This window comes from Cupressus sempervirens, chromosome 3 (assembly GCF_028749045.1).
Source record: "Cupressus sempervirens isolate cs-2001-9-10 chromosome 3, ASM2874904v1, whole genome shotgun sequence".
Classification (NCBI taxonomy): domain Eukaryota; kingdom Viridiplantae; phylum Streptophyta; class Pinopsida; order Cupressales; family Cupressaceae; genus Cupressus; species Cupressus sempervirens.
The window spans coordinates 78,995,958-79,068,046 of NC_143120.1; positions in this window are offsets into that span (position 1 = coordinate 78,995,958).

The following is a 72,089-nucleotide window of genomic DNA, read 5'->3' on the forward strand; positions in this document are numbered from 1 at the left end:
AACATATAGTAGGGTACACATGCATTAAAAAACACTTATAGGGCTTGATTTTTAGAATGGTACTCAAAATCAGACCTTCAATTTTGAGTCCCAACATGTAGTATACTGATTCACCCCCAACCACCACCATCCTAGCTCTCAGTATTATATATTTCTAACAATTGGTATCAGAGCATAGTTACTTTGAAGGAGTTTAACAACTTAACTAAGATCCCAATGAATATAACACTTGAAGAAAAACCTAGAAGAAACTCTTGAGCAAATTGACCATCTTACTGAAGGAGATAACCTAAAAGATAGGTATGAAGATGAAAAAGTTTACATTGGCAAGTTAAAAGACAAGGTTGATGATTTAGAATGTGGCAAGGAACTAATTGTGTAGACTAGTGACATGGATGTAGTAGGAGATCTTCACAAGGAAAATGAGGTCTTGAAATATGAACTAAAAATAGTTGAGCTTAAGTTAAGTCTTAAGAAAAATAGTGCCATTAGTGAACCAAGACTAAAAACTAAGAAAACAAATGTTAGATCCTAGTTAAGTCAAGTTGCATTTGAATTAGATACTATCAAGATTGAACATGTTGAGTTAGAAAAATACAACATTATTGTGAAAGGAGAATTGACACTAGCTAAACAATAGTTAGAGAAACTTTATTCTAGTAGTGAAAGGATAGATCAAGTAATATTTCATCAGAGACTTTCTTATGACAAGACTAGACTTGGATATTTGATTGGAGAAAAATAAACCAAGAAAGTTCAAATCAGAAGAGAACTAGATCCAATTACTAAATCCCCTAAGGAATCTAATCTAAGTAAGGTAGAATGAAGCTCATCTTCTGAAGTATTAAGGGCCCATTTGGTTGTTGGAATAGGAAGAGAAAATTAGAATATGTTTTATATTTGCTATTTGGTACCCTCAATTAGAATTGGGAATAGGAAGATGTATTCCAATTTTTCCCCTAAAATGAGAATATGTCTATGCCAAAAATATATGTTATTGGAATAGGCCATTTCTATTCCCAATCAATTTTTTTATTTTTTATTTTTAATTTGTTTTAAAAAAAAAATTCTTTAAATTTTTAAAAAAAAAATTCATAACATTTTTTTTTAATATTTAATTTTTTTTAATATATATATTTTTAATTTAAAAATAATTAAACATTTTTTTTTTTAAAAAAATTATATTATATTTTAAATTATATCTATTTGTTCAAAAGAATGAAATAAATTCTATTTCTCATTAACTTCAATTAATAAAAGAAAAATTAAAATAAATTAACCTTTTTACCATTATTGAAAAAATTAACCAAAAAATAATAAATTAAACAAAAAAAAATTAAGGGAAATATTTTTAAAAATACAAAGCTTAACTTTATTCCTATTCCATTTTCGTATAACCAAACAATGGATTAACATATTCCCAATTGAATTCTAAGTGAACCAAACATGATTGGAAATTCCCTTTTCTATTCTCATTTCCCATTCCATTTATCAATTCTAATTTTCAATTCCTGTGCCAGCAACCAAATGAGCCCTAAAGGAAGTTGAGTTAATTGATTTGACTGTTAAACTTGATGAACCTAAAACTAGAGCAAGTTGATGAATCTAAGAAAGATGAACAAACCAAGGAGGTAAGATGTGAGTTCAAAGGACTATGTTTCATTTGTAATGAATTTGGACATATGAAAAGAGATTGCACAAGTAAGCCTTTTAAACCCATTACAAATCTATGTTGTTATAATTGTCACTTTTATGGACATAAAGTAGTAGATTATAAGAAACCAAAATTTGATGGTAATAATGAAAATGGTAGAATGCTTAGGAATACGAACCCTACAAGTAATGGAAGAGGTAGTATTGGAAATATAAGAGGAGTAATTGAGAGGGGAGGGGTGAATCAGTTACCACAAAAAAAGGTTACCCAGATCCCTTAGATATCAATGTAAATAGAACTCTATTTTAACTCGGCACATAGGCACTACACAAGTACTTGGTTTACACTAACAAATGTTGAAACTTGGTAAATACTGAAATAACCTGGCAAATTCTTGTCATAAAAATCTTAAGATATTATTTGTGATTGATATTGCTTTAACTTAGTTGCAAACACATAAAATAAATAGTATGAACACAATTCACACTAGGATTTAGCATGGAAACCCAATTTGGCAAAAACCACCAATTGTAACTAGCTATTGATTTTCACTCTCATGATGTGAGCCCTATTAGGAGCTGACGCTATTAAAGATTAAAAAACATACTATTAGGTGTGATCCTATTAGAGGATTTAATCGCCCTATTAGGAGTGGTTTTGTTAGAGGTACTTAGACAACTCAATAGAAATACCACCTTGTTAGAGGATTTACAAATAGCTACTAATCCAATTATGTTTAGAGATTTAGATCATTGATACAATGGTTAGAGAGTAACAATGAGATTACCTAATTTTTGATGCAACTGAATTTTTAATTATAGATCTCAATTCTTGCTTGTATACTTAATCCTTCTTGATTAAATGTATCTTTGCATCTCAATAAGGATATTCTACATATCATTCTTATTCACTTCCTCTAAGTATCATCAAATCTTCAATTATGTTCCACACATCCAATCCTCAACTTGACCTTATATTTATACCTTACACATTATCAAGTTGGCTTGAATATAACTTAGAATAATTAATATTCATCTCCTCAGTTGGCTAGAACCAACAAACAATTTTATTTAACTCAATATGTCAAAGAAAAAATCTTTCATTGGTCGACCCTGCATGGTATATAATAGCTCAAAGCAATTTTCTTGTGTTAATCAAGTGAACCTAGTTAACACTGGATATTCACAAAGTTCCTTTGGTAACCAAGTGATCTTGATTAACACTAGTTCCATCCAACATTTCTTTCATTAGCTAAGTGAGCTTGCTTAACACTCAACTTATGCAAACTTTACTTTTTCACCTAACTGAACTTGGTAGACATAGTCTTCTAAACTAGGCAAGCTCTGGAATGCCTAATAGATATAGGAAACTATATTTAATGCTCGAGTGAGCTCAACATACACTAATTGGAAATGATATGAAATTTTGTGTAACATCAAAGATAATACACAATTAATCGATTATTTCCAACAATCTCCTTCTTTGGCATTGATGACAATACAACATATCATAATATAATGAAATTTTAGAGCAAGAATAAAATAAGGAAAATATCCTTAGTTTCATTCTAATTCTCATCCATGAGAACTCAACTCCCTCTATTATTCTAAACTCCCTCTGCCCTTTTTTCCTTCCTCTTTCAGCAAAACCCTACCTTCAACATCTTCTTCTAATAGAAAACTATCCCTCTTTGATATCAAACCAAGTTCTTCCTCATTGACATCACCAAACAAAATTTCTTTTGATATGACAGTGACAGCCAAACTCTTCCTTTTTGAGATCTCATGCCAAAGACAATATTTAGTGAATATCAATGTACATTATGTATTAATTCATTTGTAATGTGCCCTTTTGAATACTGCATCAATTGATTGATCTTCAACATACTCTATTTGATACATCACTAAACTTTATTTAGTGAGCTTCAAGAAGGGGAATGACCCCTAATTTACATCTTAGATACAAAAATGCATCCTTAGGTAATGGCTTAGTAAATATATCTACAATTTGTTCCTTAGTATTCACATATTGCAATCTTACCTCTTTATCTTGGACCAATTCTATCAAGAAATGATATTTTATTGAATTTTTTTTTTTGGTATGCATCACAAGATTCTTTGATATATTGATTGCATTGGTGTTATCATAGTATATAACAATTAGATCCTTGATCTCTATCTTCATACCTACCAAAAATTGCTTGAACCAAGCAATATTTGAATAGTTAACTATTGCTACGACATATTATGCCTCTGATGTAGACTAAGAAACACAACTATATTCTTTCTTTTCCAAGACACTAGTCTTTTACGAAGAAAGAATGTTCTACCACTGGTTCTCTTTCTTTCATCAACACTTCCTACCCAATCAACACCTATGAATGGTTTTAAATCCAAATTGTCTCCTTTTTTGTACCATAAACCATATTCTTCAATACCTTTCAAATATGTCATGATTTTTTTGATTTCCATCATGTGATTTTGTTTGGGATTTGGTAAGAATCTTACCACCATACCAACTACTAATACAATATTAGGCCTATTATGCACCACATACAACAATTTTTCAATCATTGATCTATATGTGGTCTAATCTATCTCCTTGGAATCATCATTTTTGGAAAGCTTATGTCCAATAGACATAGGACTTCCAACTATTCTTGAATCTTCCATTCCAAAATTTCTTTAATATTTCCTTGATATATTTAGATTGAGTAATGTAGATACCATCTTTCTTCTACTAGATCTACAACCCAACAAAGAATTTTATCTCTCCAAACATAGACATCTCAAATTCTTTACTCATTTCTTCCAAAAATTCTTTGTACAAGTCATTAGTTCTTATAAATAAAGTGTCATCCATGAATTTTTTGCCAACACAATCTTCTTGTCTGGTCCTTCTTTGATATATAGATTCAATTGCTATCATTTTTTCTTTGAATATCAATCTTTATCAAGTAGTTATGAAGTGTTTCATAACAAGCTCTAGGAGCTTTCTTGAGACCATATAATGCTTTGTGTAATTTTTAGGCCATATCTCTTTTTCTGGCATCTAAAAAACATTCAAATTATTCTATGTAGGATTCCTCAACAAGAATTCCATTTAAGGATACAGATTTTACATCCATTTGATAAACTTTAAATCCTTTGTGAGATGCATATGCTCGTAAAGTTCTAACACCTTCTAATATTGCAACAAGAGAAAAAGTTTCACCATAATCAATACCTTCTTCTTCAAAATAACCTTTACATACTACCCTTTCATTGTTTTTGGAAACTTCTCCATCTTCATTTAACTTATTTCTGAATACTATTTTGTGCCAATTACATTTTTATCCTTAGGTCTAGAAACAAGATTCCAAGTTTTATTCTTCACTATCTTATATTTCCTCATTCATTTCTTTAATCCAACTTTCATTATCCAAAGTGTCTTTAACATTTCTTGGTTCAAATTCAGCAAGGAAGCATGTACCTTTCAATTTGTTTCTTGTCATTATTGCATCTAACTTGTCTCTGATGATTTGAACAGGTGTGTGATGCCTTTTGACATATCTTGCTAATATAGGTATTTTGGATTTGGAGGAGTTTCACTGACCTCTAAATGATCTTCTATATTAAGCTCAAGTCCCACTATCTATGACTTAGGTCCATCCAACTCATTTTTCTCTAGAAACAACTTGGTAGCTTTGGATTGCACCTTGAGTCCTTTAGACTGTGACTTAGGTTGCACTGGTTGCAACTTAGTAGCTTTTGGAGATTCTGGGGACTCAAGAGGTAAGGCTTTTTGACTTCCAGATAGTTTTGAAAATGTATCACATTCATAATAATAAAATCATCTTTAATCCTTAGTTTATGTGTTTCTCTCTTCTTCACTCTTTTCTACAAACTCATCAATTCTCACATGTTCACTTTCTATGATTTTATGAGTAAACAAGTTCAAACATTTGTCTGTTTTACTTCTATATGAGTATCTTAGGAATATGCCTTCATCACCTTTGACATCAAATTTACCTTTCTTAGATTCTTTCAAGATATAACATTTGCTACCAAATACTTTTAAGTAACTTATACTAGGTTTGTAACCATACCATAGTTCGTAAGGTGTTTGAATTGAGTCTTTCTTCAATTGTATTATGTTCAAGCCACTTCAAAAGAGTGAAAAATATTGAGATGATGCAAAACTATGTTGAATGTTTTATATATTTTAAATTAAATCCTACTGTCAAAAATAAATTGAATTCTTTATATGTTTTACATGTGATAATGTTTTCAATATGTAATGCAAGTAATGTTTTAGACAATTCTATAATAGAGACTATATAACAACATGATAGGCAAAACAATAAATTTTTTTGTTGAATTACTTAAATGGTACCTAATGACCTCAAGTAACTAGTTCACACCCCCCATCCCTCTTAGTTATTCTAAACATATCTAAGACTTCAAATTCTATGTCTTGGACTCACATTCAATCATTTATGTTCCTAATTTAGGAGTCAAAAGTATCTTAACTCAGCAAGAAATAGTATGCAATTCAAGAGTAACCTGGGTGGCCAAAGTCCAAGAGTATGACATTTAGCTAACCTAAAAAGATGATCCATGGCAATGGTCTTTACAAAGAAAATGTAGAAAATCCTGACATAAGCAAAGAAGAGAAAGTCTCAAGAGCCCTAATGATAAGCCTCCTAATAGCCCTTATTTAATACTCAGTTGGTATTATTGATGAGTTACTTGATACTTGGTTATTTCATGTGTTCATGATTATTCTTTTGATGATGATGCTTGTATATAGTGATTTTAGTTATTTCATAATGATAGTTAGAAGGAAGATTTATATGCAGTTTCTATGGAAACTTAATCCATACTTGCATGTGTATGGTATATATTTATGTTTAAGTTTATGTTTCAAATTTCTAATGTTCTTGAGAGAGGGAGTCATAGTCACCTTCTAGTTGGGATCTACACAATGCACCACTCCCTATCATTTCCTACTTAGTTTAGATATAAATGTATACATACATGTTCAACTTTTATGTAAATTCCAAGTACCAGTCATCAACTTTCTTGAATTGCCAAGATGAGCATGCCCTCTCACAATGTCTCAATTATAAAGAGGGAAGATAGTTCTTAAGTCCAAATCCTAATGCTAATCTAATTGTCCTTGAAAGTAGGACAATTATCTAACTTATTTACCCTTTTTAATTCATCAAGTGACATGAATTCAAGATTTTTACCCTTGACTTTGAATCTATGCTTTGTCTTTCAATTGGGTTTTCTTATTTAGATTTGTGGATCTATTGTTGGTTTCAGTTATAATTAAATCAAATTAAGAGAATATTAAATGATTTAATTTAACAAACAATTTATAAAGAAAAAATATCATATTTTAATTATATTTAATTAATTGAAAAAATAATTAAATAGAAGAATTAAATTTCAAAGATTTAATTAGAGTTCTAATTTGGCCTAATAATATTTATTTAATAATAATTAATATAGGAGCTTCATTTTAACTAATGAAATCTAAATATTATTACTATTTAAATTAATAAATATACTATTAAGGACATCTTGTGATTTAATAAGAGGGACATAAAATAAATTTATTAAAAATAAAATGTAAAAAGTTGCACATGAAATTAAAATATATTAAAATAATAAAGAAATTTAAGGTTTTTCATGTTTGGAAAACTAAAACACTAAAGAAAACTTTTTATTAAGAAATTAGAGCTCATTTCTCCACACCCAAGTTTGGAGGAAGAAAATTTAGGAAAGGATTTTTGAGAAGATGAGAATTCATGCAATCTTCAACCATTCGCTTGGTTACCAACATATTGAGGTAGGAACATTGCTTAAGTTTATCACAATAATTATTTTTTGAATCTTTCCCTTGTGTTCTTTCTCCCTATGTGAGAATCTTGCTTTTGAAATGGATTTCTTTGAAACCCTCATTTGAGTAGTTATTGGTCTCCATTATTGAGTTGTCTATGAGAGAAATCTATTAGAGATTCTTGTTGGAATTGGATTGATTTAAAAGTTATGAATTCGGATAGGGTTTGGAAAAGGAAACCAATTTTAATTTGTTAATTTGGACAATTTTAATATTGTTTCCCTATTAGATATGTATTGGTATTACATTAAAAAAAATACATATTTACCATGGTAATTGTATTTTAATATTGAATGATGTTATAATTGAGGGGGGGCTTTTGTTGTTCTTTTTAAGAAAATTTTATTTTTCAAAAATTAAATTAAAAAAGAGAGAGGAGGGGTTGTGACCTCTCCCCCTCAGATGGGATGGCAGACACACTACCAAAGTAGCCAAGTCGCTTGTGGCCTTCGCTTTGTTTGGGGTGCAATATGAAATCACATAGAATATGTTATGTTTTTATTTATTTATTTATTAAAATAATAATAATAATAATAATATAAATTATTATATTATTTAATTTTAATGATTATTATTATTAATAAAATTATATATATATAATTTTATTAATAATTTAATAGTTATTATTAATAATAATACTTAATTATAAGACATTGTTAATTATGATATTGCTTTAAAAATTAAATAGATTTTTTCTTTCATATAGTTATTTAAGGGAAAAATATCCATTTAAGATTTTAGGGCATTTTTTAAAAAAATGGATTCAATTTATATGAAGATGATTTCTACAGTAAGGAAAATTGATTTCTTCTATCAACTCGAAAACTTTAGCAAATACGATACTTGAAAAAAATGAAAACTTGAACCCTGTTTGTGAAATCAAACTTTTATGTTTTCAAATAATGAATTATGAAGACACTTGTTAAATTACTAGATGTTATATATGGTTTATTTTTACTAGGGTTGGGTTTGACTTAGTCTGTTGACCAAGTTTTTGATGTTTACCAGAGGCCTAAGAGTTCCAATTTTATGATGGTGTCTAATATTTCATGGTTTTATGTTTTGATCTTTTAGTTATGGATCAATTATTTTCTAGTGCTTTCTAGTTTCTTGTATAAGACTAAGGTGATTAGTATGATTTTCATGGTGTAACCTATGAGTTTTGATCAATTATCTTTTGGTACTTTCTAGTTGCTTTTACATGGCTGCGGTGAGTATTTTGATTTTCCTTTTGTAACATTTGAGTTTTGATTGATTATCTTCTGGTTCTTTCTAGTTTCTTGTATATGAGTAAGGTGAATATGGTGATTTTATAAGTTTTACATTTTATGAGCTTAGGGTAGGTTACCTATGTGTATGTTGGGAAATGGCTTGCAATGGAGGTCGGAGCCCTACAGAGGATGCCTGGGTAACCCATTGTAAGTTTTTTAATGAGTGATAATATTTCACTAAATGGGTTAAAATAAATTAACAAGAGTCAATGTTTTACTTCACCCATACCTTGAGTGCTAATACAGGCTATGATGGGAGTAAAAAGGATGCTTGGTTGTGACCTTGCCTCATTATTATTCCTTGTATGTACGAAAGGATATTGATGCCACATAGAGTCACTAGGGGGTGGAGTCTAGAGAGGCTGCCTTGGGATAACCTTAGAGTTGACTCATGTGATGAAAATTTCCCATTTAATAGATTTGGACTATGTCTCTTTGTTGCCTCTAGGATTACATGTTATTGGTGTCTTGGTACCTTTGACATAGATTGCTATCAAGTTTACCTTGACATAGATTTTCTATATGACTTTGGGATTGATATATGTATGTGACTAGAGATTATCTCCCCTACATGGTGGGATTGGTCCATTTAGGTTCCATGAGGTTGGGTGGTAGTGTTTCTTATACCATTGAGATCTAATAGTTGGATGTCATTGTTGAATGTACTTGTGTAGTTGTTCCTTTCTTTCTAACCTTATGTGTTTTTGTTGGATGGTTATATTCTTTTGTATTGTACTTGATCATCTAGAGATCTTATGAGATGTATTTATTCATGATGTATCTTTGAGATTTCCATACCATGTGACTTGTATAGTGGATGATTATGTATTCTGGTTATGCCAAGTGACATCTTACGTAATTGTATATTATTTAATTGGATTCGTACTTGTGGTTATTTTATGATGTGAAATTTTATGTATCAAATTTAGTATTAATAAAATTATGTATGTAATTCAACATCATGGAACCCTTAAAAGATGTAATCTATTTATGGATTTTTTGTATGAATGTGAGTTATTTATTTAGCTAGATTATCTCTTTTTGTTATAATCTTAAATAATAATAATAAAATGTTTGGAGAAATTAGTGAAAAATTAGATTAATTTATTTTGTGTTCCCTAGCGACATGTTACATGAAACATGTTTATTATGTGAATTTGAGCCTAAATATTCCATTTATTCTTTGGAGAATGAAGATTAGATAAAGAAAATGAATGAAGAAATTGAGTAGATTTAGAAAACAGAAAAAACATGGAAATTGATACCCAACCCAAGGAAAAAAATGTGATTGGTGCTAAGTGGATGTCCAAAAACAAGCTGAATGAGAAATGTGAAATCACAAGGAACAACAAAAAAGACTCATTTGTAAAGGATATGCAAAAGTGGGAGGGGCTAACTATGGAGAAACTCTTTCCTAAGTTACAAGTTTGGAAGGAATGAGAACTTTTCTTTCATATATTTCTTATAGAGGACTCTAAGTGTACCAAATGGATGTAAAATACGTATTTTTAAATGAAATTCACATTGAAGAAGTTTGTATTGAGTAACCTGAAGGATTTGATGATCCAAACAAATGGAATATGGTATGTAAGTTACATAAATCTTTATATGGTTTAAAGCAAGCCCCTAGAGAATGATATGAAATCTTACATAATTATTTTGTAAAAAAGGGTTTTGCAAGAAGTAATTACTATAATAATTTGTATTTAAAAGTGAAGCTGAAATTAAGATATTACTAGCAGGATTTTTTGTCAATGATTTCATATTTACGAGAAAAGATTCACTAAGAAAGTCATGTCTTGTTCAAATGAAAAAATAAGCTTGAAATGAAAATATTTGGAAAGACTAAATCTATTTTTGGTTTACAAGTTTATTAGATGAACAAAGATACTTTCATCACTTAATCAAAGTATATTAAAGAAATGTTGAAGACTTTTGGTATGGAATAGTCAAGAGAAGTTGGAACACAATGGTGAATGAACATAAATTATCAAAGAGTTATCATTCTAATGATGTGAATTAAACATTGTATAGGTCTACGATTGGAAAATTAAAATATGTTGTATAGAGAGGACTTGAAATTGCATTAGTTGTAGGAATTATTGCTAGATTCTTAGCTAATCCCAGAAAGAGCCATATGGTGGTAGTAAAGAGAATATCGAGACACCTGACAATAATAGAAGACCATGGCCTATGGTACAAAAAGAGTGACAAATTTGAGCTAAAATTTTGGATAGACACTGATTGGGAAATAAATAGTTATGATAGAAGGAGCACAAGTGGATGAGGTTTCTTCTTGAGGAGATTGACTTCATGGACAAGAAAGAAAAATATAACTTATTTTCACAATCTATAATCGAGGTTGAATATATTGCTACAAGAATTAATTGTTCAAACATTGTATGAATCAAGCAATTGTTGAAAGACATGAAGGAAGAGATCACTAAACATGTTGTGATTTATTGTGATAGCAAAAGTGTTATAAATATATCAAAGAAAGATGTGATGCATACAAAGATTAAGAATATTGAGATCAAGTATCATTACTTGAGAGATAGGACAAGAAAAACAATTGATATTGGAATATGTGATGGGGACACAACCCAAGAACAGAATGGACACAGCAGAAAGGGAAATTATATTAACTGAGAAAATAAGCTAGTACAAATAGTACAGAGAAAATAAACTTTAGAACATGCTCTAAGGGCTTACAATAGCATAAATCTGGAGAATATTTCTCCTTTCAGCACCTCCTCTCAAACTCCACTCCGAACTGCCTTTTACAATGCCAGAAATCTCCTTAAATAGACCCCAGAGGGTTAAGGACTAGGAGTACATTCTAGAAAGTGCTAGTAGGCATCCACCGATGAAATAGAAGGTTCCAGAAGCTGCGTTAGAAGTCGGTGCAAATCTAGAAGAATCCAGAAACGGTAACCGAACTTCCGGGAGGCATAACTTTTGAACCGTAGCTTCGATTGATGAACCGTTTACATTTTCAGAAAGCTCTCAAAGCACTCTATAGCCCTATGGACAAGCTTTGCTTGTTCCCCATTTTTGACCCTTTTTGAGGTCATTTAATGCCCCAAACCTGACTTTGAAGCATTCTTAGGAGGTCTCCAAAACTTGAAAAACTACAATAACTTTCAAATCGTGGTGCCTATTGACCTGATTCTTTTTTTGGAATGCTCTAAATCATGATTACATTCATTTGGCCAATTCACACCTTCTAGTTTACCGAAATGATGGCCCAAATACATGCTCCTATTTTTTTAGGATTTTCAAATGCACTGATAGTTGAACTATGAGAGTTGGAACCTTTATTTAAGCCAAATGGGTATCCAAAAATGTAAAGACATGAAATAGAAACTAAGTCTAAGTACATTTTTTTGGGTGACACAGGATTGCCCTTATACCTCTAGATGCTCCTGCATCAATATGTGAACACAAAGGAGCAACTAGTAGACATATTCACTAAGGCACTACCTAAGGATTATTTTGAGTACATCTAAGAGGAAATTTAGGGTTCACACTCTTCTTGAAGTGAACTAAGACGAGATTCTGTGTTGAATCAATTTGTAAGAATCATAATATCATGAATATTAATGTAGGAAGTCACACTTTATTAGCTGGCTAAAGGTGTAAAATGAAAGAAACTAAACTATTAGTAGAAGAAACTACAAGGAGTTAACAACATGCTATCATTTTTGTATCAGTCAGAATAGTGATATAAAGATTATGTGTTTATGGTATACATGTCTTTTGAATTATTGTCAAAGAGGGAGATGAAAGCATAAGTTACCATATAAGTTACTAGAAATAAAGAGGAAGTGTAAAAGTGACTTATCATCGAAGGATGGATATCAAGTGGGAGAATATTACTTAAACAATGTGCACATAGGAATGATCATTGTTAAAGGGGTTGACATATGTTGAGGTTTCTATAGAGAAGTGTATGTACTAAGTTTATAGAGGGAGAATCCTGAGATTGATCGAATGAGAATCAAAATAAAACTAAGAAAGAGAGAACACAAAAATAGAGGGAGAAAACATTACAATGTTGAAGAATTTTTAATTGCATGGTAACTAGTTAAGTTTGACTAGTATTTCCATCAATTCCAAAGAGGGAGATTGTTGGAAACTACAATTGAAAAAATTGTTATATTGTCATTTATGTTAAACCTATCAGTAAGGCAAGGTGTCAAATTTACTGGAGATATATTTACTACTAGTGCAAAGTGCCATATCATTTTATTGATGAGGATTTATAAAAAAAAGATTATGACATGGCCTAGTGAAAGATTGAGTTCAGACATGTTAAGTATAATGGAAATATAATAGGAACTTGATAAGTTAGTTCTTGACAAGATAATGTGTCATTCAAATCAATACATGGAGTGTAGAAGACAACTAGATGAAGCTAAGATTTGAAATAATTATTATGGCTAAGCTTGAACAAGTATCAATATTGCACGATCAATGAAGGAGTTGAAGAAGAAGGCTAAACAACTTAAGCAGAAGCTGAACAAAATAGTTTAAGATGAACATTTAGTTATTGCCGAGCACATATAGTTGTGATTGAGCATAGTATTGGCCAAGTGAGCATGTTGATACTGAGTGAGACAATATAGTGGTTGTTGATCTATATAGTGATGACTAAGTATAAGGACACAAGCTTTTCCAAGTGACAACAAAAGTTATAGTTTGAGAAAGATTAGATTTTTAGGTTGAGACAGTTGGAATTTTAAATTAGTCAAAGTGGTAGAAGAACAAATCTATGTCATCTTTCAGGATGACTTATCAAAATGACTCAATTTGAGTATTTCTATCTAAAATTCAATTTTGTACAAACATATTATCTAGATAAATTTACTATAGCCAAGTCATATATGTTATCAAACTTTTCCAATTTGAAATGTCAATTAAATGCATGTTCTATACTAGTTTGTGTCCTAATACTAAAGAAACATTTTTTTTAGCAACTAACATATCAATAAATCCTACTCTTTTTATGATATATTTTTAATAACATATAAACACTATTTTATAGAGCTCAAAGTCAAGGATATTCTCATATAGAGCTTATACTGTTTTAATGAGATACAATATATTGTAAGTACATATTTTACAAATCAAGAAGATGTTGATTTTGAGAAAGAGAAAAATTGTAAATCATATAAAAAATATAAAAAGAATATGATGTTCTCAAGGAGAGAATCTTCTTCTAGAATGTATAATTTTATTTTGGTTGCAATACATTTATTTTGAAAAATGTGGTGATTGATGAAAACTATCAACTTCAAGTGAGTTAAAATTTGAATTGTTATAAAAGAGAAAAAAAATAGGTCAATAGGAAATTTTTATTTTTGATTGATTTATCCATATATTGAATCTATAACATAATCAAAGATTAAAGGGAAAAAGGTTTATTTTCATATAGTTTTGTGTTGAGAACTAGATCCCTAATTTTTAACATTTTTCAGAAACTAAAAAATTATTCTTAAAAGTTAGGAAAATATATCAATTATCATTCCAAATAATCATTAAAAATAATAATCGTAAACTTCATCCATTTCTTCGCACTTCATTAGTTTCCTTCATTTCGAAATTCTAAATAATAAAACTAGCTTTATGTCATTGAAGTTGAATAATTATATTTTTGTGTAGAGGATGTAGATGCCATTGAACCAAGAGCACTACTATTATATAAGGATTGATGAGTTGACATATTTAATAACTAGTACATTTCATACCAAGTTTTTTGTAGTCATATCACAATTTTGGTTTCACAACCCATCATTGTCACAATTTGAATGCTTTGTTGTTGGAATTGTGACTAGGATAGGTTATGAAGTCATAATTGAAACAAGACTACCATTGAAATTTGGTACCAAATGTAATAGTGAGTTCATGAGGCTATTTTATTATAAAATAAAAGGAAAGGATTTGAATAGAGGTTTCTAGAAGAAGAATAACAAGAAAAAGATAGAAGGATTTGATGAATATGACAAAACCCTAATATCAACGATGATATTTAATCATTAAAAGATCAAAATTAAAAATTTAAGGAGGCATTGATGCAAGTAGCATTAACATCCCTTCAATAACCCTCAAATTAGTCATAGATTTCCATCTTAAATAGAATTTATTCAATATTCTAGAGGCATCAACACATTTTTCACAATATACCCATCCATCAAATCACCATTGTCAAATAAACAATCAATCTTGAAAATTCAATTTTCAATTCTATCATTCTAGATAGACTTGTATACAAAGATTAATAACTTTAAGAAAAAAAAAAACTTCAATCCAAATATCCAAATTAGGTGTAATCAGGTTTCCAACAAGATATCCAAAACTCGGAAACATCCAATAGTAGAATATAAAGTTATGGTTTGTACACCGAGACCCATTTTCTATGACTCCTTTAAAGATGGTTAAAAATTTTGTTTCACTAAAATAGTCATAACTTATACAAAACTTAACAAAAATGTACCAAATCAATTTCATTCATAATATTTCTTATTCATACTTATAAAAATATATGTTTCATCACTTGATACATTAATTAAATATTTGTGCACATTGCTTCAATATGACTGTAATTTGAACATCTAAAACAAAATTGTCATCCATAGAATGCTCATAGTTTTGTCAAATCTGCATGAAATAAACTCAAAAAAAAAAAAAAAAGGATTATTCATTTTCCTAAACTACCATATAAATAATATATCATTTTCAGGCTCTACATGGATGTACAAAGCCTACAAATAACAAGAGAACTAGAAAGTCAATCAAAATAACAAGTATGAAGTTCCCCAAAAGAACTTTTCTATTCACTTTTCTTTTCTTCCTTTCCTTCCCTTTCTTCTTTCTTTTACCTTACAATTCATTTTCTAGTTTCTTGATTAGTTTAGACCTTACAAATACCACCCATGGCCTTTGGACTTCCTTTTACAACTTTAATGCAATTTTACATTGTTGCATTTTTTGCAACTATTCACCTTCTGGACAACTTTTGAGACTTTTGATGAATGTGATGCCATAAATTTTCATAAATATTAAAGACATATTGAAATGACTATTTAATAACCTTTTATATTTTTATTATCCTTTCAAGGGCCATTTTACAAATTTTGACTTATTAAACCAATCAGGACCTTAATTATGACAATGTGGACAACATTGCATTTTTATTACAATTTTTCTTTTCAATTGGATTCCATTAAATAGAATGACATTGTAATATATATGTACTAACATAAATCATTAAAATATCCATTATGATCTTTTGTAATTATATGTTGCCTAGGTGCTTCCACACCAAGAATAAAGAGTGAGTTGTCAGGTTGGCTCATTGTTGATTGGAGATCTTAAGAAGAAGTTGTGAAGAGGTGAATTACATAGGTGAAGAGTGAAGAGTTTGTTAAGAAGTAATTTCCCGAGGAGGTGACAAGAATATCAATGATGGGAATGTAAATGAAACCCTATCAATGAACGAATGAATGATAAAATAGATATCTGAACTTGGGAAGTGTGTTGTACTTTATAGATTAAACCTACTATTACATTCTATCCATTGTATTAGTCTAGAGTCCTTTAATCAAGGTTGACCTAACACTTAGTTTGTAAATCCTTTAATAAAGGTGAAACTCTAATAGAATTTTCTAATGTCCTATAACTAAGCCACTTCTAATAGGGTGGTTAAATACTTCAATAGGGTCACATTTAACAGTGTGTCATATAACCTTTAACTAGGTTGGCTCTTAAACAAGCTCATTTTAGAAGAGTAAAAAATTGGTAGTGTGATACTTGGTGGTTTTTCCCAAATTGGATTTCCACATTAAATCACTATGTCAAAAGTTATATTTTCATGTGTGAATGTTATTGTTTTGCATGCTATATTTTACAATAGTTTATTTACTAATAGTTAGCACATAGAGAGATAATGAGTTAAGATATTGCATGAAATGTTAAGTTGTTGATGATATGTTATAGAGACCAAGTGAATATCTAAGTTTGATTAAGTTGTTTGGAGAGTTTAAAAGTTAAATTGGTACATCTATAGTTGAAGATAACTAAGTGACACCCCATCCCAATTATTCTAAATCATTATAAAGGTAAGCTAGTTAATAAAATTATGATAGTATAATCATTGAAAACCAAGAATAATTTAGGGAAAAAAATGCATGTACAGAATTTCAACATTAACACTATACATTTTTGTGTTTTATGTGAGCTATTAAGTCAATGCATGCTAAAATAAAATGATTCATGAATATGTTAAAATAATAAATTAAAAAGGATGAAAGATCTAAATTTTATATATTTAAACTTAATGCCATTCAAACATCTACTATTTAAACAATTTTCTTTTCAATAGGAGATAAATTACTAATCTCCTTTTAATAAGAGACATGTACATATAGGTCTATCATGCAACCAAGTACACATGACCATGGATAGTGGTTTCCTTTTTCTGGAATTCAAACTATTTCACAAAATGTTAGTTTGTAAATATATACATTAAAACATTTTCTTACTAAGTGAAGATTTTAGGGTTACCATCATAGTTGTATTGATACATCTCCAAATTGTTTGATTTTACAGAGTAGTGCATGTAATAAATATGTGGTAATATTATCAACTTGTGAGAAGTAGATAATTATTAGCTACTCTTTGTTTTATAATGATATAAGTGGCTATATATTTTATGGTGGAACTTTTATATCAATATACTTAATCAAAACCTTATTAATGCAAGACATAAGATTTTTGAACTTTCCCACCAAGAAAGGTACAAATGAAATAAGGTAAATTATACATGTGAGTGAAATAGACATGTAATATTGCTCATATTATGACTATATATAATGATGGCATATTTTAAAATGTCATTTCTACATAAGGTCAAATAATCATAGTGTTAACATTTTCTTATAAAAAGAAATCTTAAGTGGATGGTGTTAAATAATGTCTTTTTAATCTTTTATAATAAATGATGGATTATTTTCTATATGCATATCTTTCATAATTTTTGTCTTAGATGGTTTCTTATTTACTATATTGGGAATGAGATGCTCTATTTTTTTTTTCAATTAAGTATAATTAATACTAAATATCACATGAGTAAAAAACACTTCCATTTCTACCTAATAAATGAAACAAATTCTAAGAAAATTCAAGCACATAATTATATCTTCTACAAAACTAGTTTTTTTCTAGTTACCTCAAAATAAGTAATATTACTATTTTTGTAAGTTAAGCTTCTAATATTTTAAAATTAAATGAATTTTATTTAATAAATATCTAGTATTTTTACCTAATTTACACATGAATGTTTTCAAAAATGCAAGAAATAACTATAATAGTTTGAAATACCATGTTTGCATGTTAAATTTTCACCACCTTTTTCTCATGAACATAAATTTCCATTTAATTTTTATTATTTTACTTATTATTGTTAAATAAACAAATATTTCATAAAAAAATGCTAAAAATATATTAAGTATTTTATTTTAAGTTCATTAGTTCAAGGTTTTTAATATATTTTTTAAATAATTAAATAATAAAAACTTCATTGTTCTATTTATCCTATTGTTGCTCAGTGTATGTACTATAAAGCTATAACAAAAAGAACTTGTATTGCATGATGAAAATATTATCAAATGTAAAAACTCATAAAAAATTCATCATAATTTTGACACTAGGATTCTATGTGGAAACATAATTAAGGAAAAACCACCAGCAATATGTCACTCGTTTTCACTCTTTTGATGTCAGCTTTGTTAGGAGCCAACCCTATTAAGGGTTACAAAACACACTATTAAATGTGACCTGGTTAGAAGATTTATTCACCCTATTAGAAATGGCCCTATAAGAGGACTTTGATCATTCCATTTAGAATGTCACTGAGTTAAAGGATTTACACGAACTATTAAGACTTCAAATGATTTTTAGGTCAACCTTTGTTAAAAGGATTTCAATACAAACTATTTACTATGATAAGAAAGAAAATAGTAGGTTTTGATCTATGTGATTAGAACTCACTTTTTTTGGTTCTGATCTTTGTTTGGTCCTTATGTTGGTTTAATTATAAGCCTTCCATTGATGTCTCTAATCTTGATATGGTTGGATACCATTCAAGAAATTAGTCCAATCTTGTCATCAACACTTAAGCCTTCTTCTCTAATTCACTTATCAATAATAATATCACATCTACAAGCTTTCTCCTTTAGCTTCACATTCACTCACTTGTGTGTGTTTTCATCAACATTTCTCTGTATTTCTTTCTTCATAGAAGCTCACACATAAAAAAACTCATGTAGCTCTAATTGTTTATCTCTATCCCTCTTTAAATAGGCAATTTGTGTTTTACCATTTTCTACATCCACCATAGATCTTAGCGTTTATGATCAGGCTCAACTCGATTCAATGTATTTATCGATCTTCTTGATCTTCTTCTTGAAATTTTTTTAGAACTCATCTATTAGGTCTTGACCTAATCCTTTATTTGAATTTAATGATCCAACCCATCAATATTATATTCAACATGGTTTACATTTGCCAAGAAATCAATTGAGTCAACTTGATCTCATGATTTCCTATAATTCATTCTCATATTGTCACTCAAAAATCTCTAAATTCTAGCACTCAATCATCACTGGAATACTTAATCTCTATAAATTTTCTTGGCTTAGTATCGATTGTCTTTCTCGATCAATGATATTGCTCGATCAACACTAGATTTTCTCAGCACTAGTTGTAGCTCGATTGACACTCGCATTACTCAACATTCCTTAGCATTTTAACTTTATTGGTCTACTTGACTTAGCTTTCTTGACATAAAAACTCACTTTTCTCTATTAATTTCTATCTAATCAAATATCCATTATAACTTGGGTATGCGCAAGATCATGGTCAACCAAACTATGCCCTTAAGTGGTAATGAAAAATTAGCAAATCAACATTATATCAATTTGATGTTCAATGTTAAACTTGTTATCAACTTTCAATCAAAAAGTTCTAAGAAAATAATTTGTAGGAAATTGAATGTGGTTTTTGAACTACTAGGTCTTATTTGAAGAAATAAAAAATTGATTGGTCAAAACTTCGAATTTTAATGCAATAGTACAAAACTTTCTTGACAAAAACAAGAACTAGGTGTATGTCTGACCACCATAATCAAAATCAAATGATAATATTTTTTAATAAGATTATATATATAAGAAGTAGACTCATGTCCAAATGTGAAACATATTTTTTGGTATTTTTATTCCAAATAAATAATTAATTATGAATTTTCTAGTATAGTATTTTTAGAATAAAAAAATCCCATGTCTAACCACCTTAATTAATTAAAAAATTTACATAATTTTATTTTATTTTTATTTTTCTTATAGTAGAAGAAGTATATAATGTGACACATCTTTTGGATTTCAAAAATGTTATACCATTTGAAAGTTATATTTGTTTTTCAATCAGTGTATCAATTAACACTTTTTGTGTAACTGCGTTGGAAAATGAATAATAATTACTTACTAAACTCATGATTTGGTAGAAATTACATTTATGGAAAGATAAGAGCATGATTAAAAAACCCTTTTCATTTCATCCAATTTGGGTGAAGAAAATGTCATCAGACACATGTTTGAAGCAAAAAAATATACAAGGAGGAGCCAAAAAACATATTTTCAGGACATTTTTAAAGTTGACCATGTAGGGTTGGTATGAAAAGAAATAAAAGGCATTATAAGGGTATTACTATTTTTTTTTGGTATCAGGATGGGGGAGAAAAAAGTCAAAATAGATTTTGAAATGCTTTGAAGTATTTCAAAACTACATATTTTTTAGATCACCACTTTTTGGCACACCATGATCCTGCACATACCCACCTTTGTATTCATAAATTGAACCTTTTTCTAGGTGCTATTGCTATGAGAAGCTTCTAAAATCCTCTTCATCAATCAAATATATATATGACATTTAGATTAGGTAGCAATATGTCTCATCCATAGATTTGACATCAATGTCAAAACAAAAATTGTTTCAATTATAATTTTCCAATAATCTCCCTCTTTGGCATTGATGGAAACATCTCAAATATCACAATACTAGTAGTAGTTTAGTTACCATACAATCCAAAATATTTCACTTTGATTATCATTTTTGAATTACTCTCAATGTCTCCCTTTGTGATAATAATGTTTCTTCATATTCAAATTTCTCTTTCATGATTCTCTCCTTTTGAGATTTATCTCTCCCTCTTTTCTTGATGATCACTCTCTTAATATGTAATATCTCCCTATTTTCAAAAAAAATGCCAAAGACGTGTGGCTTTAACAACTTTAAACTCTTCACACATATGAATTATGAAAATTTTTCATGTCTGGGCAATACTTGTCATCTATCTATGACTAATCTATTATGCGACACTAAATTATCCACCTTAGGCATTTCCCAAAGTAGAACTATATTGTGTCATTGTGTAGAGTGTTATGATTAACACATGTGGTGTAATACACCTTGTCTTCTTAAGCAGCCTTAAGTAAGGGAATTTCCCATAGTTTACCTATGAAATATTCATGAGCATCTTTAGGTAATGGTTTTGTGAATATGTCACCAATTTGTTACTTAGTATTCATAGACTCTAGCTTCACTTCTTTGTCTTGAACTAATTCTCTCAAGTAGTGATAGTTGATAGCAATGTGCTTTGTTCAAGTGTGCATCACTGGATTCTTTGAAATGTTTATAGCATTTGTTATCACTAATAGATAACCACTGGATCTATGATCTCTTCTTTCATACATTTAAATAATTACTTAATCCATATTATATTTGACAAACTCACTATAGCTGCAAGCTATTGATTGAGAAATTCAATTATTCTTCTTGTTTTCCATGACACCAATCTCTTTCCTAGACAAAATGCATCGCTACTAATTCTTTTTATGTCATCAATATTTCCTACACAATATGAATTAGTGAACATCCTTAGTTCAAACTTATCATTTCTTTTGTAATACAATCCATAGCCATATGTAACTTTAAGATATATCATTATCCTTTTCACTTCCTATTAGTTTGTGGTGACTGATCAGGGAAGTACTATACATACTTCATAAATTTTTAGGTTGTGGCCAACGTTGTGGCTGACGTATGGCTAACATACGGCCGACATGTTGTAACCCTAAAGCAGCATAAAAATACTTCTATAAAAGGGTTTAGGGTTAGGGATTGTTTCATTGTGGTGATGTGAAATTAGGTCTTGGGGCAATATTAAGCTATAAGGGATTATGGATTGTAATCACTAGATCATAATAATATTGGACTTTCTGTTTGGTCCACATAGCCCAGGGATTGGGTGAACCATGTTAAATCTTGGTTTCTTGTGTTCTTTTCTATGTGATCTATTATTTTCTATTATTGGTTATATTTGCATGTAATTTTTATTTAAGTCCATGGTTTTATCCTAACAAGTGGTATCAAAGAGAGGTTGTGTTGTTTTAGTTATTCTATTCAACAAAGTCTCATGGTTGAGTGGGAGTCTTACAGTCAGGTGGGAGTGATGGAAGAAAAGGGTAAGTTAAGGGTTGACAGGTTTAATGGGCAAAACTTTTAGTTATGGAAGATGCAAATGGAAGACTATCTTTATTAGAAGGATTTATGGAAGTTGTTGGAAGTGTCATGCCAAAAATTTACTAAGATAAGACACAACCGATTTTATTATTATTATTATTTTTTTTTTTTTAAAGGTGAACTTATAGGTAAAATATAAATCTATACATGATATGAACATTCTAATGAACGGTGAGCAAATCATTTTAACCTATATTAAAGAATTTTTGCTTAACCTTAGATCTATCATTTAAAACTAACATGTATCCACATATATGACTTCGACAGTTCCTTGATATAAATTTTTCAAAAAAAAACAAAACTTAAGTCATCATTCATAATTCTAAAAATATATGAAATTCACAATCTAGTTAGGATTTTAAATAATATTAAAATCCTCTTTAAAAGGAACAAATCTTAATATTATCTCACATAACCTTTAAGTTAAAACTTGAATTTATGACATTATGACATAATAATTTTATTATTATTATTTTTAAATTTTGATTAATGTTACTTGTTTTATCAAAGCATTACAACGATTATTATATCATGATTATTTATCAACACACCTCTCTCAAATTCTAACTTCAATATTTAATATTCTAGATATTAATAACATCATTACCTTATAATAATTAAGATTACCCTTTTAAAATTTATGTTACCTAATCACATTTTATACACTTATTAAAGTATAATAGAATTGCATCTAGAAAACACAACATATGACTACATGTCATAATATGTATATGGACTTGTTCAATAATAGCTATGCTATTATAAAATAGTTTTATATTATTATTTTATTACATTCTAATAACATTAACCTCCATATGCCTTGCATATTAACCTTTACCACTACCAAATTTTATTGACAATTCCCATACACTAAGTGACATCTCCCTATACTTAAGACTTGTAATGAATACCAATTAATTATCTAACAATAAGAATTTTGAAAAGTGGATGACTATCTACCCTAAATCCCAATTCTTCTCTTACTCTTACCAACACCACATTCCCTTCCTACACGTGGGTCAAAATATTTGGCCAATTCAATTCCTAGAACATCTCCCATTTGGCTATCCAAATTGGGATGGAGATTTTGAAATTACTTTTACCTCTTATCTCTAAATGTGGTCAAGTCTGTATAACTTCTTTCAAAGCATCAAATTGAAAAGTTGAAATAAGACAACAAAATTAGGAGCTACCCTTGTTTCTAGGGAGGTGTTAATACAAGTGGCTATGACATGAGGGTCCTCCCAAGGCATGATGGAAATTTTTTTTTTAATGGGGGAGAGCATTTACATATACATTTAAACACACAATATTGGTTTTACCTTTCCCCGAAAAGATGGCGCCTAAGGGAGAGCATTGCATTTTCAGGCAACATAACCACGTGCCAAACAAGGCATAGTACGCCTATAAAAGGTGGGGGCCATGGTTCTTGGAAAAAGTTTTTTTTTGAAACCTGACTTAATTTAGCTTTCAAGGGTAGGCATCAACTTGGCCTTCCAAGTGATGGTGATGGGTGAAGGTGACGAATTCAATTGCCTGACCATGTCAGCACTACACATGCTTGGGAACTTCGACAAACGTGGAACCCATGTCCTCTAATCTTGTGCTGGCCTTATGCTTTTATTCCTAGGTCGCCTTTATCCAATGTGCCTAGGGATCAAGGGCATTTTGACTGTGTCAGGGTGACATTTAATCCTACATCAAACTCTTTTCTTCATGGTGTCATCGCCTAGGTTGAATGTGTGTGTGAACCCCTGTCCCTATCACACTAAGTACTTTTACTTCATTAATTTATATCGCCTAGGTAGTCCTTCTTATTATTTTATTGTTATTATGTTTTATTTTCATTTCCTTATGTTCCTTATTGCTTTAGTAGAATGAATGTTCTTGGGTTTATTATTAGGTCTATGAATAGTTACCTAGACCTTCCATCATATTTACTTGACATAATCTTATTAAATATATGTATATTTATATTTTTTTTTTGTTTCTTTGTGGAATAGTGATACAATGGTCACGGGATTTTCATGAGACTTTACTTGCTAATTCTTATGGGTTAGGGGTTTATTTTTATTTTATTATTTTTTTTGGGTCTTATCTCTTATAGCATGTGTATTGGTTTTTGCAAGATTCTAAGTATATTCTTGTTGAATAAAATATTAGATTGTAATAGGCATCCATTATATTTCTCATTTCAATACAATTTCCAGAGAGGTAATATGCATCTATAGCAAGATTCACTAAGAGTTTTATTGCATTTCCTCCTATTCTCCATTTGATAGGATATGAGTGTGGGTTTAAATTTGGCTTAACCGGGCTATCCTATTTTATAAGATTATCGGTTCTTATTGATGCTACTTGAAATAGTAGTAAATAAAACTAGAATCTAAAGAACTTTCCATACTATTGGTTTGATATATTTCATCAACTCTATAGCTTACATTTGATCATGTTCCATTGCAAAATTTTACTGAAGTATTCGTTATAATGAAACCTTAATGAGAATTCCAGCTTCTTACAATCACAATCAAATGCATCTTAAATTTGTTATTCTAAGATATAATTATGTCTATTTCTTATCATGAAACTATCTCTTCTAAATATAATTATGACTATCAAACTATCTCATATATGACAAAGAAGATAGTCAACTCCTTCTATTCCAATAAAACACGTAAAGATAGTCTTACAATGCATTTAGTTAAGAGAACCTCCAAATTATTTTCTCTGCCCTTGAACCCATACATCACAGTTGTATAAACAAATGGAGATTTGCTTTTATAGCTCAACACACAAAACAAAAAGAGAAGGAACTATACAAATACAAAATTATTATAATGGATTTCTCTCCCATGATAATCTCATGAAACACAAAAGGTGGTATATCAACAGATTAAAATATACACAAGGAAAATATTTCTACTACCCATGAACGCTTGCAACTTTTCCATTGACAATCAAACTAAGACAGTAGCTTTCTTTTACAATACATTTAGGCTCACATAACAAGATGGATTTTTCTCTCTATCTCATCTCAATGCAATATTGCCTTCTCTTCCTATGCACATGGAAGATAACAACAACTCCAAGTTTCCAAGATCTTTCTCTAAGAACATGAAAATGCATCACAACAAACAAAAAGGACCATGGGTGCTTTCCACCAAGCCATAGGCCTCAAAGAGGCCACCCCCACGCTAGGGGAACAAGGCTCAAAATTGGTATCACACATACATCACAAATTTTTGCATGAATACACAACACAAAACACAATCAACACCCTTCCATGGCTTGCACAATGATTCACCATTGGAATCATAAAATGTTGGGTGAAGGTGGGCTCTTCAAGGAGGAGAAATTATAACATCATAAGTATCATATTGCCAATGCATTTTGCCTCTCAAGGCCACCAAAACATATTGCCACTGCATTGCCTCTCAAGGCCTTCAAAACAACCATCTTCTCCCCATCCACCAAACCTCCTTGTACCTCCCAAACAACAAGATTCATGGCCATGATGGAGCCCATGCTCCATGATAATAACAACCTCATCATGAGGTAAAGAAAAAAATTTCTTTCTCACCTTCAATGTCAAGCCCAACTTGTGCCCCTCACCCAAGGCTTCTCTACCCTCCTAAGGGTGAGTGAAGCTTCACACCCATAATCACAATCAATACTCACAATCAGAAGGAAACAAAAACCAAACAAATGAGGACCAACAAAACAAAACCAAGAAAGGATCTCCAAAAGTACAAAACACATTCACTTCTTCCCAACACAATGACAAACTTGTAACACAAGATTGGCAATGCAAAGCATACTCCATTGATTAACTCCACACTTACAGATTTGCTTAACCATGCCAAAAGAAAGAAGTGGAAAGTAAGCAAGTTTGAGATACAACCCTTGGTCCAAGCTAGGGTAAGGATAGTTTTAGTAGAGCTCCCTTAATCTCCCTCCAAAACCTATCAGTCTCTAAAATTAGAGAGTGGGTAGACACCCCACTAGTTTTGCCAAGACCCTCTAATAAAGCCTTCCCACTAACTTATTATAGAAAAAACACTAAGCCACTACTTCTTACAAACTTGTCTCCCCTATTTTTCTATTTTTGACTTAGTGTAAAACATGAGAGGAGACAAATATGACAACTCCAAATTCGAATTGATGGAAGAATGCATGGGTAAAAGGGCCCTCTAGGCTCTCTAGGTACTCACACGATCAAAATTAGGCCCCTAACTTGCTATAATATCATATAGGTAGCTTATTCTCTCATAAAAGACACTTTGGGACCACCTAATGACCCCTAAAAACCCTAGCCAAGTCCAAATTCGAATTTCCTTTGATTGAGACTCCTCATGGCATTTTTTCTATGTGAGGTTAACTTGGGTTCTTCATCGAGGTTAGGTATAGGTTAGGTTACTTCTTGATAAACCTTGAATGACATGGCATCTCCACAAGGACAACACGAGTGTCAAGTGATACACACAAAGCATCACATTACATTAAAAATGACTTATTTTACAATAATACATGAACCAGGCTACTATGCACACATACAATTCACATATACGAAATAAAACACATTACAATGAGGTTTGAATCTTTTCCACTGATTCAACCTTGTCTATGTCATGTCTGTAGTAGTTTGAGCCTTAATTCCCCTTTAAACCCATGGTCAAATTCCTGCACACTAAATTCAAGCATCAATAGTCCAAGAAAATCATGTAACAATAAGTACATAAGTGAAATAATCTTTATCTCATTCAACATTAGACTTGCATATATTTCATCATCTCAAATTAACTTTCCCTTTCTTAATCATTTCAAATATAACCTTCAAAATATTAAAATATCAAACTTACATATCACATTCGACATTTGAGTTCCATACTTCATTCTTTTTAATTAAATTACTTTTTCTAATAATTTCCATGTAAAATGCTCAGAATACTATAACATCAAACTTTACTTATCATAACATGGTCAATTTAATATTATGAATAGCTTTATAGTCTATTTTTATCATTGTGACAAGATGTTGAATCCACAACTATTGAATTCCTAGGTATGCGGGTTAGGTCTCAATGCATAACAAAATTTATTTATTTATTAACTCTAATTTCCACTTAAACATTACATTCTTACATTACAAGCATTTCTACCATTCAATTTCTATTAAAGAAATGTCAATAGCTTAAAACATGAATAGAATCATTAAATGCATCAATTAGGTCATAATATGTAGAAGTAATTGTGGATCATCAAAATGCAGATAACATAACCCTACAGTGTTAGAAGTGTATCAATACATAGGATTAAAAATCATCGTAATACAATTATCTCATTGGTACTATGAAGGATTGGGTGAGGCCTCACATCCACCCCCCCTAGGCATGAACCTCCTCCTGGAGTTCATAAACTAGGTGTTAGTGTTGTGTTATTGCCTAGGTTGTACTTATTAGAGCTGACCCTACTTGAGTATTCTATTGTTGGTGCCAAATAATCCAATGCTTACTTTACTAAGGTCTAACTGCTAAATTGCTTATGTCCTTGCTTAGGGTCCTCAACATAACAAGCATCTATGGCCTTAACTAGTTTAATATACATAATATACCTATGGTAAAAGAGGTTGATCCTTATTCCTTAATTATTACATACAAAGGGTAATGCCTTAGAAATCTTGTGTAGCAGCTTTTCAATGGATACTAGAAAGTTTATAGTTACATTAATTCCCTAAATGTTTTGTCAAGGATTCTCCTTGGTATGGCCATTTCAATACAATTTTCAAGAAAGTGCCTCAAAAGAAACTCACAAATAAAAGGAATAATTTACAAGAAAATAATACGCATGTGGCCACATTAGTAGATTTTCAAATAACACAAGACATGTCCCTGAGGCACAATGGGAACAATCTTCAAGGAATCTAACGAAATGTGAAGTGTCAAATTGTTGGTAAGGAAAAAAAATTTAAAAAAAATTTAAAAATAAAATAAAATTGTATAATGCAAAATTAGAACAAAGGAATGGCAAAATTTTAAATTGAATAACATTTACAAGCATGATGTGACCATACCGAAGGTCCCTGATGGAGAAGAAGATACATTGTTGTTTTATGGAACTAATGGCTTAGTAAGAAGTCTCATATCTCCTATGTCTCTAAGTGCTTCATCCATAGATCGTGGTTTAATTGGGTGTACTAATACATCTTACACCAAGTTGTCATTTATTCAATATGTTGAAACATAATGGGTTAGGCACCTAGTATTGAAACTAGGCTCTACTAATAGTTGATCTTAGAAAGGAATGTATGCTTATGCAACCCTGCTATAGAAATATCCTTTACCAATGATTAAATTTAACATCCTATCCATGAGGGTAAGCATGATATTTATAAAGTAACATGTAATTTTTTTGAAACCTAGATTCCCAATTTGAATGGTGTCCAAATGGATGTGCGTAAATAAGTAATTATCCAGCTTATCCAACATGTATACTGAGATCATAACTCCTATATGATTAATATCTACTCAAGTCAAGAGTTCTATGTGATAGTGTGATAAGTAGCAATCATACTAAGGATTCCAACTATCGACTACATCCTATATCAAACATAGAAATATCACTTCTTGTCACTTGCAATATTGACTATACCACACAATGGTGTCACGAATGGATTATTATTTAGTATCGCAGCCCCTATAAAAAAAATGATAATTCCTCTACTATATGTATTCGGTATTCCATGACCACCTCAATATTAATCATTTGAGGTCAATTTTCACTTCTATCTACATTGTAACAAATCTTAATATTATGCTTGTATTCACATCTAGGATATCATTTTATATAGTTCTCTTCATCATGTTTTGATATGGCTATGCCCTCCAACTATTATCATTTTCCACACTAATTTAAATGTTATACTTTTATAACATCTTGACCCTACAACATTATTATTAATGATAATCAACTATCACAGATGTACAATTAATCATAAATAATTAATGTCATTAGTTATAGGATTAGGGCATACTATATATATTTCATTAAATATAATGGATAGGATACCTTGTACCCTTATATTTATAATACCCAAAATTGGTCTCAGAACTAACTTGCTCCTAATCTTTCAAATGATCAACAAAATCCTAATTTATTAGGAATTTCTAGTCCTAATTTGCTCTTTTTTATTTAAATATCAATTGTAGAAAATCATTAATATACAAAATCACTATAAAAATTAATAAATAAATATAAATAAAATAATAAGCTCATGAATATTGACATCTTGGATATTAAATCCACTAAGTCAATTAATTTAATTAAAATTTCTTAATACTTTGATTATATTAATTTTGACATTTTCTAAGATTACATAAAAAAATGAATTTATTACTTATTTGACTTAAATATCTACATATATTTATTATTTGAATTTAAATAATCACAATATGGGACATAATTTTAACAAAATCTCCAAAATCTTCTTTTGATTTATTTTTATAAAAAAATGGAAACATTGAGTGACTTTAAAAAGAATAAGGAAACAAATCAATTAACTCTCTCTCAAATGGAAACTTCCATTCCAACATGAACACTCACTCAATCTCCACCATTCATCTAACTGATATACACCATTGATTTATTTTGGATTTCTCTATAAATTGGGAGCTTATGCTTCACTTTTGAGAGGATGAAATTTGTAAGTGAATAAACTCTGTCAATTTCAGTACTCCACATTTGTGCTTTCAAAAGCTTTGTTGCATTTTCATTCAATACTTCCATTTTAGTTGTTAAATTGCATACATGTTCTAGGTTAAATGTTTTCTTACTAAATTCTTAGATTAAATTTGTATTTCATATAGTTTATATTCATTTACTTGCATGGAAAATCTTAGATAAATCTTACATTGGTTCTAATTCATTCTATGGTCACTAAGTTCTCTTACATGTAGTGACATTGTGGAATGCATATAGGGACATTTTTGACACATACTATTAATTTAGTATTCTTTTATGAAGAAATACAAGTTTAGCTACTGTTAGTTTTTTAAAAATGTATATTCTTCAATTAAGCATGAAACTTAATTCAGAAATCAATTTAATAAAAATAAAAGATTATATTTATTGTTTAAACTAGAGTAAGATCTATTAAAGAAATTTGATCGTTTAAATGGAAATCCAATCTTTGTTTATTGTTGATTTTTTTAAAGGTAACATTTAAATTTTACATTTGTTTATGGACCCATTAATGCCTAGTTCTTCAACAACCTGGGCTCTGATACCAGAATGTCATGCCCAAAATATACTGAGATAAAACACAACCAATTTTATTATTATTATTATTATTATTATTATTTAAAGGTGAACTTATAGGTAAACTATAAATCTATACATGATATGAACATTCTAATGAATGGTGAGCAAATCATTTTAACCTATATTAAAGAATTTTTGCTTAACCTTAGATCTATCATTTAAAACTAACATGTATCCACATATATGACTTCGACACTTCCTTGATATAAATTTTTCAAAAAAAAACAAAACTGAAGTCATCATTCATAATTCTAAAAATATATGAAATTCACAATCTAGTTAGGATTTTAAATAATATTAAAATCCTCTTTAAAAGGAACAAATCTTAATATTATCTCACATAACCTTTAAGTTAAAACTTGAATTTATGACATTATGACATAATAATTTTATTATTATTATTTTTAAATTTTGATTAATGTTACTTGTTTTATCAAAGCATTACAACGATTATTATATCATGATTATTTATCAACACACCTCTCTCAAATTCTAACTTCAATATTTAATCTTCTAGATATTAATAACATCATTACCTTATAATCATTAACCTCCACATGCCTTGCATATTAACCTTTACCACTATCAAATTTTATTAACAATTCCCATACACTAAGTGACATCTCCCTATACTTAAGACTTGTAATGAATACCAATTAATTATCTAATAATAAGAATTTTGAAAAGTGGATGACTATCTACCCTAAATCCCAATTCTTCTCTTACTCTTACCAACACCACATTCCCTTCCTACACGTGGTCCCACAAGGTCTCACATGGATCAAAATATTTGGCCAATTCAATGCCTAGAACATCTCCCATTTGGCTATCTCATTTGGAACGGAGATTTTGAAATTACTTTTACCTCTTATCTCTAAATGTGGTCAAGTCTGTATAACTTCTTTCAAAGCATCAAATTGAAAAGTTGAAATAAGACAACAAAATCAGGAGCTACCCTTGTTTCTAGGGAGGCGTTAATACAAGTGGCATGATGGTGAGTTTTTTCTTAATGGGGGAGAGCATTTACATATACATTTAAACAAACAATATTGGTTTTACCTTTCCCCAAAAATATGGCGCCTAAGGGAGAGCATTGCATTTTCAGGCAACATAACCACGTACCAAACAAGGGATAGTACACCTAGAAAAGGTGGGGGCCATGGTTCTTGGCAAAAGTTTTTTTTTGAAACCTGACTTAATTTAGCTTTCAAGGGTAGGCATCAACTTGGCCTTCCAAGTGATGGTCATGGGTGAAGGTGGCGAATTCAATTGCCTGACCATGTCAGCACTACACATGCTTGGGAACTTCGACAAGCATGGAACCCGTTTCCTCTAATCTTGATGCTTTTATTCCTAGGTCACCTTTATCCAAGGTGCCTAGGGATCAATGGCATTTTGACTGTGCCAGGGTGACATTTAATCCTACATCAAACTCTTTTCTTCATGGTGTCATCGCCTAGGTTGAATGTGTGTGTGGACCCCTGTCCCTATCACACTAAGTACTTTTACTTCATTAATTTATATCACCTAGGTAGTCCTTCTTATTATTTTATTGTTATTATGTTTTATTTTCATTTCCTTACGTTCCTTATTGCTTTAATAGAATGAATGTTCTTGGGTTTATTATTAGGTCTATGAATAGTTACCTAGACCTTCCATCATATTGACTTGACATAATATTATTAAATATATGTATATTTATATTTTTTTTTTAATTTCTTTGTGGAATAGTGACACAATGGTCACGGGATTTGCATGAGACTTTACTTGCTAATTCTTATGGGTTAGGGGTTTATTTTTATTTTATTATTTTGTTTGAGTCTTATCTCTTATAGCATGTGTATTGGTTTTTGCAAGATTCTAAGTATATTCTTGTTGAATAAAATATTAGACTGTAATAGGCATCCATTATATTTCTCATTTCAATACAGTTTCCAAAGAGGTAATATGCATCTACAACAAGTTTCACTAAGAGTTTTATTGCATTTCCTCCTATTCTCCATTTGATAGGATATGAGTGTGGGTTTAAATTTGGCTTAACCGGGCTATCCTATTTTATAAGATTATCGGTTCTTATTGATGCTACTTGAAATAGTAGTAAATAAAACTAGAATCTAAAGAACTTTCCATACTATTGGTTTGATATATTGCATCAACTTTATAGCTTACATTTGATCATGTTCCATTGCAAAATTTTACTGAAGTATTCATTATAATGAAACCTTAATGAGAATTCCAGCTTCTTACAATCACAATCAAATGCATCTTAAATTTTTTATTCTAAGATATAATTATGACTATTTCTTATCATGAAACTATATCTTCTAAATATAATTATGACTATCAAACTATCTCATATATGACAAAGAAGATAGTCAACTCCTTCTATTCCAATAAAACACATAAAGATAGTCTTACAATGCATTTAGTTAAGAGAACCTCCAAATTATTTTCTCTGCCCCTGAACCCATACATCACAGTGGTATATACAAATGGAGATTTGCTTTTATAGCTCAATACACAAAACAAAAAGAGCAGGAACTATACAAATACAAAATTATTATAATGGATTTCTCTCCCAAGATACTCTCATGAAACACAAAAGGTGGTATATCAACAGATTAAAATATACACAAGGAAAATATTTCTACTACCCATGAACGCTTACAACTTTTCCATTGACAATCAAACTAAGACAGTAGCTTTCTTTTACAATACATTTAGGCTCACATAACAAGATGGAGTTTTCTCTCTATCTCATCTCAATGCAATATTGCCTTCTCTTCCTATGCACATGGAAGATAACAACGACTCCAAGTTTCCAAGATCTTTCTCTAAGAACCTGCAAATGCATCACAGCAAACAACAAGGACCATGGGTGCTTTCCACCCAACTATGGGCCTCAAAGAGGCCACCTCCGCGCTAGGGGAACAAGGCTCAAAATGGGTATCACACATACATCACAAAGTTTTGCATGAAGACACAACACAAAACACAATCAACACCCTTCCATGGCTTGCACAATGATTCACCATTGGAATCATAAAATGTTGGGTGAAGGTGGGCTCTTCAAGGAGGAGAAATTCTAACATCATAAGTATCATATTGCCAATGCATTTTGCCTCTCAAGGCCACCAAAACATATTGCCACTGCATTGCCTCTCAAGGCCTTCAAAACAACCATCTTCTCCCCATCCACCAAACCTCCTTGTACCTCCCAAACAACAAGATTCATGGCCATGATGGAGCCCATTCTCCATGATAATAACAACCTCATCATGAGGTAAAGAAAATATTTTCTTTCTCACCTTCAATGTCAAGCCCAACTTGTGCCCCTCACCCAAGGCTTCTCTACCCTCCCAAGGGTGAGTGAAGCCTTCACACCCATAATCACAATCAATACTCACAATCAGCAAGAAACAAAAACCAAACAAATGAAGACCAACAAAACAAAACCAAGAAAGGATCTCCAAAAGTACAAAACACATTCACTTCTTCCCAACACAATGACAAACTCGTAACACAAGATTGACAATGCAAAGCATACTCCATTGATTAACTCCACACTTGCAGATTTGCTTAACCATGCCAAAAGAAAGAAGTGGAAAGTAAGCAAGTTTGAGATACAACCCTTGGTCCAAGCTAGGGTAAGGATAGTTTTAGTAGAGCTCCCTTAATCTCCCTCCAAAACCTATCAGTCTCTAAAATTAGAGAGTGGGTAGACACCCCACTAGTTTTGCCAAGACCCTCTAATAAAGCCTTCCCACTAACTTATTATAGAAAAAAAACTAAGCCACTACTTCTTACAAACTTGTCTCCCCTATTTTTCTATTTTTGACTTAGTGTAAAAAATGAGAGGAGACAAATATGACAACTCCAAATTCGAATTGATGGAAGAATGCATGGGTAAAAGGGCCCTCTAGGCTATCTAGGTACTCACACAATCAAAATTAGGCCCCTAACTTGCTATACTATCATATAGGTAGCTTATTCTCTCATAAAAGACACTTTGGGACCACCTAATGACCCCTAAAAACCCTAGCCAAGTCCAAATTCGAATTTCCTTTGATTGAGACTCCTCATGGAATTTTTTCTATGTGGGGTTAACTTAGGTTCTTAATCGAGGTTAGGTATAGGTTAGGTTACTTCTTGATAAACCTTGAATGACATGGCATCTCCACAAGGACAACACAAGTGTCAAGTGATACACACAAAACATCACATTACATTAAAAATGACTTATTTTACAATAATACATGAACTAGGCTACTATGCACACATACAATTCACATATACGAAATAAAACACATTACAATGAGGTTTGAATCTTTTCCACTGATTCAACCTTGGCTATGTCATGTTTTTAGTAGTTTGAGACTTAATTCCCCTTTAAACCCATGGTCAAATTCCTGCACACTAAATTCAAGCATCAGTAGTCCAAGAAAATCATGTAACAATAACTACATAAGTGAAATAATCTTTATCTCATTCAACATTAGACTTGCATATATTTCATCATCTCAAATTAACTTTCCCTTTCTTAATCATTTCAAATATAACCTTCAAAATATTAAAATATCAAACTTACATATCACATTCGACATTTGAGTTCCATACTTCATTCTTTTTAATTAAATTACTTTTTCTAATAATTTCCATGTAAAATGCTAAAAATACTATAACATCAAAATTTACTTATCATAACATGGTCAATTTAATATTATGAATAGCTTTATAGTCTATTTTTATCATTGTGACAAGATGTTGAATCCACAACTATTGAATTCCTAGGTATGCGGGTTAGGTCTCAATGCATAACAAAATTTATTTATTTATTAACTCTAATTTCCACTTAAACATTACATTCTTACATTACAAGCATTTCTACCCTTCAATTTCTATTAAAGAAATGTCAATAGCTTAAAACATGAATAGAATCATTAAATGAATCAATTAGGTCATAATATGTAGAAGTAATTGTGGATCATCAAAATCCAAATAACATAACCCTACAGTCTTAGAAGTGTATCAATAGATAGGATTAAAAATCATCGTAATACAATTATCTCATTGGTACTATGACGGATTGGGTGAGGCCTCACAGGAAGGAAAAACCAAGAATCATGGATCCATGTCAAATGATGATTGGGATCTTTTAGATAGAAAGGCACTTGGAAGCATTTGATTATGCCTAGAACCATTGGTGGCATTTAATATTACAAAAGCAAAGACAATAGAAGAGTTGATGAAAACCCTAGCGACACTGTATGGAAATGCCTCCACTTCAAACAAGGTATTTCTCATTAAGTTTTTATTTAATATGAAAATGGTAGAAGGTGGATCTATTTTAGATCATTTAAATGAGTTTAATACTATTACTAGTCACTTATCCTCTGTGGTTATCAATTTTGATGGAGAAATTAGGGCTCTCTTGATTTTGTGTTCTTCGACTAAAATTTGGAATGGCTTGGTAATGATTGTGAGTAATTATGTTCCTAGATCTAGTACTCTAAAATATGATGATGTGATCGATGTTGTTTTGAGTGAGGAAACTCGTAGAAAAAACTCAAGTGGATCTACATCAAGAAGTTCTTTTAACACACAAAGTTGAGGTAGAACAACTAAGAGAGGAAGTATTTCCAGAAATTGTGGAAAATCAAGAGGAAAGTCAAAGGGGAGGAGGTCTCAATTGAGAGGACCAAACAACTATTGGTACTATGGGAAACTAGGACATAAAAAGAAAGATTGTTGGTCTCAAAAGAAAAATGAAGGAGATAAACTAGATGGAGATAAGGAGACAAATGTGATAAGAAAAAAATTCGAAAAGGATGTTTTTCTTTTGTTTTTAGAAAGTGTTGATGATTCATGGGTTTTGGATTGTAGTGCTTCATTTCACGCTACACCTCATAGAGGTTATTTCATTGATTATTTTCAAGGGGATTTTGGGCTTGTTTATTAGTGGGATAATGAACCCTATCAGATTGTTGGAAAGGGAAAAGTTAAGATTAAGTTGTAGAATGAGAATCATTGGCTACTACATGAGGTAAGACATGTTCCAAGGCTAAGTAGGAAATTAATTTTAGCAAGGTAACTTTGTGATGAGAGTTGTATAGTTACTTATAATGATAAAAATTGGAAGATTACAAAAGGTTCCCTTGTAGTAGCAAAAGTTGTGAAAGTAAGTACCTTATATCTTTGTATAGGTCATGTTGTTCCTTCTACTTTAATTGTTTCATAGAAGAATGAATGTTTAGGAATAGTTGTTGTAGTTGAGCATGGAGAACAAATAGTTGTTGTAAATTTTGATACAACATTGTTGCTCAATAGAATTGGGCAAATGAGTGAGAAAGGTATGAAAGTATTTCATTCAAAAAAAGTTCTACCGGGTCTAAAATGTGTTAATATAGATTTCTATGAAAGTTGTGTGTATGGAAAACAAAAGAGAGTGAGTTTTGTGAAGACTGAGAAGGAAAATAAAAGAGAGAAATTAGAGCTTGTGCATACCTATGTATGGGGACCAACTCAAGTATCTTCCCTTGGTGGCTCTCATTATTATGTTACATTTATTGATGATGCAACTAGAAAGGTATGGGTTTACTTCCTTAGAAAAAAATCTAATGCATTTCAAACTTTTAAGGAATGGAAATGCTTGGTTGAAACTGAGACTTGTAAGAAATTAAGATGTTTCAGATCTAATAATGTTGGTGAGTATTGCAGTCATGAATTTGAAGATTATTGCTCCACTAATGGAATTCATAGACAAAAAAATGTTCCAAAGACTCCATAGGAAAATGGAGTGGCTGAACGCATGAACATGACTATAATGGAGCGTGCAAGGAGCATGAGGTTACATGTTGAGTTTCCCTTACACATGTGGGTAGAGGCTATCAATACTACTATATATTTGATTACTAGAGGTACCTCTACTCCTTTGGGTTGTGGTATTCTAGAGGAAGCATGGACTAGTAAGAAGTTGAGTTATTCTTTTCTCAAAACCTTTAGTTGCGAAGCATTTGCTCATATATATTCTGAAAATAGAACCAAGTTTGAAGCTAAGTCAAAGAAATGTGTATTTTTTGGATATGGCATTAATGAATTTTTCTACAGGCTTTGGGATTTTAAAAATTATAAAATTGTAAGGAGCAAGGATGTCATATTCAATGAGAAAGTGTTGTACAAAGATCTATTGTAGCAACATGAGAAGAAAGAAGATGATTATGTAGTGTTGGATGATACTCCAAAAGATGATGTTCTAGCCATTCCTCATGATGTGAAACAACTACATCAACAAATACCACACACACTAGCAAATGTTAGATAGTTAACAAGGCAATTTAGACCTCTAGAAAGATTTTCTCCCTCTTTTTATTCTATTTTATTAATAGATGTTGGTGAACCTGAATGTTATGATGAAGCTATGCATGTGGATACTAAGATTCAATGGGAGTCTAAAATGAAAGACAAAATTGACTCTTTTCTGAAAAATAAGACATGGGATTTATGCAAGTTGCCTACAAGTAAAAGAGCTTTATAGAATAAGTGGGTTTAAAGATTAAAAGAAGAGGTGGAGGCAAGGAAATATTTAAAGCTCAGTTAGTTGTAAAAGGATTTGCATAGAAAAAAGGAATCAATTTTGATGAGATATTTTCTCCTATTGTTAAAATAACTTATATCTGTACTATTTTAATGAAGAGATATATATGGATCAGCCACATGGATTTGAGGTCAAAGGTAAGGAGAACTTAGTGTGCAAATTGAAGAAAAGTTTATATGGCTTGAAGTAAGCACCTCGGCAGTGGTATCCAAAATTTGATAGTTTTATGCATAAGCATGGTTATATTAGGTGTCATTCAGATCATTGAGTCTACTTTAAGAAGTTGGATGATGATAACTAATTTATTTTATGTTTATCTGTTGATGATATGCTTGTAGCTGGATCTAACATGGATCACATTAAGGGATTGAAATGCCAGTTAGCACATGCATTTTCTATGAAGGATTTGGGGGTAGAAAAATAAATCTTTGGTATGAAGATTTGCAGAGATAGGAAGAATAGGAAATTGACACTATCTTAGGCTGATTATGTTGAGAAGGTGTTGCAACATTTCTCTATAGAGAATGCTAAAGTTGTCAACACACCTTTACCTAGTCATTTGAAGTTTACTAAGGAGATGTGTCCCAAAACACAACAAGAGGAGGACAAGATGTCTAAGGTACCATATGCCTTAGCTGTAGGAAGCTTGATATATGCTATGGTATGTACAAGGCCAAATATTGCACATGCGGTGGGAGTCATTAGAAGGTATATGAGTCATCTAGGAATTGAGCATTGGAATGTAGTCAAATGGATTCTTCAATTTTTGAGAGGAACATCCAATAAGTATTTACACTTTGGGGGCTCTACTATTGATTTACAAGGCTATGTTGACCCAAATGTTGACTTAGATTTGGCAAGGGATATTGATACCAAGTGAAGTACTATAGGTGAGGTAGTTGTAGCTAGGTTTTTAGGTTATAGAAGGTTAATGCCTTATCCACTATAGAGGCAGAGTATGTTGCTACTACAGAGACAACCAAGGATATGATATGTCTTCAGTTATTATTGGAAGAATTAGGACACCCTCAAAAGGTAATTATTTCTTTACAAATAGCCAAAGTTCCATTCATTTTGCCAAGAATTCAGCTCTGCATTCAAAGACAAAACTCATTTAGTTGTGGTACCATTTCATTTGATTAGTTTTGGAGGATGGATAGTTAAAGCTAGACAAGATATATATAAATGAAAATCCAATAGATATGTTTACAAAGGCATTAATAAGGGAGAAGTTGAACTCCTCTTCAACTTTGGTTGGTCTTCTAGACTGAACATGAATAAAAGAATAATAGAGTCCATAGTGGTTTGATCTAGTGGGAGCCCCATGTGGTACTAGTATTGCTACAAGATCAATCTCCAAGTGGGATATTTTTGTCTAGTGTGGAGTTTGATCAATTCCCAAGTGGGAGATTGTTAGTTTGTGGTGACTGATTAGGGAAGAACTATACATACTTCATAAATTCTTTTGGGTTCCGGGCAACGCCCCAAAAAATATTTTTTTTTTCATGGCTGACGTTGTGGCTGACAAATGGCTAAGATATGGCTGACATGTTGTAACCCTAACGTGGCATAAAAATACTTGTATTAAAGGGTTTAGGGTTATAGATTGTTTCATTGTGGTTGTGGTATTGAGCTATAAGGGATTACATATTGTAATTAGGTTGTAATCATTGGATCATAATAATATTGGACTTTTTGTTTGATGCACATAGCCTTTGGTGGACCACGTTAAATATTTGTGTCTTGTGTTCTTTTCTGCATGATCTATTATTTTATGTTATTGGTTATATTTGCATGTAATTATTATTTCTGTATGTGGTTTTATTCAAACACTTCCATCATGTGATTCTCTTTAGGATTCGTTGAAAATCTGACAACTATCACAACTGCCAAATAAATATTTAGCCTATTGTAAACACCATATTGTAGTTTTCCAATCATGGATTTGTACATAGGCTCTAGTTCACATCAGTAGAATCATAGGTATACTTACTGGCCTGGAATCTTCAATACCAAAAGTACTTAGTATCTCATTGATATATTTGGATTGTGTAATGAAAATACCAAGCTTTATTTGACACACTTGTAATTCAACAAAGAAATTGATTTCCCAAAACATTGGCATTTCAAATTCCTTCCTCATTTCATCATCAAATGATTTTCATAATGCTTCTCTTCTTCCAAATATAATATCATCAACAAATATTCCAAATAGCACTTCATTTTTCTTAACATTCTTCAAATTTAGGTTACTATTGTCATTTTTCCTTTCAAAACCAATCTTTACCAAATAGTTATGTAATCTTTCATACCATGCTTTTGGGGCTTTCTTCAATCCATAGAGGGCTTCATTTATTTTACATACCATGTTCTTCTTATTTGGATCAACAAATCCATCAATCTATTAAATGTATACTTCTTCCTCTAGTATACCATTTAAAAATGTAGACTTGGCATCCATGTAATGTACCTTGAAATTTTTGTCGATTGAGTATGAAAGAAAAGTTCTAACTCATTCAAGTCTTTCTACAAGAGAAAAAGTTTCTCCATAATCAACTCCATCTTGAGAATAAGTATTGCATACCAATCTTGCCTTGTTTCTTGTTACTTCACCATTTTTATTTAGCTTGTTCCTAAAAACCCACTTCATCCCAATGGCATTTTTACCTTTGGATCTTGACATTAAGGTTTGAGTATTTTTCTTCTAAATCTGGTCAATTTCTTTGTTCATTTCTTGGATCTAATCTTCATTTTCTAAAGAATCCTTTATTGATTTGGGCTCAAACTCACAAAGCATGTATTATCTTTGAGTCTTCTTTTTTTCATAACACTTGATTCAACATCATTAATGATTTATTTAGGTTAGTGATGTCTTCTCACATATTTTGATAAAACAAGTAGTTTCCTTGCCTAATATTCAACATGTTCATCTTGAAAATTAATCTCAAGTTCATTTTCTAAATGCTTGACATTTTCTATCTGATGGTCAACATTTCTTGTATGTGAATTGACACATTCATTCTATTGCTCGACACCAACTCTCTACTATTTGGCAATTTACATTTGCATTCCATCATTTCCTATCTAATGGGAAGTTAGAGCTTGACTTGTCTATTCACTTTGAGTGTTGGGAGCATCATCATCCACATAGATGAATGTACTATAGCCCTCATGTTCTTCATTACATGAAGTTTCACTTTTTCTGCAAACTCATCAACTCTCACATTTATAATTTCAACATATTTGTTATTGTTAGAATTTAAACACTTATAAGCTTTTCTTTTAGTTTTATAACCTAGGAATATGGCTTCATCACTTTTTCAATCAATCTTTCCATTCTTGTTATATTTTAGTATATAGCATCTACTATGGAAGATTTTGAAATATTTAACATTAGGAGCATAAACATACCATAGTTAAAAAGATGAAGCATTTGTACCTTTCTTGACTTGTACTCTATTCAAGGTATAGATAACAACACTAACCACTTCTCTCCAATATTTATGTGATAAGTTCTTGATCAATAACGTTCTTGCACAATCCATTATTGATATGTTTCTCCTTTCAACTATCCCATTATGAGGAGGGGTCCTTGGTGATGACATTTATCTATTGATTCCTTTATCATTCCAAAATGTATTAAACTCCTGTGAAATGTATTCACCACCTCTGTTAGATCTCAAAAACTTCAAACTCTTCCATATTTGTTTTGCAATTCTATCTAAATACCACTTGAATAACTAAAAATCGTAAGATTTATCTTTAAGAAATATCACAATCATCATTCTAGAGTAGTCATCTATAAATAAAATTAAAAATTGAGCTCCATAGTAACCTTGAATACCAATGTGTCCACAAAGGTCAATATGAACCAATTCCAAAATATCACTAGTAGTATATGTTTTTCTCTTAAAATTAGATTTTTTCATTTTTTTGAATTGACACTATTTAGACATGTCATTGCCATGCTTCTTTACTTTAGGAAAGCATCTTACTTTATTCATCTTGCCAATATTCACCAAATTGTCAAAATTTACATGACATAATCTTTTGTGCCATAACCAAACATCTTCTTATTGTGTAAAAAACATGTCTCACTTGATAGGTATAGATAGAATAAGTTATCTATTTCCTACTCATCAATTCCAATTATTATTGTGAAATTCAACTTTGTAACCTAATTTTTTCAGCTATGAAATACCCAAAAAATTGTTGTTAAGTCCTTCAACCTAGTAAATATTGTGACATGTTATCTTGTCAGTCAGTTGAATATTACCTCTACCTTTTATAACACATGGGATATCATTACCAAACTTAAGACATCCATTATTGTATGGACCAATGTCTTCAAATTTATCTTTACCACCAATCATACATTTGGGATATCCACTATCAATTATCCGTTTGTCACTTTTGTTCACATAATAAATTAATGCAGTTTTCTCATCTTCATTAGAATCTTCTTTCATAGCAACATAAAAAACTTCATCTTCATTACTTGTAGACTCATTATTAGTCCTTTGTTTAAAAATATAACAATATTCCTTACCCTTTTTCATCCTTTATTCTCCTATAGTCTTTGTCATCTCTTCTTCCTTTGTACTTGCTTTCCTTCCTTTTATCCTTACCATCTCCATCAAGACATCTAGCTAAAAATATGAAAAAAATTGTTGATTAAAAAAAAATGATATTCAATTTACCTTTGTGTTTACCTCTTCCTCTTCCAAACCTTTTTGCAATGAGGGCTTCAAGTTCATCGATGTCGTCATCAGACTATCACTATCACTCTTCACATGTTTTTTTCCCTCTTACTAAGAACTAGTTGTGACTTGAAAGAAAATTCAATAGTAGTAGGTGTGTAGTTATTAATGTTAGAAATCTCAAAAGGACTAAGTCAACCAATTAAACCTTCTAATTTCAAGTTGTTACCTAGTGTACATTTTAGTTCTTGAATTGCAGGGACTCTAATGACATAGGTAGGGAGTTGAGTCATCAATACCTTACTTATCACTATTTCATCTTTGATTTCTCTATTTGCACCTTGAATGACATTAACAACCTCTTTAACTCTTGTGTAGTATTGTACTATGTTATCTCCTTCCATCATTCTCATGTCATCAAATTTACCTCTCAAGATTTTTGATTTTTCTCTTAGAACATTGTCATCACCTCCATATATGGTCTTCAATTTTTCCCACATCTTCTTTTAAGTATTGTAGTCTTTTAGGCAATCAAACTTGACATAGGTTAAGGTTGATGCAATCTTAAATATTTCTTGGTTATCTTCTAACTTATATTTTAGTTGTTCAACTATTAGAGGAGAAGTTATTATCTCTACATATTCATTGTCCAAAAATTTGATAGTAACATCACTAATATTGAATATGTGAAACTTCATTAGGGTTCATCATGTAAGTTCTCCTTGTTTAGCTTGGGTAAATCTCTCTTATCCATCATGATATTTAGCATTAAGTACCTTCAAATTTTTCTTTGTAAGAACTACTTTGATACCAATTGTTAGAAATATTTTGAATGACTAAGAGGGGGATGAATCAGTTACTTAAGTTCAATATGTACCATGTGAACAATTAAACACTAAAAACTTCATTGTTCTTTTTATCCTACTATTGCTCAATTTATATTGTAAAACTATCATACACATAACTTGTATTGCATAATGAAAAAATTATAAAATATAACCATTCATCACAGTTTTGATACTAGACTTTTACATGGAAATCTAAGTTGGGAAAAATCACTAGCAACATGTGACTCTTTTTCACTCTTTGAAGTGAAATTTGATAGAATTCAATCTTCTTATAGATTACAAAATACAATATTAAATGGCACCTGGTAGGAGAATTCATTCATCCTATTAGGAGTGGCCTTGTAAAAGAACTCTGATCATTCCATTTAGAATCTCACCAAGTTAAAGGATATACAAAGACTATTAAGTCTTCAATGATTGTTACCTCAACCTCTGTTAAAAGGATTTCAATACAAACTATTTACAATAATAATAAAGAAAATAGTAGGTTTTGATCTATGTGATTACAACTCACTTTTTTTGGTTTAGATCACTGTTCGATTCTTATGTTGGTTTACGATTAAGCCTTCTATTAACATCTCTAATCTTGATGTGCTTGGACACCCTTCGAGAAATTGGTCCAATCTTCTCATCAATTCTTAAGCCTTCTTTTCTAATTCACTTTCAATAAAAACATCACATCTGCAAGATTTTTCCTTTAGCTTCACATTCACTCACTTGTGTATTTCTGATCAACCTTCCTTCATATGTTTGGTTTTTTACCTCTATAAATAGGGAATTAATATTTTACCCTTTTTTACATCCACTATAGATCTTAAGGCTTATGATTAGCTACAACTCGATTCAATGTATCTTTCCATCTTCTTGATCTGCTTCTCAAAACTTCTTTATAATTTGTTTGTTAGGTATTTATCTAATCCTTTGTTTGAATTTATTGATCCAACTCATCAATCTTATATTCAACACTATTTATATCTCCCAAGAAATCAACTGATTCATCTTGATCTCATGATTTCCTTGAATTCATTCTCATACTTTCACTTGGCAATATTTAAATTTTGGGAATTGGTCATCACTAGAATACTCGATCTTTGTAAATTTTTATGCCTCGACATCAACTATCTTGCTTGGTAAATGCTAATTCTTGGTCAAAACTATATTTTCTTGGCACTAACTATAGCTCAGTTGACACTCACATTACTCAATATTCCTTAGAATTTTTTCTTTATCAAAGTCTCTTAGATCAAATGTCCATTGTAGTTGCCTTTTGATAACTTTAATATTTCCTCTAGGTGCTATTGTTATGAGAAACTTCTTTAATTCTCTTCATCAATCAAATATATATGACATTTAGATTAGATAGAAATATGTCTCATTCATGGATTTGACATCAATGAAAAAATAAAAATTGTTCCAATTGTAAGTTTCTGACATATACATTTTTTGTATATGAATGGACTTCAGAAATCTATATCTATGAATTACAACTACAAGTTGAATAGAGTAAAATTGAAAAATACATTTTAGTTATATTGAACATGCATTGATAGTTTGCCAATGCTAGATAACTTGATTCTTGATAGCATTTTGAAAGTAATTAATTTTTCTTAAATTTAGGTTAAAGAGAGAATTTTAAGAAAAATGTCACAATAGAATTTTAAGACTTCTCTATTTTTCTCATAGAATAGTTTGAAATAATGAAACACACTATTATCTAATTATATTAGACAAGACAAGTAGTCTCATTCAAACAGTTTATCATTGTTGTACAATTGAGCTCTTAACATAGAGATTAGAGGAAAAATTAAGGTTTGAATAGGCAAGTCACTTTTGAAAATTTATCACTTTCAGAATTAGAATTAAGCTTTAATGTGCGATATTTAAGTCCTCACATTTTTTGCAATCCCAAAGATTACTTAAAGATATTAAATATACTGCTCCATTTTTTACATGAACTAGAGTAGTTGTAAGACATGTATTTAAAATATTCATTATGATGAAAAAATGAGCATTTGACATAAATAACAATTTGTATTGAAAGACTTTCAAGTCTAAGAGGTAAACATTGATGGGCCATCTTTCATATTCTAAATTTCTCGAGTTAGTTTCTTTCAATTTCTTTCAATTTCTTTCAGTAGACTTACACATCCCAATATTTATACAATCTAGATTCAATAAAAAACCAAGGGGGTTTTATGATTAGATTCACTTCAAAGGGAAGAATGGAAAATGATAATTAGCCAACCAAGAACAATCTTTGTATGGTTGCAATTAAATAGATTACAAATCTTTATTCGCACAACCAACATAAACCATTTGTTGGTGACTAATTCTAATTGCATCCGTTATTTTTCACTACATGCTTTATGTTTCCAGTTTCATGCTATGGTTATGTTTCTTTTCATAAGTTATGGATGGGAAATTGTTGATTTTAATCTTAAACAATGGATAATTACCCATTAACACTAGAGTAATCATGTATTTCTTCACTATGTTTTGCAAGTCAATATGATGTTTAAGGTTTTCTATATCATACATATGAATACAAATTGATTATTAATGATTAATATAATCTATTTGAGTAGCTTTATTAGGACCTGCCTTTATAAAGGTAGAGACTATCATTTTTGTATGAATTATAAACATTAGTCACTGATTCAAATTTTAGAAAAGAATAACATATCCTATAGTCCATAGTAGTTGATATGTCTAATTTCAAAATTTATATCATTTTTTGATTTTTCCTATTGGTCAGATACATTTTCCTAGTGGTTTAAATAATTTTGTAAATAAAAAATTTAAAAAGAAAAAGTGAACACATATCAAGAGCAAAATAGCTATCACGCTTTTCAAGACAGGTTTTACACACTTGAATATTTAGTGTATTTATAATGACTATTCAATATGACATTAAATCCTCAGCCTGCCTTTGTTGGATGCAATGTTCAAAGGTAGAGTTAAATATTGGCATTGGATTTAGTTCCTATTTTCTCTCGTGATTTGCAACATTTTGGTTGCTTTGTGCTTTTGTTAAAATTTGGTCATCTACTTTTCTTGTTTGCTTTTGTGGGGCTGGGAAGGTGAGAAATTGGTGAGTGCATTTATTTTTTATTTTTTCATAAGGGCAAGGGCATGGGTTTGAAGCTCCATTGTTTATCGAAATGCTTTTTATATGTTCTAAGATCTACACTATTCCCACATGTTCCCCAAACATGAGTAGAATTTTTCATTGTTCTGTCAATAAAATCAAAAATATTTTTAGACTTGTGCATCCCTTCCCAGTAAGGTGAAGGACACCAAAATTTATGCCTTTACCTCCATGTGTAATGTCATGATCCTTAACTAAGTTAGAAACCAAAGAAATTCTCTTCTAAGTGGGTAAAACAGCTTCTTCGCCAAGATTATCTGTCAACCACTTTGTTGAAACCATGCCACGTCCTATCCCACACAAAAATCCTTGAGATGAAGATTTAAGAAGCTCTAAAAACTCCAACCCGTTTCCTGCTGCCAAATGTTAACCACTAGATATATCTATAAATGGTGACTCTATAAAGTTTCTAGCAAGGCATTGACCCCTTTAAACCTCTCCATGTAGATGCATAGAGTCTTGATGCACGTGTCTATTACTTAGCTCATAAATTTGTATCTATATTTTAGGATGAAGACTTCAATTAGTTGAGCTTGCCCTTCCATGTCTACTATTATTGTCCATTTTTGTAAGAGTAAAATTTTCCCTTTTCTTACAGCTCTTTTCTTGTATATTTTAAAGTTAGTTCCAATGGAAAACACCAGACACATACACAAGTATGGATTTACACTTTTGTTCCATTTTTTTTCTTGAACTTTGCCTATTATATTGGATATATAGTTTATGTTGATTCACACTCAAAACATGTTGCATCAAGGCACTTTGGTCTCGACTAAGCTCGTTGGAATTTGTTATTTTTGAAAGCTTTTATAACTACAATTGTTTTGTCCCTGAACTTTGCCCACCCTACCTATCAATCCCTCCAATTTTGCCAATGTACACTTATATCTAGGTGATTCTCGAGTCATCTGCACTTGTTCTAAACTCTACATTTGTTTGAGATCATAAATAACTTTGGATGGCACATCAAAAAATACAAAAATAATTCTTTGATTCTACTCTATTTTGATAGTTACATTATTATCAACATGTGTATCTCTCCTAAGATCATTCTTCTAGCATTTCATTTTATTTATTGTCCAAAAAAGAAAGTATTTCTTCTCCAACCATCAACTAAGAAGTCACCTTATAGATTGCACTTAGAAATTCATGTAAGAATTTAGGATTGAATAGTTTTGTTGGGAAAATTGCCATGCAAAATGGTCTTGATGTTCCTTTAAAGACTATGATTCTTAAGGAGGAAGATAGAAATGATATATTTTATCATCACAAAAACATTTTAGATATGCCAAGATGAGTGAAGTATGTGACTAAGTTTGAACACCAATTCAAAGAGAATAAAATTTACAAGTGCTATTGTATCTCAAGGCTAAAGCTTAAACCTTTTCTAGAGTAAAGAGATACAATAGTTAAGAAAATAGGTTTTATTATTATTATTACTTATTTATGTAATCAAATTGGTTATCTCTAGTTCATATTCAAGACTCCATAATAATTTCTTATTTATGTAATCAACTTAGTTATCTCTAGTTTATATTCAACTTGGTTATCTCTAGTTTATTTATGCATTAACTATGTGTCAGTTATTACTACATTTGGCTTCCACCTGTTTGCAAATTTTATTGATCGTGTCCTGTTAACTATCAATTCTAATAATAATCCTGACAAGACGTTGTCCTTCCATAGGTGGATAGCTTATGAACGCATTTAAAAGCAAGGAAAAGAATTAATTTAAATCCTTGGATGGCAAGGAAGAAATGTTATTTTGTGCATTTAATTATATTAAATTAATATTAGGAACAAACATTGCCGGTTCCATCTCCACGTGTCGGTGGTGGTTAACATTATTTTTGGAACGTGTAATAAAATAAGGTAATTACTATGGAACGGCTCACACGGGAATTTATGGTGGTCACTAAAACCTAGTGGTATTAATTAAATGCTTAGAAAATGTTACTTTTTGTATTTGATCATTCAATCATTAAATTTGATATATTTATTATTATTCTTATTTAAAATGCGAGAACCTAAATTTTTATTCGGGTTATTTTACTCAATCTATTTATGAAAGATATATTAAAATTTTAAGACATTAAATAATATATTTTAAAAATTATTATTATTTGATAAACTATACATAGATTATTATAAAATTATATTAATACATAAATTAAATAAATTTTAAATATAAATTATTGCAAATGAGTTAATCAATTACTCTTCTGTTTTGATCAATAGTACAAATAGATGAAAATTTAATTGTTTTATTTTTTAATAAAATCTAGAATGGTATCTATTCCTAAATCTAATATTTAAAAAATTATTATTATTTGATAAACTATAAATTATATAACATTTTCAATTTAATTATCTATTGTTAAAATTGTTAGAACTAATGTACTATTATGCTCCATATGTATTATATTAACTATATCTATTAATTTATTAACTATAATGACAAGTAATGTGAAGTACATGTCACTATGTGACCCTTGCTTATTATTACATTTAATATAAATCATAAAATTAAATATATTCTTCTTTAGAAGTCTTTTAGCTATTTTTTTGGGGTTATAGTATTAACTCTCAAACAAGTAGTAAATTTCCTATTTAGTATATAGAAATTTCTACCAAAAAAATTAAAATTATAAATTTTGAATTCTTGTTAAAAATAATAATATTATTATTTAGTTACATTATGTAGTTTAATATAGTAATTATAATAAATATGTTCCAAGCTTAGTTTCTAATTTAGGAAGTATTGTTTTATAAAAACTAATTATATGTTTGTAAATATTTTGATAATTTTTATACTTGAAAAAAAAAGTAATAATAATTACTCATAATAGATAGGTGGATTAAGTTGTCTAAGTATCAATTAAAATATTTCTCTATAAATATATTTTCTTTAACAAATATTCCATCATTTAGTTTTTTTTTTTTTTTATAATTTAAATATGAACTCTTTAATTCACTTTTACTAATTAAATTAATCATTTCTTCTAATTTCTTCACAATTTGTTGAACTACAATTTAGCTTGCAAGTTGGAGAGAAAACTAATGGTTAATGTAGTGAAGATTTTATAAAAATCTTGATGAAGGAGGTTCATTCTAAAAATCTATTTCCTTCCTTCTATTTGCTACATAGGCAGGGACTCATGCTCGAACAGAGCTCTTGTTTTTCCTTTATTTTATTTATGCAATTTTGGTTTCTTTCTCTCAATGGGACCTTCAATATATTTCAAAGAATCTCTGTGAAATTCTACATGGTATCGTAACATATGAGAGGTGGAAGGAGAAACATTGATTTTATTTGCATGTGATGCAGATACAATTTTTTCTAGAACATAAATTTTCATTAGATTTGGGGTTTCTAATGTCTCTCTATTTGTAGTCATAGACTTAAATAAAGTTTCATTTTGGAAGAGATCAATGATGTTTAATATTTATTTTCATCCTTCTTTTGTCAAGACAACCTTGAGAGGGTTATCTTTCTTAGGAAAATGGAATAGGGAATCACTATCTTTAGTAAGATCTGTTACCCTATCTCCTTTGACATATTTATGAGCCAAGTAATTGTGAATAGAAAATTGCATGGATTAATAGTAATGTTATTGTCTTTGTATAATATGTCTTACTACGTAATAGGAGATTTAATATCATTTAGAGCACATAAAGTACCCTTTCATTGCTTGGACCATCATCTAACCATTGTACGGAGATATTCAATTCTTCATCTGAAAGTGATGATTCCTTGGATAACCATCCTTCTATGGGCCATACTATGATTTTAGTTGCTCCATCTTGTCTGGACACATGCTTCCTGGATGATCAGTTTATTGATAACCCTAGTGCCCCTCCTGTTTCATCAGAGATCAAAGTTTTCTCATTAAAATCTTCCAATGATTGTTTGCATTGCGATCATTTGTGTGTTTAGAATTCAATTCATTAGGATTGATTTGTATGAGACATATTTTTTGCTTATAGAGTTCCTTATTTCTAATCTAGATGATAGTACTGATTTCATGTCTTCTCTATGATGAAAGTAATTCTTCTTTTAGCTCTTGTTAGGGAATCTTCTATCTGTCTTCTTCCTTTTGTACATGGTCATTCTTCACAAATTAATTTGAGTTTGTATACATTTCCACAACATTTTGAGGAGATCTATTTGTATTGTGAAAAGATGAAAATTCATTTTGATTATGTTATCCATCAATTTCCAAAAGATTCTAGCTATTTCAAGATCTATATAGAGATCACGGAGAAGTTTTCAAAGACATTACATTTTGAGATTTCCTCCTACATCTTCCTTTTAAGATTGGTCAGACTTCATTTACTCATCTCCAATTTTGTTTCTTTCTAAAAGGAAGAGTCATTTAAAGATTATGGACTACCTTGTACACACAGTTCCGAACATCTACCATTGACTATGCATTATGGAGGGAGTTATCTTCTCTTCAATTTCACTTTTTCTAAGATCTTCTTGGGTGAAAAGAAATAGTCTTATTGCTACTTTCAGCTCAAACGATGGATGATTACACGTTAACAACAGAGTAATCCCGTAGTTCTTCACCGTGATTTCTTTGTTGATACAGGGGTTAAGACTTTATACATCATATCATGCATATGATTACTGATTGATAATCAATGATTAATATAATTTGTTTAAGCCGCTCTGTTTTATTTCTGCAACTTTGACTTACAGATATCTGTGAAATTCTACACCGTTGACTTGTCCATTGAAATATTATTTAAGAAAGAATTTTATTTTAACTTTAATAGTTTACTAGTTTTATAGATCAATTTTGATGTTCTACTATTGAAAATTAATAATAATATAATCAGTAATAAACAACTCTCTAAATACGAGAGGTGACTGAGAGAAGGCAGACTAAGCATGCATTTAACATTCATGTATACAAATGAACAGGAGTCGTTTCCATTTATACGTAGAGTCGATAAAACAAATGACCGTTGAAAAATTCAATATAAGTTTCCAAGTCAGTCATCGCCAAAGTAGTTTCTTGAATCAAGCTTTTGGGTTATTAATGCCTACGTGGCAGGCAATTTCTGTGAACAGGAATACGTGTTCAAATGGAGAAACAGTCATGAGGCAGGCATCCTTTGACAACGTTATTTCTGTCCAGTAAGAAATGCGAGGAATAGGCAAGTCATGTGAAAATACTTCGCTCTCAACAAATACATGATCTTTCGGCAAGAAGGTCATAGAAAAGGATTTTATGCTAGCAAGCCACGTGAAGGCTGTTTTTAGTAGCAAAGAAACCGTCATGTGGCACGTAAGTCATGAGAAAGGCCAATGCCCATAGGAAAAATAGCCGTTTGTGTGTCAAGCATGTCAGGGAAATTGTATTTTCACCCAACATATAAATTTGGAATGCAATAATTCTTTGGGCTTCAAATCATGAATTTGTATGTGACATTTATATTACTTACATATTCAAAATATTTATATTTTCTATAAATGGTTTGTATCAGTATTCGAGTTATATATATGTCAAATATAGTTAATCATTTTTAATTTTCATTATCTTTTAAAAAGATTGTAGGGGTAAACAAATTTTCTTCTTATAGTGGTGTCACAACCAACTTCTTGTTGCTGAATAATCAGCATCACATTTCCACGTGGATGACAAAATGAAACAATTTTATAATTATAATTAATGATTAGAAAAGTGTTATCGTCATTTTTGGATATAGTGGATTGGGTCAGTTACAAAGGGAAGGAGGTATTCTTCCATTGAAGCCGTTCCGTCCAAGTTAGAGGAGATCGTTACACATTATGGGGATATCACCTCTGAAATTTTGGGAGTCGCTTGGGGTATTTAGGGGCGTGTGAAAAAGTTTAAAGTACTTTTTCTCGTCTTTGTCATGACATTTAATAGGCATTCAATTTCATCCAAACATATTTTTTGTGAAATAACTTCTGCCCAACTACTCTACAATAATTGGCGGTTGTGGAGATTTCTATCAGCATCTTTGTTGAGCGTCTACAAAAAAATGAAGGGAAGGGAATCCCTGAAAGAGAGATTAAGACATAGATGATTCAGGTCTTGCAGGGAGTCGCTGATTGCCATGAAAATTATGTTGCCCACCATGGCCTGAAGCCTTCCAATCTACTAATTTTGGCTGGTGGAATTCTCAAGGTTACTGATGTTGGACAGGAATTTCAGCATACAAAAAAAAATATGGAACAAAGGAGAACGCTTCCAAGAGCCTGCAGTTATTTGAATCTCTGAACAACGAATATAAGTGTCAGGTTTCTCTTTGTTTTATCCTCTCACTGGAAAGATTAAGGAACAGATATAGATGTTGAATGAAATGATGCTTGTCAGATATCATGTTACCCCACCTTCTCTTATTTTTGTTTCCAAAATGTAGTATAATATATGTTTGTGGCACAATGAGTTTTCTTGGGATTAGTTCAGTTTTCTTGAGAACAAGCATAAATCTTCAAATGATAATTAGAAACTATAAACCCTCCTTTAAGCTTGATAGCTATGTTAGGGTAAGATGTCATGTGGAACCATATTTGTCATCAACAACAGACAATATAAGTTCCAGCTGGACTTACTCTGTTTGCACAAAGGCTTGGGCTCCAACATTGACAAATGACTGTATTTTTTTTTTTATGGAACAAGAGAGGGAGAGAGCCGTAGGTCCATTCTTTGAATCTAGGTGGAACCACATTTACTTCCTATCACCATGCCATTCTGTTGGAATTGATAGAAAATTTTCAACAACTATGATTCGTAATTCCTTAGCAGAAAATTAAGGCAATGAAGTTGTTTCCAATCTTTATCTTGAATATCTACCAACAATGAGAAGACACAATAAATTCTTGAGATCAATCTGCTAGAACACCTTGAAAGTGGGACATCCCTTGTTCAAATAAGTGCTTAACCAAATGATGAATCAAACATTGAGCTTTTGTTTCTAGTTGTTCTGTAATGCTAGATGAAATGATATCTACATGTTAAAACTGTGCGATTGCTGCTCTTCTGAATTTTGCTTTTCAATCAATTGTTTCCTTATATAAATAAACTTTTCTTTTAATGTAGAGAAACATAGTTCACTTCATGGCAACACATGTTTGATTATTCTTGATATAGTTGCTCAATTGGTTTGATATATAGACTAAAGACAGAGTTTAATTGAAAACAAAGAGTATTGTAACCAAGACTGAGACTGACCTAGATAGCTATTCTCATCTTTGAAAAAGTATCTTCTAATTCAGCAGAAGAGGAAAACACGCTTAGTGAACTGAATTCAACTTGTAATATTGAAACTATTCTAATGTGATATCCAGATAAATTTCAAATATTAGAATATACTACTGCCTAAAACTTTTCAGAGTTGAAGATGGAAATATGTTTTCTTGTGGTTTGATTGTTGAAGTTGTTACTTAATACTAACTTCTATTGATATGGATATCCGTGTAAATGGAGTGCATCTTTTTCAAGGATATAAAATGTGTTTTGAATCTTGTTTGACTAGTCAAAGAATGAACACCATGCTTAATGGTCTAGACTAAATCTAAGCATCAAGGTTATGTACTTCTTAGCAACGTTGCTTTACTTGTATGCCTATGTGATGGTAATGCATAGTGGAAGTAATAGTTTCATGTTTGTTGTGTATTTATGTTTTATGAGAGGAATTCAAGATAGGATAACATACTATGAATGGTAGTTGATGGAGAAAGGGTTTCATCGTTAGCTATGTGAATGGCTTAATATATGCATAATTATAACATGTGTAAATAGAGAATTGTTGGTAATACTTGTATTTCCCTTTGAAAGTTGGATTAAATTTCTTGCTAGAGATGAGCTAAGATGTTGTAATTAATTGTTCCATGATTAATGGACTTTATGGTTTTATCTTTGTATGTAAATGGGTATATGGAGCTCAATGTGGATAAACCTTGTCATATTTTTACTTATTACAAATGATGGCAAAGGGTCTGTGATATTGATGTGATATCTAACAAAATGATATTTTCTATCTTGTTAACTAATTAATGTAGCACGATTCCATTACTCTTCCAATTTTTACTTGTTTAGACTATCTCGATGTTGGGCTAGGTATCTTTCATGTCAGGAAAGATTTCGGGGAAGCTTAACAGCTTCGTGGTAGGGTGGTAAAGCACTCCTACAATATTCTTGCCCTTGTGTTCTTAGACAGGTTCTAGAGCTCTTTTCAACTTGGTCATCATGGTTATAACTACTAGTATCTGATATTTAGTATTAGTAATCTGGTAACAAAATTACAGTTTCTTTTAAAATTTGAGCATATATGTATATGTATCATTTTAAGTAAAGTTAATGATAGTTAATTGACTAATGTTGACTAGTCAAGATTCAAAGGACCTTGACTCATTGATCTTTTTGCATTTTATGGAGAGTGCTAATGTGGCATTGGTTTTGCAGGGGTAGTCCTTACATATGGTATCAGAGCTCTTGGTTCCACACTTGGGCCTTGAGTTCACTATGCTAGACATACAACTGTAAGTCAACTTGTTTACTTTATATAGTATGAGTTGATGACATGGGTTACATAATGTGTCTCTTAGCTATGATTACATTAGACATAGAAGGATTTGATGTTCCTTATGCATGTCATGATTGTGAGTTTAAAATTTCGTTCCTTAAAAGATTGTCAAAATGGAAAGCTTATGGAATGATTGGTAAATTGCATACCTTATATCTTTATGATTATATGTATTTTAAACCATGTGATGATATAATGAGTGTATTGGAATTGAAGTATTGAGATATTCAAAGGATGGTTGACTTTTGCACTAGGCTATGATAGCCTACCAAACAAAGATTCAGCTTGTGATAGCAATGCAAAATATCTTTTTATTATGTAAATGACATGTGATGCACATGCGGTGCAAGAATTTATTTCTATTTCATGCCAAGTTCATGAGGTTCATTGAGTAACTTAAAATGCTAAGTAGGAAGAAGATGGATTTCATTTGCAAAAGTATTGTATGTTCCATTATGCATTTAGAAATGTGTGATTATCAAGATAAATTGCATGTGATGCATGAGAAATCTGGTTATGTTCTTAGCGATCCTTGGATGCAAGGTTTCATTAAACATCTACTCCCTCTTGGTGACTAGTGAGAGTCATTGTGCTTTAAGTGAATTGGGTTTCATTTTATTATGTTCAGTTTCATGAACTTGGATGTGATGAAGGACTAGATTGAGATTTTATGTTCTTTGTGACCACGAAGCCACCAATTTCTTATGTGAGCTATTTACTTGAATCTTGTTCACTTTTATTTTGGTTTGTATCTCCTTTTTGGACTTTTACTTAAGAATTATGAATTTTTTAAAAAGATTTCTTTGATCTTGAGGTGGCTAGGGTATGTGCACATATTTTTTATGTTGCTAGTCCTGTGATTTGGAAGTGATTTCATCTATGATGTTCATTGTGGAGCATTGAGAGGATGTACAAGGGAGTAGATTGTGAAAACATGCCATTCTTCCTTTTGCATTTATCTTATGCTATTTTTATTATTTTGGAAAGCTTACCTTTCACTATGGGTGCCGAATGTGGACAAACAAGGAAGGTTAGATGCTGTGTACTTTCCTTCATGGAAGGGTTTAATGTAGCAATTATGGGACAGATAGGTGGATATCTTCATGTTTAGTTTCCCTATCTACCAGTTCAGTAGAATGGATACATTTCTATTCTTGTTTCTTCTACAGGTAATTTTGGATTTTGAAAGTGCTTGGCCAAGCCATTTTGTTATCCAAATATTGCATATGTGTACATGGTTATGCTTAGTTGGTTTTACTACTGCATTCCGTGTTTAGACTATTAGACACATGGTTGCAATGTAGAAATGTTACACGGTTTATTTTATTTCTCAGCTACATTTCGTGTTTAGACTACTAGTCAGATGGTTTCAATGTAGAAATATTTCACAGTCGCGCTAGATCCATCTAATCCATCTTGTTTTAGGAAGCTAGGCTTCTCATGCCAAGGTTAGGGAATTCTTCGTGTTAGGAAGAGTTTTGAGGAAAGTGTCACTCTGTGTTTGGCAAGGTTAAAGCACCTAGGCCATACTTCTATTTCAGGAAGTAGGTGGGAGACATCCTACAACTTTGGAGACTGGATTCACTAAAGAACACAATGAAAATGTCATCTCAGTTTGATTGTTTTTTTTGTCATTTGAGTTGTACTTAATTACATCATTATGTGATGATTTAATGGCATAAAGGCCATACATCACAACATGTGCTTATATGTTGGTCAAGCACACTATGGTGACAAAATGGGCATGAGGCTCTAAGGTCACTCACTTGATAAAAATTGGATTACTAATCCTTGCAGGTGATTGGTGAGCATACCTAGATGATATACTTAATGGTGCTAAACATATGATAGATGACACTGCACCTTCATGATGTGCTTATTGTTCCATGTTCGACATGTAGGTTGACATTTTCTATGATGCACATTAAGGTATGATGCTTTACATTATACTTTGAATATTTAGTAAATCATGCATCTGATGGATGGATTCCTTGGATAATGTCATGTGTTACATTTTTTAATGGATAATTATTGTCAATCCTTGATTATGGCAGCAAAACAAATGTTAACCAATCAAGCTATAGTTTTCTTATTTATGTGATTCTTGCAAATAATAATGTGGCAAATACTTAATAGGACATGGTTTTACATAACGATAGAATAAAGTTAGACATGTAGGTCAACTTCTTATGATATTTTCATTTATGGCATAGTCATGTGATGATATGTTGTGTTTGACAATTTGGTCGATAACTGGTTATGAAACGTAACTTTATTTGCACCTATCATTTCGACATGTACGTTGGAAAATAGAATGAAGTTACAAACTTAATTGGAAGACATTGTATCTACTTGTTGACTCAACTAATTTTAGACAACTTTTGACTAACCTGATTTGACTTTTTGGCCTATGTGGCAAGTGCATGAAATTATGGTCTTCCTATGAGGATGCAGAAGGTTATGTATAGATTCCTCTTTTATTTATTTTTGATAATATTTTCTTGCATTGGTGTTATGTATATGTGATGATCCACCATCCATGTGACTTTTACTTTATAGAAAAATTTTAACACGTTTTATTTAGTCAATTTGGTCAATGAATAATGATCAATGATGTAGTCATCTTGAGTTATTTTTTTGACTCCTAGTCAATATGGTGTTCAACATAGACTTAGACCCTTTGGTTGACTTTTGTGTTAGGGATTTGGTTGAAATTATATATTGGTATAGAAATTGGGTTAATGTTACTTGACACATTTGATTATGTGACTTTCTATCCTTGATCTATCTATGATATTAGTTAACTGTATGTTGTTAATTGGAGCTATATAATGCATTAAGATGTAAATACATGTGGATGTCAACTATGCAAGCATTTAGATGCATAAAAATGATTAAATGTTAATTATTACATTAATGATGTTATATGTGCATGTCATTATATTTCATTATGATCTAATGAGGATGATTTAGATGTAATAAGATTGCATTGCTTGATTATGTTTCATGGACACTGATATATTGATATGGATAATTACTCACCTAGCGAGCACATGTTAGATGGTATGTATGGTACATATGGTATCAAAGCATATGTAAGGACTGCCCCTGCAAAACTGTTACCTCTAGTTTTACCACCAAGGATTTAGATTCAAACGCATGGCTTATTCAACGGTTAGTCTCAGAGTTGGTATTTTAATGCTACGACCCGCGAGTTTTCTGGCCATCAGATCTAAGTGGTATCGACGATTGGTGCCATTGCGCTATAAAGAAAATGTACGATATTTATGATAGCGCAATGACGCCCTGAGGACACGTTGCGAAGGTGGGTCCAGCATTCGACGGGTCAGAAAAGTTCCACGGTGCCTTGTCCGCTATGTCACTATTGCATTCTAGCCAGAAATTCTCGATGGCGACATAGCGCCCGGCGAAAATATTCGCGGTGGCAGACAAAAGGATACAACGGGCCAGAAATTCCAAAAGACGGCCTGGTGCTATGATGCTAATGGAAATTTCATGTATTTTCCGATGGCGACATAGCGCCCAAACAGAAAAGTCCACCGTGGCAAAGAATGATCGGACGGTGGGTCCCAGCAGGTACCTTGCAAGCACAGTCGACATGGTGAATCAGATGGGGACACGTGTAAAGGTCAGGGCATGCTGTCAGTGGGTGCTATGGCATTATGGGAATTTGGTCTCAATTTTCGCATAGCGAAATAGCGCCTAGCTGACACGTGGTCGCTCTATGGATTAGGTCTTAGGTTGCCAGCTAGTGTTTCGTCGAACCAAATAGGGAAGTGCCATGTGTATGAGTCAGTACATAGCGTATAGCGGGCCCAGTAGTTCCAGAAGGAATGGCGAGTCTTCACGATCGTCGGATCCACAAGGATCTACAACTGGCGTTGTCTCGCTATCGAGAACTACTCGGGAGCTAACATCGGTGACATAGTGCCCGTGCACCGCGTGTCCTGGCGTGGCCACATTCCATGCTGCCGGTGCAGTTAGATTTAAGTGACCAACAGACCAACGAGGAGATGCCACATATCAACAGGCCCGACAAATCACGAGAAAAGGAGGGTCGCAGGAGGGAGAGTTTTGTGATTGTCGGATTGGAAAGGATCGACAGCAGGCGCCATCTCGCCATGGCAAAGCTGCGAGTTTTATAGCATAGCGACTTGGCACCCTTTTGCCACATGTTGGTGGGGTCAAGTCTCGCCAGGATGCATCGCTGAGGTGGTGCCAAACAAGATGGGCCCAGTCGCGGATTGGAGGGTCCACGGTGAATCAGGAATCACCACATATGCTAGGTCAGGGCACAGACATGTCGTGGGACCAGTTTCTTGACACAACCAGCACGTTGCAGAGGTGGGTTCTACATCGTCAGATCTATAGGGATTAGCGACGGGCGCTATCTCGCCATGAAGAAATTGCGTGAATTTTATGATAGCGAGTTAGCGCCCGTGCGCCACATGTCTTGGTGGAACCATGTTTCATACAGCTGGTGCAGTAAGGATTAAGCGATCGTCAGGCCAATAGGGAAATGCCACATGTGTCGCGGGCCCAGTGTTTCACAAGGGAAAGTGGTTGCAGAATGATGAGTCTCCATGATCATTGGATCGAGGCCAATCAATGGTAGGCGCCATCGTGCTATGGCGAAGATGTGTGAGGGTTATGTTGGCGACACAATGCCTTGTCGACACGTGTCTTGTCGGCGCAGTCAAGAATGGCGGTTGGCAGTTAGTGTAACCGTCACAGTCATGATAGTATTCAAGGTGGCGCGGTTAGTCCAATAAAGGGTGGTCAACCACGGGAGGACCTCTAGGTGGCAAAATAAAGAAATGCAATTGGCTCGTGCGGTCGAGTTGACATATAAGGATCCTGGTTGACCTTTTTGACTTCGACGGATTCATGAACCAAGAAGCGAAGATAATCGATTTTGTCATGCGATCTGATCTCCATGATCAATCTCGACCTACCCGAGTAAATGTAAAGCACAGAATGACACTCCATCCATCCGTTGATCCATCTACCAGGTCAGAGCGCAGTTATGGTGCCGTTTTCAGTCTTCTCAGGATATTATTGGCGAAAGAAATCAGATTTTCTTGAGATTTTTTCCATGATTGTCTTCCACAGGACTTAATGGAAAGTAGTTGCAGGGTCATTTCAGCAGTAAAAGATCTCAGTTACGCTGGAATTATAAAGGTAGATTTTGTACATTTTGTAAGGGTTGATTCTTCCTGATTTTCTCGACTGCTGCTTGCAGACTTGCAGTGTAAAATCTCTTTGTCTCAGAGCTAGATAAAACATCCTGTATCATCTCTTTCAGCCATCAACGTGTATGTGTAGCATTTTGCCTCTCATTGATGTATTGTTGAGATCAGTGATCTGCATACTGTATCCATCTTTGGCCTATTGAATAATATACAAGTGAAATCTTCTATTCCTAGTGCTATTCAAATGGTCTCCTGATCCGTATGTGCTTGTTGGTCGATATAAGCCTGAATGAATGTATGACCTCAAATGTTACCCTAGTTTCATAGTGCATATATGGGTAGTAATGAGTCTGAACACTCTGTTTTGGTGCATCACCGCCTTAGATTAGACTAGGTAGACTTGCTTTAATGCTCTCTTTCTCCCTTTCCCTTCTGAGAATAGATAGGTGCGCCCTGACAGTAAGAGGAAGTCGGCCTTCTCTGGAGACTCAACCTCGCAGTTCAAGTCCCACAGCTTGGAGGTTGTTTCCATGTTTCACTAGGTTGTCCTCGCGCATAGGCCTTGGACAAGGGTGCAAACCTAAGTGACAACATTTTTTGGCATGCCTAGTGGGACTCATATAAGAAGATTTCAGGTCTACTAGTGTCAAGAAGAAAGAATTCTAGAGATAAATTCTGAAAAAGTAGTGTTGGCTTCAGTTTTTGAGTCTTTAAGAGGCTGATTCTTCAAGTACTTGGTGACTCTAAACATCAAAAGTCTAGTTCCAGACCAAGTTTGCAGTAATTCATGCCCAGGACTGAAACAAGGTCGTCTTCTAGAGGTAAATTTCAATATCAAGAGCTCTCTCTTTCAAATCCTAGGAGAAGAAGGACTAGAACTTTATTATCACCAGTTAGGGGTAGAATAACAGTTGATATACCTGTAAGATCTATCTCTACTCCCCCTACTGTTCGAACTCAGCCTAGATTGCCATCAACACTCATCAATAAAACACTTGTTTATATGGCACAGCCAAGAGTTCATGCTTTTTCCACCTTTAATGGTGGAAGTCCTCTGTTGTTAGCCCAAAGACATGATATACCAGTATCTGCACTAAAAAGCATACCTGATTTTATTGGTGAAACTACTATTTCCCCTTTAGAGCATATCCAAGAGGTAGAGAATGTCTAAAATATTCATGGTATTACAGAAGATGATGTTGTTGTCAGACTTCTAGCCTCATCTTTAAAAGGAAAAGCATTACAGTGGTACAGAGGCTTAGCTCATGGTTCCATAACTGATTGGGATGGACTAGGAGCAGGATTATGCAAACATTTTGATGATAAGAGTGACCATTTGTCACTACTAGAGCAACTGACTACAATAAAAAGAGCCCCCCATGAATGTATGACTGATTTTAATTATAGATTCTAAAAAACATGGGATAGAATACCTACTATAGTAAAACCTACCCCTGGTAATGCCTTCTTGCATTACCTTAGAGCTTTCAACAGTGACATTGCCACTACAATCCAAACTATGGGAGGAGATACATTACCGAATGCTTATGAGATAGCTATAAAAGTCGAGAACATCCTAATACAATGAGGAAAGTTGGCTCCAAGGCCTCCTATGCCTTTTTTTCCTGATGTTCCCAACCACCAACCAGCGATAGCCCCCCTTCCTACAATTTCTACATCACAAGCCCTTACTCCAGTTCCCCAAGCTTCCACATCCTCAAACGGAATAGATGAACTCAAGGAAATGCTCCAAGGTCTAGTGTTGAATACAGATAAAAGAGAGAGGACTCTGGATAAAAACTTGCAAGAGCAGGGGAAGGAGTTGAAGGACCAAGGGAAGAGATTAGAGGATAGTTTTTCTCTAATACAAAAAATGAGTAACAAGGTGGTGGCCTTAGAAAGGCAGCAAGCCCAAAGTGGCAAGCCTCCCCAATTACAACATCAGGCTCCAAGTGGTGGTAGGCCTCCTAATCATTGGAATAGCTCTTTTGATCAGAATAGGCAAAATAGTCATGTTGCAGCTTCAAGCTCAAATCAGAATAGAGCTTTAGTTCCTCAAAACAACTTAGCCCAAGATCAAGACTTCTGTCCTTCATGTAACTATTCTTATACCTACTGCCTATGTTAGAAAGTAGAATCTTATTTGGCCCTAACTGTCTAGGAGTCCGCAGTAAAGCAATCACACAAGGAAGATCATCCCAAGGAGGCCTCATATGTTCAGAGGCAGGGTGATTGCTCATTTATGAATCACCAGATGGAGGAGCATTGTAATGTAAACTAGGATTCTGTTGCTCATAACACAACAAGCAAGAAGAGAGCTATGGAACATACTGCCCCCCTTTCTCCTAAGTAGGCCTCAACTTCAAGTGTTATACCTCATACACAAAAAGCAAATGAGCAGACAAACACTTCACAATAGCAAAGGCAAGGTCCAAGAAAGGAGGGTGCAAGTGATCCCTATGTTGCTCCATCTCAGCCTCTCATGGGTACAACTCCTAAAGTTTCTGCTAAAATTCCTAATGCACCCTTGAGTGTGGTAGAGAAAATGAAGAAAACCAATGTAAGCATTTCCATGTGGGATGCAGTTGCCACCATACCAATGCAGAAAAGGATGTTGCAGCAAGAATTGGAAAAGATTGAACCCAAAGATCAGTCATCTACCATGGAGAGTGACACTAGTTTAGTACAACCATCAGGTGATGTGGAGACAAATAAAAAGGTTAGACCTCCTCCATTCTATGTTTCTCTAATTATAGGGGGCAAGTTAGTCCATAATTGCATGATAGATTTAGGGGCTAGCAGCTCAGTAATGCCTAGGTGTGTTGTTGATGCTTTAGGAATGAAATATGAGCCCATTATTAGGGATGTGTTACAACTAGATGGGAGTACAGTCAAAACCGTAGGCATCCTTAGGAATGTGGAAATGGCCCTACATGCATGCCTTGGTTGTACTGTGATTCAAGACATATATGTTGCTGAAGTCAAGCCCTATTTTGCTATTTTTCTTTCAAGAGACTTCACTGCCCAAATAGGTGGATTCATATCTGCTGATTGGTCTTATATGTCATTTAATACCAGATATGGGACCAACGCTTCAATTAGAGCAGAACCTCAAGCCCTTCATCACACTGAACCCTACACTCCCAACTTCATTAATATGAATTGCCCCATTTTGGAGATGGATGAAAATGACATAGTAAATGAGCCTGCCACCTCCATAGTAGAGATTCTTGATTTCTTCTTAGATGAGTGGGCAAGTACATGTCAGTTTGAGCCTATGTCAGAAACTCTTGAGACAGGCCTTAGTACATATTGCATCATAGAGAAAGAGGCTCAAGTTCCTGACCTTGTTGGAACTAATGGTGACATAAGTGGAATATGGAGTATGTACTTTGATGGCTCAAGGAATAGAAATGGAGCAGGGGTTGGTGTTATGTTGATCTCTCCTGCACAAATAAGATACTACTTCTCTTTTAGGCTCCAATTCAGTTGTACCAATAATGTGGCCGAGTATGAATCTTTGATCCAAGGTCTCCTACTTGCCCAAAAGAGGGGAATTCAAGCCTTGAAAGTATATGGAGATCGTGAGTTGGTAGTGAACCAAGTGAGAAATTAGAATATCACCAAAAATGGCCTGCTCAAGTCTTACAAACACAGAGTCTGGGATTTGCTTGAGGGTTTCCAAGCATTTAATATCCAAAGCATTCCTAGGAAAGAAAACAAATATGCTGATAGACTTGCAGTAGTGGGTGCATCTTCGGATGTGCCAGGGAATCTTGAGGAAGAGAAGAAGCAACAAATAAGGGTGGTAGTAAGGCATGTTGTTCCTGATAATAACACTCATTGGCAGGTGTTTGAGTTTGATGAGCAGATTGTGAGTTTCTTGCAGAATGAAACAGAATTTTCAAAAAGAAATCAGTCAAGACTACAAGATCAGTATGGTGATCAGATCATTCACCTCAGTTCCAACAAGTTGCCCAAGGGTCTCATTACCTTGGAGAGTGTCTTTAATCCTGATGATCAAACAAGGGGCAAAGGAATAAATCTAGCTGCAGAAAAGAATGATCATGCTCCAGTTACTATTGCTGATGGAAAATCTCTTAACATGGGGAAGGTATGTTCTGAGGCTGAGCAAGAAAATTTCATTCATCTATGTCAAGAATTTGATGATGTGTTTGCTTGGACATATGATGACTTAAAGGGGTTTGAACCTAGTTTGTTTTAGCATACCATAGATTTAGTTGATAGGGTCAAACCAGTAAGGCAAAAATAGAGGCCAGTGAATCCCAAGATTGAACCCTTAATGAGGAAGGAACTATCCAAGTTGATTGAAGCTAACATAATTTTTCCTATCAAACACTCATCATGGGTGGCTAACCTTGTCCCTGTAAGGAAGAAGAATGGAGAAATCAGATTGTGTGTGGACTTTAGGGATCTTAATCAGGCTTCCCTTAAGGATCACCATCCTCTCCCTTCTATGGAGCAAATTCTGTCCAAGGTCAGTGGGTCAAGGAGGTTCTCTTTTCTTGATGGATTTTCTGGTTATAACCAAGTGTTGGTTAAAGAATCTGACAGATATAAGACATCATTTACTACTAAATGGGGCACCTATGCTTATTGCAAGATACCATTTGGACTAACAAATGCAGGTTCCACACTCCAAAAGGCAATGGAGGTAGCTTTCAAAAGATTAATTGATAAGTTTTTCTTAGTATACCTTGATGATATAACTGTATATTCCAAGAATGTAAAAGATCATCTTGATCATTTGAGACAAGTATTTCTAAGATGTAGAGAGTTTGGGGTTTCCCTCAACCCAGCCAAGTGTGTCTTTGCTACAAGCCAAGGAAAATTACTGGGACACATTGTATCTAAGGATGGGTTGACCATTGATCCAGAAAGAACAAAAGCAATACTTGCCCTTCCTCTCCCTAAACGCAAGAAAGGGCTGCAAAGTTTCCTTGGTAGGATAAATTTTGTAAGAAGGTTTATTCCTAATCTTGCCATCATGGTGAAACCCCTCACAGCCATGCTTAAGAAAGATATGGTCTTCTCATGGACCAAGGAGGGGGAGGAGAGTTTTGAAGAAATTAAGGCAGCCATAGCCTCAACCCCCACTCTCATGAACCCAAATTTTGAGAAAGATTTCATCCTCTACACTTTAGGTGGTGAGTCAAGTGTTTCTGCTGTCTTGACTCAGACAAATGACAAGAATGAGGAGCAGCCCATAGCCTTCTTTAGTGAAGGACTCAAGGAATATGAAGATAAGTATAGCTTTGTTGAGAAGCAAGCCCTTGCAGTCATTAGAGCCTTGAAGAAATTTAGACACCTCTTATCCCACAATAGGATCCATTTGTTGGTGCCCCATGTGAGTGTAAAAGACTTCCTATTAAGCAAGGACATCAGTGAAAAGAGAGCTAGATGGATCACTAGGGTAATGGAATATGATGTTGATATTCAGATTACCAAATTGGTAAGAGGGAGAGGATTATGCAAAAAAATGTTATCAGGTCAGGATTCAGATGAAGGGACTGCTATGGTAATTGTAGAGCAGCAGGAGGAAAGGAATGTTAATGCCCCAAGGAGCTGGATGGATGACATGAGGAACTTTTTATCAGGGAATGGATACCCTCAGGGATTGGACAGAGTTAAAAGAAGACAATATAGACTGCAGTCCATTCCCTATGTTGTGATTGATGATGTCCTATTTAGGAGGGATTTTAATGGGACCTTGTTGAGATGTATTGAAGAAGATCAGGTTGAGAGGATGATTAAAGAACTTCATGATGGCCCTGATGGTGGCCACTTCTCTGCAAAAACAACCACCATGAAGATCATGAGGGCTGGATATTACTGGCGATCTCTGTTCCATGATTGTTACAGGTATGTGAGAAAATGTGAGAAATGTGCCTTTTTCTCAGGCAAACAGAGACTTGCAGCTCTTCCTCTTCATCCTATTCAAGTGGATCAGCCCTTCACCCAGTGGGGGTTGGATTTTATAGGCCCCATTAATCCTCCATCTAGTGCAGGTCATAAATGGATCTTGGTTGCTACCGATTATTTCACTAGGTGGACAGAGGCAGTTGCCTTGAAGGATGCTACAGAGCCATTAGTTGTTGAATTCCTTGATGGAATTGTATCTAGGTTTGGAGCTCCTTCTACTATCATCTCAGATAATGCCAAATCTTTTATTGGAACCCAGATTTGTGCATGGGCAATGAGTCACAATATCTATTTGAGAACATCATCAAACTACTATTCTCAAGGTAATGATTTGGCTGAATCCTCCAATAAGAATCTGATCAGAATCATAAGGAGAACGATAGAAGACAATCAGAGGGTCTGGCATAAAAAATTAAGGACTGCTCTGTGGGCTGATAGGATAACACCCAAGAGATCTATTGGGAATTCACCTTTTGTGCTGGTATATGGTAGGGAGGCCAGACTTCCAATCTCGTTGCAATTCCCATCCTTGGAGTTGTCTCATCAGCTAGAATTGGTTGAAAATAGTCCCATGTCAGTGAGAATGGCAGAGTTGATTGAACTGGAAGAAAAGAGAAACAAAGCTATGCAAACCCTGGAGATACACCAGTAGCAGATGAAGAAGAGTTTTGATAAGAAGGCAAGGGCCAGAATCTTCAGAGAAGGAGATTTAGTTCTCAAGTGGGACTCAGACAGAGCAGAACCAGGAAGGCACTCCAAATTTGATCCACTATGGAGTGGCCCTTATCTGATCTCCAGTTGCAAACAAGCCAATGCGTTCCAGCTAAGCAGGCCAAATGGTGAAATTCTGCCCATTCCAATCAATGGGATCCATTTGAAGCCCTGTTTCTGAAGGATTGTGAATCCATGTACATAGTTAGCCTAGTTGCTTCCTGTTCGTTCCTATTTGCAATAAGTGCGCGTGCACATGGCTCTCTTCTTGAGTCGCTAGTTTCCAAAATTTTGACAAGTCTTAGGTTGCTGAGGAAGTTCTATTTTTGTTCCAGTCACGGAAGAAGAGCTAGAGTTTAAGGGTTTTCAATGTTTTGATTTTCTCATTAGAGGTTAGGGTTTCTTGCAGCTCTCAGTTTCGTGTCTTCCAGGTCTTCTTTTTGACTCTATGGCCCAATGGATTATTCTCAGGCACTGGTCATGCATTGAGCAGGCTCATGCCCCCTGCGAGTCGCCAGAAGTGTTACCTCTGGTTTTACCGCTAAGGATTTAGATTCAAATGCACGACTTATTCAATAGTTAGTCTCAGAGTTGGTATTTTAATGCTACGACCCGCGATTTTTCTAGCCGTCAGATCTAAGCGGTATCGACGGTTGGCGCCATCGTGCTATAAAGAAAATGCACGATATTTATGATAGCGCGATGACGCCCTGAGGACACGTTGCGAAGGTGGGCCAGCATTCGGCGGGTCAAAAAAGTTCGACGGTGCCTTGTCCACTATGTCACTATTGTATTCTAGCCAGAAATTCTCGATGGCGACATAGCGCCTGGCGAAAATATTCGCAGTAGCGGGCAAAAGGATACAACAGCCCAGAAATTCCAAAAGACGACCTGGCGCTATGATGCTAATGGAAAGTTCATGCATTTTTTGATGGCGACATAGCGCCCAAACAAAAAAGTCCACTGTGGCAAAGAATGATCGGACAGTGGGTCCCAGTAGGTACCTTGCAAGCGCAGTCGACATGGTGAATCGGATGGGGACACGTGTAAAGGTCAGGGCATGTTGTCAGTGGGCGCTATGGCGTTATGGGAATTTGGTCTCAATTTCTGCATAGCGACATAGCGCCTAGCTGACACGTGGTCGCTCTATGGATCAGGACTTAGGTTGCCAGCTAGTGTTTCGTCGAACCAAATAGGGAAGTGCCATGTGTATGAGTCAGTGCACAACGTACAGTGGGCCCAGTAGTTCCAGAAGGAATAGCGAGTCTTCACGATCGTCAGATCCGTAGGGATCTACGACTGGCACTGTCTCGCTATCGAGAACTGCTCGGGAGCTAACATCAGCGACATAGCGCCCATGCACCACGTGTCCTGGCAGGGCCACATTCCATGTTGCTGGTGCAGTTAGATTTAAGTCACCAATAGACCAACGAGGAGACGCCACATATCAACGGGCCCAGCAAATCACGAGAAAAGGAGGGTCGCAGGAGGGAGAGTTTTGTGACTGTCGGATTGGAAAGGTTCGACGGCAGGCGCCATCTCGCCATGGTGAAGCTGCGGGTTTTTTAGCATAGCAACTTGGCACCCTTTCGCCACGTGTCGGTGGGGTCAAGTCTTGCCAAGATGCGTCGCTGAGGTGGTGCCAAATAGGATGGGCCCAGTCACGGATTGGAGGGTCCACGGCGAATCAGGAATTGCCACATATGCCAGGTCAGGGCACGGACATGTCGTGGGACCAGTTTCTTGATGCAACCAGCACATTGCAGAGCTCGGTTCTACACCGTCAGATCTACAGGGATTAGCGGCGGGCACTATCTCGCCATGGAGAAACTGCGTGAATTTTATGATAGTGAGTTAGCGCCTATGCGCCACGTGTCCTGGTGGAACCATGTTTCATACAACTGGCGCAGTAAGGATTAAGCGATCATCGGGCCAATAGGGAAATGCCACATGTACCGCAGGCCCAGTGTTTCACAAGGGAAAGGGGTTGTAGAATGACGAGTCTCCATGATCGTTGGATCGAGGCCAATCGACGGTAGGTGCCATCGCGCTATGGCAAAGATGTGTGGGGGTTATGTTGGTGACACAACACCTTGTTGACACGTGTCCTGTCGGCGTAGTCGAGAATGGCGGTTGGCGGTTAGTGTAACCGTCACAGTCATGATAGTATTCAAGGTGGCGCAGTTAGTCCAATAAAAGGTGGTCAACCACGGGAGGACCTCTAGGTGGCAAAATAAAGAAATGCAATTGGCCCGCGCGGCCTAGTTGACGTATAAGGAGCCTGGTTGACCTTTTTGACTTCGACGGATCCATAAACCAGGAAGCGAAGATAATCAATTTTGTCATGCGATCTGATCTCCATGATCAATCTCGACCTACCAGAGTAAATGTAAAACACAAAATGACACTCCATCCATCTGTTGATCCATCTACCAGGTCAGAGCGCAGTTATGGTGCCGTTTTCAGTCTTCTCAGGACATTATTGGTGAAAGAGATAAGATTTTCTTGAGATTTTTTCCATGATTGTCTTCCACAGGACTTAATGGCAAGTAGTTGCAGGGTCATTTCAGCAGTAAAAGATCTCAGTTACGCCAGAATTATAAAGGCAAATTTTTTTCATTTTGTAAGGGTCGACTCTTCCTGATTTTCTCGGCTACTGCTTGCAGACTTGCAGTGTAAAATCCCTTTGTCTCAGAGCTAGATAAAACATCCTGTATCATCTCTTTCAGCCATCAACCTGTATGTGTAGCGTTTTGCCTCTCATTGATGTATTGTTGAGATCAGTGATCTGCATACTATATCCATCTTTGGCCTATTGAATAATATACAAGTGAAATCTTCTGTTCTTGGTGCTATTCAATTGGTCTTCTGATCCGTATGTGGCTGTTGGTCGATATAAGCCTGAATGAATGTATGACCTCGAATGTTACCCTAGTTTCGTAGTGCATATATGGGCAGTAATGAGTCTGAACACTCTATTTTGGTGCATCACCGCCTTAGATTAGACTAGGTAGACTTGCTTTCATGCTCTCTTTCTCCCTTTCCCTTCTGAAAATAGATAGGTGCGTCCTGATAGTAAGAGGAAGCTGGCCTTCTCCAGAGACTCAACCTCGCAGTTCAAGTCCCACAACTTGGAGGTTGTTTCCATGTTTCACTAGGTTGTCCTCGCGCACAGGCCTTGGACAAGGGTGCAAACCTAAGTGACAACAAAAACCAAGGTTGGAAGTACCTCTCTAACCTTTCAAGATCATTTTCTAAATGTGAGTGTATGAATTCCATCACCATTCTATAGTTTTACAAGGTTAGAAGTACCTCTCTCCAACAATATTTCCCCTTTCTTATAATGTGTCATTCCCTCTATTACATTATGGTATAAGATGTCATGTGGAACCATATTTGTCATCAACAACAGACAATATAACCTCCAACTAGACTTACTCTATTTTCACAAAGGCTTGGGCTCCAACATTGACAAATGATTGTATTTTTTTTTTTATGGAATAAGAGAGGGAGAGAGCCGTAGGTCCATTCTTTGAATCTAGGTAGAACCACATGTAGGTCCATTCTTTGGTGTAGAAGCACATGTATTAGCAATCATTTCAAGATCATTTTCTACATGTGAGTGTGTGAATTCCATCACCATTCTATAGTTTTACAAGGTTAAAAGTACCTCTCTCCAACAATATTCCCCCTTTCTTATAATGTGTCATTCCCTCTATTACATTACAAGAACAAAATTTAATTAAAGTTAATGATAGTTAATCGACTAATGTTGGCTAGTCAAGATTTAAAGGACCTTGACTCTCGTTGATTTTTTTGCATTTTATGAAGATTGCTGATGTGTCATTGGTTTTGCAGGGGCAGTCCTTACATATGGCTTGTGATTATAGTCATAAAGTGGAACAAAATTTTTGACTACTAATATTTGAGTTGATTTCGTTGAGATACTAATTAGTATGACAAGATGTGGATAAGAAGTACCTACTAGCAAGGAAAAAAATCCACAGGTGATGCCAGGATATGGTAAGTGAACAGGTATGTGTGTGATATCATGTGATTTTAAGTCAATATGTTAGAAATTTTGAAACTTCTTGAGATAAGGACGTATATGATTTTATATTTTATTGAAAAGTCAATTTGATTTATAATATATGATGGACTGACATTAGGTGTTGTTCCTGTAATGCAACAGAGGGAATGCCACATTATAAGAAAGGGGGAATATTGTTGGAGAGAGGTACTTCTAACCTTGTAAAACTATAGAATGGTGATGGAATTCATGCACTCACATGTAGAAAATAATCTTGAAATGATTGCTAATACATGTGCTTCTATAGAGGTGTGTTATTATCTCTTTAGTTATTACTTCAACTATGTGTTAATATTGTCTTTGAAGAGATAGATCCATGAAAGTTAATGTGTTAATGAAATATAGATTTCATATAAGGCAGATAAAAGTTAACTTTAATTATAGTAGCTGAAAATATACATACATACATACATACATACATACATACATATATATATATATATATATATATATATATATATATATATATTCTATAAAATTGAATGTAGATGAATGTGTTATTGTGTAAA